At 34.7% G+C, this 72,089-nt stretch overlaps 1 protein-coding gene, 1 long non-coding RNA gene and 1 other non-coding gene across 3 annotated transcripts; 2 read left to right on the forward strand and 1 right to left on the reverse strand.

Moving 5' to 3' along the window:
• The first annotated feature begins 5,992 nt into the window (after positions 1–5,992).
• Positions 5,993–6,098, forward strand: LOC121227555 (small nucleolar RNA R71). The gene has a single exon (XR_005925138.1). It is a non-coding gene; the product is annotated as a small nucleolar RNA R71 (small nucleolar RNA).
• A 31,577-nt stretch (positions 6,099–37,675) lies between these two features.
• LOC107887055 (uncharacterized) lies at positions 37,676–40,082 on the reverse strand. Its single transcript, XR_001680980.2, has 4 exons — positions 39,932–40,082; positions 39,237–39,356; positions 38,721–38,793; positions 37,676–37,925 (listed from the first exon to the last, which is right to left on the reverse strand). It is a non-coding gene; the product is annotated as an uncharacterized lncRNA (long non-coding RNA).
• Positions 40,083–40,224: 142 nt separating this feature from the next.
• Positions 40,225–43,692, forward strand: LOC107887054 (COP9 signalosome complex subunit 4). Its single transcript, XM_016811183.2, has 14 exons — positions 40,225–40,470; positions 40,548–40,699; positions 41,074–41,177; positions 41,281–41,341; positions 41,493–41,585; positions 41,682–41,782; positions 42,029–42,137; positions 42,223–42,267; positions 42,403–42,471; positions 42,560–42,651; positions 42,733–42,775; positions 42,920–42,979; positions 43,149–43,208; positions 43,298–43,692. Exons 1-14 carry the CDS (start codon positions 40,341–40,343, stop codon positions 43,370–43,372), a joined length of 1,194 nt encoding a protein of 397 aa, XP_016666672.1. The 5' UTR covers positions 40,225–40,340; the 3' UTR covers positions 43,373–43,692.
• The last annotated feature ends 28,397 nt before the right edge of the window (positions 43,693–72,089 follow it).

Consider the following 72,089-nt stretch of genomic DNA (forward strand, 5'->3'; position numbering starts at 1 on the left):
AGATGTATTTATTCCCGAATGAACTAGGGAATAGACCCATGAAGTTGATACCCCAAACGTCAAATATTTCACGTGAGAGCATATATGTCTGAGGCATTTCATCACGTTTGGATATATTACCTGTCCTTTGACATTTGTCACAAGAAGTAACATACTTGTTGGCGTCTTTGAATAGAGTGGGCCAATAAAAACTTGATTCGAGGACTTTATGTGCGGTTTTATTTCCACCGTAATGCCCTCTAGTCGGTCCTGGGTGGCAATGTTCTAAGATTTTCCATGCTTCTGTCCTTGTAACGCGTCTTCTAATGATTTGATCTGCACATTTACAAAAAAGAAAAGGGTCTTCCCAGAAGTAGTTTTTCACATCAGTGAAGAATCGCTTCTTTTGCTAATGTGTCAACCCTTTTGGGATAATGTTAGCGGCTAAAAAATTGCAATATCTGCAAACCAAGGTACCTCAGAATCAAATATAATAAAAAATTGTTCTTCAAGGAATGAATCATTTATTTCAATGTCATTTGGTTCTTTGTTACTTGAGTTTTCAAGCCTGGAGAGATGGTCAGCCGTAAGATTTTCAGCTCCTTTCTTATCCTTAATTTCCAAGTCAAATTCCTGCAATAATAAGATCCATCAAATGAGTTGAGGTTTTGCATCAGCTTTAGTCAAAAGATGGAGAAGAGCGGAATGGTCAGTATAAACGACCACTTTAGACAATATTAAATATGGCCTAAATTTATCAAATGCAAAAATCACAACCAGCAGCTCTTTCTTTCTGGTGGTGTAGTTTTCTTGTGAGGCTGTCAAAGTCCTGCTAGCATAATAGATAGGTTGAAAATGTTTATCTCTTCGCTGTCCCAAAACTGCACCTACTGCAAAATCACTCACATCGCACATTAGTTCAAAAGGTGAGTTCCAGTCAGGTGCAATTATAATTGGAGCTTTAGTCAGTTTATCCTTTAAAGTATTAAATGCTTCTAAACACTCTTGATCAAAATTAAAAGGCACATCTTTTTCTAATAATTTAGTCAAAGGCTTAGCTATTTTAGAAAAGTCTTTAATAAATCTTCTATAAAACCCAGCATGTCCTAAGAAACTTCTAATAGCCTTAACCGAATTAGGGGGAGGTAGTTTTTCAATGGTTATAATTTTAGATTTATCAACCTCAATCCCTATACTAGAAATTTTATGTCCTAACACAATACCTTCTTGAACCATAAAGTGACATTTTTTCCAGTTAAGCACAAAGTTTGTTTCCTCACATCTTATTAACACTCGTTTTAAATTTTCTAGGCAAAGATGGAAAGAGTTACCGAAAACTGAAAAATCATCCATAAATACCTCCATGACGTCTTCTACGAGTTCGTAAAAAATGGCCATCATGCAGCGCTGAAAAGTAGCAAGAGCATTATATAATCCAAAAGGCATTCTACGATAAGAAAACGTACCGTATGGGCATGTAAATGTCGTCTTTTCTTGATCTTCAGGAGCTATTGGGATTTGGAAATAGCCGAGAGTCCATTTAAAAAGTAGTAGTACATGTGTCTTGACAATCCTTCCAACATTTGGTCAATGAATGTGTAATACCCCATACCCGTACCTGAGACTGGGATAGGATACGAGGCATTACCGAAATTTTCAGAATAATTTCAATTAATTTATATTATTTAGTATTCATTTTCATGTTTCATGTAACATCCTTTTCATATATTCAATTCAAAATATCATATAAAATACGATACAATACTTAAATTGTCATATTTACATGCTCATTTAGGGTATCCGAACCTACTTGACTAAATTGCAAAAATACCAAGATTTAAGGGCATATTGGTAATTTACCATTTTCCCAAATTTCACCCAATCTTAAAATGTAAAAAATGACTAAATTGAAGGGAATAAATTGTTTTATTATCTAAATTAATAAATTAAATGAAATTATCAATTTAGATAATAAAACAATTTATTCCCTTCAATTTAGTCATTTTTTACATTTTTACAAAATTACCCCCTAAAGTTTTACTTTTATTCAATTTAGTCCATGAGCTTAAAACATGCAAATTAGCCATGCTAACTAAATATTCATATATATTTTTCCTCCTCCTCCTCTCCATTCCACATCCTTAATGTATATAACATTCTTGTAAGTACGATTTCACAATTTACTAATTAATGCTCACATCAACCTGTTCACACGAGCCATAGTCACTCAATTATTTATAATTTGAGCTACAGAGCTCAAAATTAAGATCCGTAAATTTTCCCTAAAACTAGACTCACATATCATTCCACCATAAAATTTTAAGAATTTTTGGTTTAGCCAATTAGTACAGTTTATTCATTTAAGTTTCCCCTGTTTCACTATCCAACAGTTCTGACCTCTCTTCACTAAAAATCAATTATATCACAGTACAAAACTCGGATAATGTTCCCATTGATTTCTATTGAAAATAGACTCATTAAGGATTCTAAGCATATACATTTGAGACTCTAATTAATTTTCTCCAATTTTTGGTGAGTTTCCAAATTCAAAACAGGGGAACCCGAATTCATTCTAACATTGTCTCACAAAATTCATTATATCTCATAATTTACAAATCCATTGCTTACACCGTTTCTTCTATGAAAAACTAGACTCAATAAGCTTTAATTTTATATTTTATTCATCTTGTAATTCGATTTATAAAATTTATGGTGATTTTTCAAAGTTAGTCTACTTCTACTGTCCAATATTGTTTTAGTTCAAGATGTTTATTACCATTTTTCCTCTAAATTTCAAAGGTCATACAATTCAGTCCTTACTCAATTAGCCCATCTATTAAGCTATTTGTTCTCAATTAACATTTTATTCCATCATTCTAAACTATTACACAATCTTTGAAAATCAGAATTTTAACACTAAACCTTAATTCACAACTTTTTCACAATTAGGTCCTAAAATCAATATCTATTGAAATTACTTGATAAAATCATCAAGCAACAAAATCAAAGCTTCAAATTCATTTTATTTCATCATAAACAGCTAACACTTATCAATGATAGCTTTTAATTTTGTTCATAAAATCAAAAACTAATGAATTAAACACTTGGACCTAATTGTAAAAGTTACAAAAACATAAAAATCTCAAAGAAAAGGGTAAGAATTGAACTCACATATGTCAAAGTATGAAAAACCAGCAGCTTTCAGACCTCCCATGGCGTTTTTGCTGAAGAAAAATGATGATATCTCTAGATTTTTCAAATTTGTCTTGTTTTATATGTTTAATTTGTAAAATTTCCCATTTTGCCCTTGTTTCTCCTTGTCTTTTTTGCTGATTTTCTTGCCCAACCGTCCAGCCCATACAATTTGGGTCCAATTGCCTTTTAAATCCCTCCTTTTTAATCACTTAAACTATTTAATCACAATTTAATAAATTTCACACTATTTTCAATTTAGTCCTTTTTAATTAATTGACTAACCAAATGTTAAAATTTTCTAACGAAACTTTAATACTAACTTAATAACACTCCATAAATATTTATAAAAATATTTATGGCTCGGTTTATAAATCCGAGGTCTCGATACCTCGTTTTCAACCAAATTTACCTGATTAATTCTTTTAAAATCGTAAAATTCACTAATTAAAAACAATTCTTTTAAGTTCGCACTTGGCCTATAATTATTATTTGTTAAAATTTCTAAACATACTCGTCGGATTTAGTGATCTCGAATCACTGTTTCCGACACCATTGAAAAATTTGGCTGTTACAGAATGGAAGGGAAAAATGGTCTTTTCTTGTGGCATCATTTAGCTTCCTATAATCAATGCACACTTTCCAACCTATGACTGTCCTTGTTGGGATTAATTCATTCTTCTCATTGGCTACAACAGTCATGCCTCCTTTCTTAGGAACAACCTACACTAGACTCACCTAAGAACTGTCAAAAATAGGATAAATAATTCCAGCATCTAGGAGTTTAATTACCTCAGCTTTAACGACTTCCTTCATGTTGGGGTTCAGTCGTCTTTGGGCTTGCACGCATGGTTTATATTCATCTTCTATTAAAATTTTGTGGCTGCGAAAAGAAGGGCTGATCCCTTTAATGTTAGAAATTTTCCAAGCTATGGCCCTTTTATGCTCTTTTAATACTTGGAGTAAGTCCTTTTTCTCCTTCGATTGCAAGTTAGATGCAATAATTACCAGTAATGTGGAATTATTTCTAGGGAATGCATATTCCAAGTGATTCGACAATTGTTTAAGTTACAGTTTGGGAGGTTCGTCAATAGAGGGTTTTTGCTTAAGTTCATCTTTTACCTTAATTCCCCATATTTCGTTAGTTTTGGGAAGGTTTTATTAGAGTGTAGTTCGGTTCCTATTTTAGAATCATCATCCATCCCTTCTCCTTGGGCGAGACACAGTTCCATCGTGTCCTTGTGTACGATTTCTTGAAACGAATCTTGAGTAGCATGATCAATAGAGTCGATAAAATAACTTGAGTCATCCTATTCTCTAGAAAATCTCATGACATCATAAATTTTAAAAACAATCTCTTCGTCACCTACTCTAAGTACCAATTTACCATCACCCACATCAATTACAGCTCTAGCAGTGGCTAAAAATGGCCGACCTAAAATTAAAGGCACCTCAACATCTTTATCCATGTCAAGCACAACGAAATCAACAGGGAATATAAATTTATCTACTTTTACAAGTACATCCTCTATAATTCCCCTAGGATATTTAACAGATCTATCAGCTAATTGAATACTCATCCTAGTGGGTTTAGGTTTGCTAAGACCAAGTTGTTTAAACATTTTATATGGCATCAAATTAATGCTGGCGCCTAAATCAGCTAGTGCTTTATCAACATTCAAACTACTGATTAAGTAGGGAATAGTAAAACTTCTTGGATCTTTCAGTTTGGTTGGAAATTTATTTTGGAGTATGGCTGAGACTCCTCATTAAGTTCCAGTATGGATAAGTCTTCAAACTTCCTTTTGTTTGTTAGAAGCTCCTTTAAGAATTATGCATATGTAGGCATCTGCGATATAACTTCAACAAAAGGTAAGTTAATATGCAGTTGTTTAAAAAGTTTAAGAAAGTTACCGAATTGTGCATCCATGCGGTCTTTCTTTAACTTTTTCGGGTATGGGATTGGTGGTTTATATTCTTTTGGCATTAGGTTGTCATTGTTTTCGGGTTCGACCTCATTTTTGTCAACTTCTTATTGTAGCTTCTTCTCAGATTCAGCTAACACTTTCCCACTCCTTAGTGTAACTGCTTTCATGTGCTCTTTTGGTTTGGGTTCAGTGTTACTAGATAGACTTCCTAGTGGTCTTTCAGATATCAATTTAGTGAGCTGACCTATCTGAGTTTCGAGCCCTTGGATTGATGCTTGTTGATTCTTAAGAACTGTCTCGATATTCTGGAAACGAGTTTCTGACACCGAGATGAATTTTGTTAACATCTCCTCAAGGTTCAACTTCTTTTCTTATTGGTAAGGTGGTTGTTGAAAACTCAGAGGATGTTGTGGCCTTTGATTTCCTTGACCGTTCCACAAGAAATTGGGATGGTTCCTCCAACTTGCATTATAAGTGTTACTATACGGGTTATTTTGGGGTCTAGATTTATTGTTACCCATATATTGGACTTGTTCCTCCTCGATGCTAGGATTGAAGGGTTGATATTCTGTGCATGCTCTTCCTCCATTCAAATCACATCTCAGCACTGGATGTACCTGAGTAGAACCACACAGACTGTCAATCTTTTTATTTAAGAGTTCTACTTGGTTAGATAGCATAGTAACCGCGTGAGGTTGAAAACACCGGCTGCTGTTGCCGGCTTTGTTCTCATAACTTGCCACTGATAGTTATTCAGTGACATCTCCTCAATAAATTCGTAAGCCACCTCAGGTGTTTTATTATTGATGGTTCCACCAGCAGCTGCGTCAACCATTTGTCGAGTCGAAGGATTCAGGCTATTATGAAAGGTTTGAACCTGTAGCTAGAGTGGTAACCCATGGTGAGCGCATCTTCGCAAAAGGTCTTTGTATCTCTCCCATGCATCATAGAGTGTCTCTAAATCCATCTGCACAAAAGAAGAGATATCATTATGTAATTTAGCCATTTTAGCCGGCGGAAAATATTTTAGTAAAAATATTTCGGTCATTTGTTCCCAAGTAGTGATTGACCGCCGTGGTAATAAATTCAACCACTGTTTAGCTTTGTTTATCAAAGAAAAATGGAATAACCAAAGGCGAATGATGTCATCAGAAACACCATTAATTTTAAATGTATCACGTAGTTCCAAAAAGTTTGCCAAGTGAGCGTTGGGATCTTTGTCCTGCAAACCATCAAACTGAACAAATTGCTGTATCATTTGAATTGTGTTAGGTTTCAGTTCAAAAGTATTTGCAGCTACAACAGGTCTAACTATGCTCAATTCAGTTCCTATTAAAGAATGTTTAGCATAATCATTCATAGTGCGCGGAGCAAGATTCTGATTTACTGGATTAACAGTAATCGTAGAAGGTTTCAGGTTTTCTTGATTTTCAGCCATCTCATTGGTTGTGGTTTGAATATCGTCCTCTTAAGCTTCACCTTATTTCTCTTTGGTTTCTGTGAACTGTGCGATCGATCTCACTATCAAAAAGTAATGGTCCTGACGGGTTTCTTCTAGTCATAAACTATAAGAACCTGCCAGAAAAAGGGAAAAAGAAAAATTAGTAATAAAAATTAGAAATAAATTTAAATTGTAGTAAAAGTAAATGGCTAAAGTAATAAAAATCGAGTGTTCCTAATATCTTAGTTCCTCGGCAACGGCGCCAAAAACTTGATACGTGATATTTGTGACAGGTTTTAAATATTTATAATGAATCGTTCTTGAAACTAACTATTATCACGATGAAGACAAGTGTACCTATCGAGCAGTAGTATAGCTTTAGCAAGACCGGATTATCGAACCCAAAGGAACTAAAAGTACTAGTATCAACTTTCTTTTTATTATCTAGCCTAAAAAATAAAAGGGTTTTGTTTATCTAACTAATTAATTAAACTAAGAAATCACAGAAAAGAAATTTGGGGAAAATACTGTTTAGAAAACTCGATTGATTAAGACAATACCTAAGGAAAAATCCACCTAGACTTCACTTGTTTTTTTATTCTGAATTGGACGATTTAGTCATTCAACTTGTTCCGTAGAGATCCCTAAGTTATATTATTATCTCTATCAAGACTAACAACATCTAACCCTAGATTGAATAATTGAAATCTCTTTCTAATTAACACCCTAGGGTTGCATTAACGCGATTTATGGATCCCCTTATTAGGTTTCACCCTAATCCAGTAAAATCTTGTCACCTTATCTCTAGGTGCGCAATCAACTCCACTTAATTATGACAAATTTACTCTTAGACAAGGTCTATTCCTCCTCTGAATAAGAGCTTAACTTGAATCAATATCCTGGAATATCAAAACAAGAATTAAGAACACATAATTAAGAATACGAATATTTATCATACAATTCAGTTAATAATAACAATATCTGTCTTAGGTTTCATTCCTCTTAGGTATTTAGGGGTTTTAGTTCATACTAATGAAAGAAAACATCTCAAAAGAATAAAAATAACAAAACATAAGAAAAACCCAAAACTCCTGAGGGAATATGAAAGGAGATCTTCAGTCTTGATGGTGAATCTAGCTTTTGAGATGGATCGATCGGCTTTCCTTGAGCAATTCCTTGCTTTTTCCCCAGCGTCCCCCTTCCTAAGTGCCTCCTCAAGTGTTTAAATAGGCTTTGGAATGCCTAAGAGCCCTCAAAATTGACCTTTTCCAAAATGGACTAAACTTGGGTTCGACAGGGACACGTCCGTGTGTGATTACTGAAGGTCGTGGTCAAGGCTGTTAGATGGGCACGGGCGTGTGATCCACCCGTGTAAGTTGTGCTTCGATCCTGCCAAATTGACATGACTGTGTGACACGCCCGTGTGAGGAAGCCCAGGCCGTGTTTTTTTCCCATGTTGGTCCATTTTCTCCATTTTCGGCCCGTTTCTCGCTCTTTTTACTCTCCTATGCTCTCCTAAGTATAAAACATGAAATTAAAGATTAGGAGCATCGAATTCACAAAATCTAAGGAGAAACCATCCATAAATGCGTTAGGCATAGGGTAGAAATATGTATAAATTACGGTTTATCAACTATGTTTCTCAAAATGTAGGTGCAGGGGGCACACGGCCTAAACACATGCTCGTGGGGCAAGCCGTGTTTCGAACATGTCCTAGACACACATCCGTATGTCTATCCTTGTGGACAAAAATAAGGCTATTTACCAAGCCATTTTGCCACCCTTTAAAGCACACACCTACACAACATAACATAGCACCAATCCAAGCATATACATATAACCAAACATCCACAATCAAGATATCAATACAACATTCATGAAATGCATCATTATATGAATATATTTATAACCAATATTAGCCCATTTTCAATAGCCTTATACAAAATGAATTTGTAACCAATATAAGCCAACACATTTGGCCAAATCAATTATGACACATAACAAAATGACTAAGTCCCCTATACATGCCATAACTAAAATGTTGAATTCCTTAATACCAAAATATTTGTTGATAGTGTGAATGGATCTCCGACGATCTTCGAACTCAAGCTAGCTTGGTGTCACTATAAGATAAGGGAAAGAAAGAGGAGTAAGCTATATAGCTTAGTAAGTTCATATGCAAATAATATGCATTTTAAGAACACTTTAATCATGCAATTTATATAAAGTGAGATAACATAAATGTTACTAAAATCTCATAGTCAAAACTTGCTCAATCACAAACTTACGAAGAGTTCATCACCCATCGAGTTTATTACTTATGAGTTCTATGTACATACCTATACCAACTCGTAACATAATCACACCCTTTCACATATTTGACATTCCCGTTGAACACTTGGAATATTATTGGATACTCGAAAAATCTTGCACGTAAGTGCCACATATGTAGTCAAAGGTACCTCATATCTCATAACACATATAGGCACGCTCTCGATGTAATATCTTGAATTAGGGCTTAATCAGAATAGTGGTTTTGTGACCATAAATTCGAGGTAGAAATAATTATTTTGTAATTATTTTGATGATTATGATATGATTGCATGATTGTGTGAAAATTTCGTGATGAAATTCTATGCCTAAAGTGCTTAAATTGAAAGTAGGGACTAAATCGAATAAGTTGTAAAACTTGCATTCTAGAAGTTTTTAGTATGAAATTGTTTTGGAATATTAATGAGGAGGTCTTAAATAGCAATTTGACCAATTTTAAGTTCATGGACAAAATTAGGACATGGAAGGAATTTTTGGAAAGTTTAGTAGTAAGGGTATTTTGGTTATTTAGTTATTAAAATGAATTAAAAACAAAATTAAAAGCCAATTTTTGTCCATCTTCTTCATTAGGCCGAAATTTCAAGGGTTCTCCATAGCTAGGGTTTGTTTCAAGCTTCAAAGCTCCATAGTAAGTGATTCCAAGCCCCGTTTTTAATGTTCTTTACGTTTTTGGAATCCCGGTAGCTCGATTAAGCTTATGTTAGCAATAATTCAACCTAGGGTTTATATTTGGAAAAATACCCATAGGTGAAATTTGTGTATTTTGATGTTTTATGATAGAATATGGGGTTTTAAATTATATTAGACAACTTGTACTACTCGATTTTAAGCAAAAACGAGTAAAAGGGCTCAATCGGTAAAAATACCTAATAGTCACAAGTACATGTTAGAGTGAGAATTTGATGTTGCCATAGAAGAGAAAAGTGATCAGCATGTTGTAAAACATAAGAATAAGGAATAAAGTTTAATCCCGAGCCTAGGGGCAAAAATGTAAATATGCAAAAGTTTAGGGGCAAAATTGTAATTTTGCCAAAATTTGAGTTAAGGATTAATTTGATAATGTGAGTATTAAATGAGCTAAATGTGTTATTTTAGATCAAGAAAGACGTGGAATTGACCTCAATCGAGGAAAAGAAAAGATTGTGGACTAAATTACAAAATCCTTGTATTTTGGTACCAAGGTAAGTTCATGTGTAAATAATGTAGCATAATTGTTATTTTTAAGTTATTGATATTAATTATGTGTTATGCTGAATTTCATTATGAAATGTATGCTTTGTGGTTAATTTCAAATAATATGTAAATTATGTGAGCTACTTGTTAAATATAATTGTTACCGAGTATTGATTTCGGCATTCTACGGAAGACGGCAAGGATAAGTGTTCGAGAAAAATTCTGTTTGAACCTTAGGAATAGATTAGGATACAAGTGACATGTCACTAGGATGGTTGAGCATCCGAACTCGTTGAGTTGAGTCCGAGTTCACTTATGGATGCGAATGTCCAAACTCGTTGAGTTGAGTCCGAGTTCACTTATGGATGCGAACGCCCGAGCTCGTTGAGTTGAGTCCGAGTTCGCTTATGGGCGGGTTACATGATTGCTTGATTGAATATGTGGCACTTATATGCAAATTATCCATGTATCCGAATTATATTCCGATGTGTTCAACGGGTAAAGTTCTACTCAATGGAGGAATATTCGAGATGTAAAGAGAAGTATTGGTGAGTGATGTGAAATGGATATTTTGGACAGGTATGTATTTAACCCTCGGGTTGAGTATTGATACAACCACTATAAGGTAATAAGATGATGAAAAATGATCAGAAATGTGATATGTGTTTTAGTGATGTATGCTAATGTTGATTGGTATAACTGTTTGTTATGTTACTTATTATTTGCATATGAGCTTACTAAGCATTTATGCTTACTCCCTCCTTCTTACTCATTGTAGTTTTGGACAAGCCAGCTCAGGAGTCGGGATAGGTCGAAGGCTCAGTCACACTATCCGGAAGACTTTTGGTAAATGGCTTGTAAATTTAAGTATGGCATGTATAGCAATATACGTATTTTGTGTAAATGATCTTCTGGTATGGTTGTGGAATGGTTGAGGAAATGCTTGATAATGATAAATTATGAAAATGGTTAGTGTAGATTATGTTTGATGTTAAGGAAAACTATTAAGATACTTAGTGCATAAAAACTCATAAAAATGATGAAATTTGCCATAAACAGAATACTGCAGCAACACTGACACGAGTTTTAAAATTTATTAAAAATCATAGAAATTGAATTTGGTGATGGAATGCATATAAAATTGAATCTTATTATGTCTAGTTTCACATGAAACAAATGAAACAGGTAAAGGAATTATATGTTAGAAGATATTTGAATTTTAGTGAAACAGGGTTATAGCAGTTTTTGAATCCCCTGTTCCAACTTTAGAAATTAATTATAAATTATAAAGATATAATTAGGTGGTATATTTTATATCCTCAGAATCCTTATTGAGTCTAGTTTTAGTAGAAACAAATCTCATAGTCATATGAATTTTTTACAGAGAGAAATGTGGTTCGTAGTAAACAGAGGTCAGACCAGTCGAGTCCTAAAATAGGGGTAACTTTAACTAATAAACTGTACTAATTGGCCCAACCAAAAATTCTAGAAAAAATTTAGTAGATAGGTATAGGATTCTAGATTTAGGGAAAATTTATGGATCTTGATTTCGAGTTTTGTAACTTGAGATATGATTTTTCTTTTAACTGTGACGCAAGTAGCTTAAAAGCTGTGAATGTAGAAACAATAATCCAAAGTTCTAAAAATGTTAAACTAAGCTTAGTAACACCTCATACTCGACTCTGGCGATGGTCTCGGGCGTGGGGGCGTTACATTTAGTGGTATCAGAGCAGGTTTAGTCGGTTCTCGGACTACGTGTTGTATGTACGGATTTTGCTATACATGCCATATGTATAAATTGTGATAGTGTGACGACTTCTGACCTTTTTTAAATGATTTTTTATAGTAAATGGATCCCGATCCAACTGTGGCAGATGAAGTAGAGAGTAATGTGCCAGCTCCGGCTGAAGGAGCAGCGCCGACTGAAAATCCACCTCCTACTGTTGGTCAGGGAGGAGGAGAAAGGGGTCGGGAAGCCTTTCTCCAAATTATGAGTGCATGGTACACTGAGTTCGTTCGTACGAACCCGAATGTACAACCTCCCCCACCTCCCCCAATTCCTCAACCTGTACCCCCGATGCCTCAAGGTATGGATCTGATGAAATTTCATAGAACTCCAGTTGATAGAATTCGCAAGCAAGGGGCCGAAGAATTTAAAGCAAATATTGAAGATGATGCCGAGAGAGCAGAGTTCTGGCTTGAAAATTCAATCTGGGTATTTGACGAATTATCTTGTACACCTGAAGAATGTTTGAAATGTGCTACATCTTTGTTGAGAGATTCAGCCTATAATTGGTGGAAGACTTTGATTTCAGTGGTACCGAAAGAGAGGGTAACCTGGGAATTCTTTCAAGAAGAGTTTCGGAAGAAATATATTAGTGAAAGATTTATTGATCAGAAATGTAAAGAGTTTCTTGAGCTGAAGCAAGGTAATATGACAGTCTCAGAATATGAAAGAGAGTTTGTTCGATTAAGTAAGTATGCCAGGGAATATGTTCCTACAGAAGCCAAGATGTGCCGATGATTTGAAGACGGGCTTAACGAAGACATTAAGGTATTTGTTGGGATCCTTGAATTAAAAGAAATGGTAGTATTGGTTGATCGAGCTTGTAAGGCCGAAGAATTACTTAAAGAAAAGAAAAAGGTAGAGGCTGAGACTAGAAATTGGAAGAAAAGACCGATGAGCGGTTCATTTTCACAGTAACCTGGAAAGTCAAGGAATACGAATCCTCGTTCCCAAGCTTCAGCTGGGCAATCATATGGGAATTATAGGAAGCAAAATGTGGGTCCTAAATCCCAGACTACTTCGGCAGCCAGTGTAGGGAACTCGAGATTTGTTAAACCTGAGTGCCAGCGGTGTGGTAGAAATCATTTTGGTCCGTGTAGAGCAAATGAATGTTTTCGATGTGGTTCTCTGGATCATTTTATTAGAGACTGCCCAGAGAGAGCTGAAAAAGAAAATTTTCAGAATACAAAAACAAGTGGGGCGGATTCGAGAGGAAGATATCCAAGAAAAGCTGGGAGCGAAGCAAGTAGTAAGAATGAAGCCAGGGATGCACCAGTTAGACCTGAAGGAAGGGCTCCAGCTAGAACTTATGCTATTAAAGCGCGTGAAGATGCTTCCTCACCTGATGTGATTACCGGTACATTTTCCCTCTATAATGTTAATGTTATTGCTTTGATTGATCCCGGTTCTACTCATTCATATGTGTGCATGAAATTGGTGTCTAGTATGAATATACCTGTTGAGAACACAGAATTTATGATTAGAGTGTCGAATCCGTTAGGCAAATGTGTGACTGTCGATAAAGTATGTAAGAAATGTCCTTTAATGATTCGGGATCATTACTTTCCGGCCGACTTGATGTTGTTGCCGTTTGATGAGTTTGATGTTATTTTGGGTATGGATTGGTTGACATTGCATGATGCTAAAATAAATTGCAAAGAAAAGATTATAGAATTAAAGTGTGGAAATGGTGAAACTCTGCGGGTTGAATCAGATAAATCAGAGGCATTGCCTAGTGTGATTTCTTCAATGTCGGCTCAAAGATATCTGAGAAAGGGTTATGAAGCTTATTTGGCGTATGTAATTAATACAAAAGAAGTTGAAAAGAAAGTTGAATCAGTGCCGGTTGTGTGTGAATTTACGGACGTATTTCCAGAAGAATTGCCGGGTTTGCCTCCAGTCAGGAAAGTAGAATTTGGTATTGATTTGATACCGGGAACAGCTCCGATTTCGATTGCTCCGTATAGAATGGCACCAGCAGAGTTGAAGGAATTAAAGTCGCAGTTGCAAGAGTTAACTGATAAAGGTTTTGTGAGACCGAGTTTTTCACCTTGGGGTGCTCCTGTGTTATTTGTGAAAAAGAAGGATGGTTCTATGAGGTTGTGTGTTGATTATCGGCAGTTAAACAAGGTGACAATCAAAAACAAGTATCCGTTGCCAAGAATTGATGATTTGTTTGATCAGCTAAAAGGAGCGACATGGTTTTCAAAGATTGACTTGAGATCTGGGTATTACCAACTGCGGGTAAAAGAGTCGGATGTGCCTAAAACTGCTTTTAGAACAAGGTATGGTCATTATGAATTTTTAGTTATGCCATTCGGATTAACAAATGCTCCTGCTGTGTTTATGGATTTAATGAATCGCATATTTCGGCCATACTTGGACAAATTTGTTGTGGTGTTTATAGATGATATTTTAATTTATTCAAAAGATGATACAGAGCATGCTGAGCATTTGAGGATAGTTTTGCAAACTTTGAGAAATAAGCAGCTGTATGCTAAGTTTAGTAAAAGTGAATTTTGGCTCCGGGAAGTTGGATTTTTGGGTCATATTGTTTCAGGTGATGGTATACGGGTTGATCCTAGTAAAATTTCAGCCATTGTTGATTGGAAACCACCGAAAAATGTAACTGAAGTTAGAAGTTTCTTGGGGCTAGCTGGTTATTATCGGCGGTTTGTAAATGGATTTTCTATAATTGCTACTCCTATAACTAGATTACTCCGAAAGGATGTTAAATTTGAATGGACGGAAGAATGTCAACAGAGTTTTGAAGAATTGAAAAAGTTATTAACAGAGGCACCAGTGTTAGTACAACCCGAATCAGGTAAAGAATTTGTGGTGTATAGTGATGCTTCTCTAAATGGTTTGGGGTGTGTGCTCATGCAAGAAGGAAAAGTGGTGGCATATGCTTCGAGGCAGTTAAAACCTCATGAGAGGAATTATTCTACTCACGATTTGGAATTGGCTGCGGTGGTGTTTGCTTTGAAAATTTGGCGACATTATTTGTATGCTGAAAAATGTCGGGTATATACCGACCACAAAAGTCTTAAGTACTTGATGTCACAAAAAGACTTGAATTTGAGACAACGAAGATGGTTGGAGTTGTTGAAAGATTACGAGCTTGTTATTGATTATCATCCGGGAAAAGCGAATGTGGTTGCTGATGCTTTGAGCAGAAAGTTGTTGTTTGCTTTGAGAGTTATGAACACTCAGTTGAAAGTGTCAGATGATGGTTCGATTCTAGCAGAGTTAAGAGCAAAACCAATATTTTTGCAAGAGATTTCTGAAGCTCAGAAAGATGATCAAGATTTGCAAGCCAAGAGAAAACAGTGTGAAGTTGATACAGACTCAGATTTCAAAATTGGTTCTGATGGGTGCTTAATGTTTAAAGATCGGATTTGTGTACCGAAGAATGAGGAATTGATTCAAAAGATCCTACAGGAAGCACATAGTGGTTATTTCTCGATTCATCCGGGTAGTACGAAATGTATAATGACTTGAAGAAAATGTATTGGTGGAATGGAATGAAAAGAGATATATCAGAGTTTGTGTCCAAATGCTTAATTTGTCAACAGGTGAAAGCTGAACACCAAGTGCCTTCGGGATTACTTCAGCCTATTATGGTTCCTGAATGGAAATGGGATCGGATTACTGTGGATTTTGTTTCAGGATTGCCATTGACTCCAGGAAAGAAAGATGCCATCTGGGCAATAGTTGACAGATTAACTAAGTCGGCTCATTTTATCCCGGTACGTATGGATTATTCTCTTAACAAGTTGGCTAAACTGTATATTAGAGAAATTGTTAGATTACACGGAATACCATTGTCGATTATTTCAGATAGAGATCCAAGGTTTACCTCGCGGTTTTGGCAAAAGTTACAAGACGCGTTAGGTACAAAGTTAAATTTCAGTACTGCTTTTCATCCACAAACTGATGGACAATCAGAGAGAGTAATTCAGATTCTTGAAGACATGCTCAGATGTTGTGTATTGGAATTTCAAGGAAGTTGGGAAAGATATTTGCCATTTGTAGAATTTGCTTACAACAATAGTTATCAGACGAACTTGAAAATGGCACCTTATGAAGCATTGTATGGTCGTAAGTGTCGAACGCCTTTGTATTGGACTGAACTCAAGGAAAATCAGATTTATGGAGTTGATCTAATAAAAGAAACTGAAGAAAAAGTGAAGGTAATTCGAGATTGTTTGAAAGCTGCTTCAGATAGATAGAAATCTTATGCAGATTTAAAACAAAAGGACATTGAATTTCAAGTTGGTGATAAAGTATTTTTAAAGGTGTCTCCGTGGAAGAAAGTCCTTAGATTTGGACGGAAGGGCAAATTAAGTCCGCGTTTTATTGGGTCGTATGAAGTAATTGAAAAAGTTGGACCGGTAGCATATAGGCTAGCATTACCACCTGAATTAGAGAAGATTCATGATGTGTTCCACGTATCTATGTTACGTCAGTATCGTTCGGATCCTTCACATGTAGTTTCACCGACAGAAATTGAACTACAACCAGATATGACCTACGAAGAAGAACCGATTAAGATTTTAGCTCGAGAAGTCAAACAACTAAGAAATAAAAGTGTTGCACTTGTCAAAGTGTTGTGGCAAAAGCATGGGGTAGAAGAGACTACATGGGAACCTGAAGAAACTATGAGAAACCAATATCCACACCTGTTTACCGGTAAGATTTTCGAGGACGAAAATCCTTAAAAGGGGGGAGAGTTGTAATATCCTGAATTAGGGCTTAATCGGAATAGTGGTTTCGTGACCACAAATCCGAGATAGAAATAATTATTTTGTAATTATTTTGATGATTATGATATGATTGCATGATTGTGTGAAAATTTCGTGATGAAATTCTATGCCTAAAGTGCTTAAATTGAAAGTAGGGACTAAATCGAATAAGTTGTAAAACTTGCATTCTAGAAGTTTTTAGTATGAAATTGTTTTGGAATATTAATGAGGAGGTCTTAAATAGAAATTTGACCAACTTTAAGTTCATGGACAAAATTAGGACATGGAAGGAATTTTTGGAAAGTTTAGTAGTAAGGGTATTTTGGTCATTTAGTTATTAAAATGAATTAAAAACAAAATTAAAAGCCAATTTTTGTCCATCTTCTTCATTAGGCCGAAATTTCAAGGGTTCTCCATAGCTAGGGTTTGTTTCAAGCTTCCAAGCTCCATAGTAAGTGATTCCAAGCCCCGTTTTTAATGTTCTTTACGTTTTTGGAATCCCGGTAGCTCGATTAAGCTTATGTTAGCAATAATTCAACCTAGGGTTTATATTTGGAAAAATACCCATAGGTGAAATTTGTGTATTTTGATGTTTTATGATAGAATATGGGGTTTTAAATTATGTTAGACAACTTGTACTACTCGATTTTAAGCAAAAACGAGTAAAAGGGCTTAATCGGTAAAAATACCTAATAGTCACAAGTACATGTTAGAGTGAGAATTTGATGTTGCCATAGAAGAGAAAAGTGATCAGCATGTTGTAAAACATAAGAATAAGGAATAAAGTTTAATCCCGAGCCTAGGGGCAAAAATGTAAATATGCAAAAGTTTAGGGGCAAAATTGTAATTTTGCCAAAATTTGAGTTAAGGATTAATTTGATAATGTGAGTATTAAATGAGCTAAATGTGTTATTTTAGATCAAGAAAGACGTGGAATCGACCTCAATCGAGGAAAAGAAAAGATTGTGGACTAAATTGCAAAATCCATGTATTTTGGTACCAAGGTAAGTTCATGTGTAAATAATGTAGCATAATTGTTATTTTTAAGTTATTGATATTAATTATGTGTTATGCTGAATTTCATTATGAAATGTATGCTTTGTGGTTAATTTCAAATAATATGTAAATTATGTGAGCTACTTGTTAAATATAATTGTTACCGAGTATTGATTTCGGCATTCTACGGAAGACGGCAAGGATAAGTGTTCGAGAAAAATCCCGTTTGAACCTTAGGAATAGATTAGGATACAAGTGACATGTCACCAGGATGGTTGAGCATCCGAACTCGTTGAGTTGAGTCCGAGTTCACTTATGGATGCGAATGTCTGAACTCGTTGAGTTGAGTCCGAGTTCACTTATGGATGCGAACGCCCGAGCTCGTTGAGTTGAGTCCGAGTTTGCTTATGGGCGGGTTACATGATTGCTTGATTGAATATGTGGCACTTATATGCAAATTATCCATGTATCCGAATTATATTCCGATGTGTTCAACGGGTAAAGTTCTACTCAATGGAGGAATATTCGAGATGTAAAGAGAAGTATTGGTGAGTGATGTGAAATGGATATTTTGGACAGGTATGTATTTAACCCTCGGGTTGAGTATTGATACAACCACTATAAGGTAATAAGATGATGAAAAATGATCAGAAATGTGATATGTGTTTTAGTGATGTATGCTAATGTTGATTGGTATAACTGTTTGTTATGTTACTTATTATTTGCATATGAACTTACTAAGCATTTATGCTTACTCCCTCCTTCTTACTCATTGTAGTTTTGGACAAGCCAGCTCAGGAGTCGGGATAGGTCGAAGGCTCAGTCACACTATCCGGAAGACTTTTGGTAAATGGCTTGTAAATTTAAGTATGGCATGTATAGCAATATACGTATTTTGTGTAAATGATCTTATGGTATGGTTGTGGAATGGTTGAGGAAATGCTTGATAATGATAAATTATGAAAATGGTTAGTGTAGATTATGTTTGATGTTAAGGAAAACTATTAAGATACTTAGTGCATAAAAACTCATAAAAAGGATGAAATTTGCCATAAATAGAATACTGCAGCAACACTGATGCGAGTTTGAAAATTTATTAAAAATCATAGCAATTGAATTTGGTGATGAAATACATATAAAATTGAAGCTTATTATGTCTAGTTTCACATGAAACAAATGAAACAGGTAAAGGAATTATATGTTAGAAGATATTTGAATTTTAGTGAAACAGGGTCATAGCAGTTTTTGAATCCCCTATTCCAACTTTAGAAATTCATTATAAATTATAAAGATATAATTAGGTGGTATATTTTATATCCTCAGAATCCTTATTGAGTCTAGTTTTAGTAGAAACAAATCTCGTAGTCATATGAATTTTGTACAGAGAGAAATGTGGTTCGTAGTAAATAGAGGTCAGACCAGTCGAGTCCTAAAACAGGGGTAACTTTAACTAATAAACTGTACTAATTGGCCCAACCAAAAATTCTAGAAAAAATTTAGTAGATATATATATGAGTCTAGATTCTGGGAAAATTTACGGATCTTGATTTTGAGTTTCTTAACTCGAGATATGATTTTTCTTGTGACTGTGACGGAAGTAGCTTAAAAGCTGTGAATGTAGAAACAATAATCCAAAGTTCTAAAAATGTTAAACTAAGCTTAGTAACACCTCATACTCGACTCCGGCGATGGTCTCGGGCGTGGGGGCGTTACACTTGAGCTATTCACGGGCCTGCTCACACAAGCTATCAGTTAGGACATAACTACACAGTGCTACTTACACAAGCTGATAGGTAACCGCAACATATGCTGGAATACCCATCCATTGGTAGGACGTACAAGACTAGCACCCGGATCACATAAACACATATACACATGGGATTCCTAGTGACATGTCACTCTTATCCTATGCTATTCCTAAGGTTCAACCGTGATTTTTTGCTTGTCGAAACTTTGTCGAATACGTCCAAAGAGTCAATCACACAATTCATGCAATATTAAAGCATTTAAAACATAAATATAACATTGCATTAATTACATACGAACTTACCTCGGTACAAAAATTAGTAGACTTGGACCTAATTGTCAAACACTTTGTTTTTCCCCCGATCTAGGTCCGAACCTCATTTTTCTTGATAATCGAGCTTGAAATCTTTGCAAACCCTAACTATGTCTTCTCTTGTGATTTTTGGCCATTGAAGGATGAATTCAGAAGATGACATTTTTATTTGTTAAATTTTGTCTTTATTTGCCAAATGAACAAAATGCCCTTAATGACAAACTTTGAAATTTCACACTACCATGTCCATTTTTGTCCAACTTAAAGTAAAAATGTGACAGCCCTAAATTGACCCTAGTCGGAAAGTGGTTTCGGGACCACGAAACTAAGTCTTATAAATAATTAAAGGTTATATTCTGTGTTTATGATGTGCGTAAATGCTTGTGTGATAGTTCCATACTTTAATTTGGTCAGTGTATGTGAAATTTATTAGTAGGGACTTATGTGAGACAATTTAGAAATATGCTAGGCAAGTGTTAAAGAGGCCTATTAATATATGTGGGAAAGTGCTTGTCCTTGCATGTTAAATTAGCCAAATTAAAGCATAGTGGCCAGCCATGCTATGGGTGGAAACATGTCACAAACATGTTATGTTAGTGATGTATGTTAGGAAAAATAAAATAAGGAGCATGGTAATAAAATAATGAAAGGGAATATGATGAAAACAAAGAAAAAAAGTGTCCATCCTTTTTCATTTCTTTTGGCCGAAAGTTCTAAGGAAGAAGGAAGGAGCTCTTGCTTCATGTTTGGCTTGGAAGAGGATTAGAAGGAGGTTCGGCCATACTTGTGTCTAGGATAAGGTATGTTTGATGTTGTGCCATGAGACTCATGCATGTTTTTAGTTGTTAGCTTGAGTTCTAACTAGCCCATGGTTCAAATCTTTGCTATGTCATGGAGATGATATTCGGCTAAGGTGGATTGGTGTTGATGTCATTTCCATGCTAAAAGTGAAGCTTTGTAATGATGCATGTGATGGTGGATTGATGACTCTTGAATCTTCTTTTTAGCATTTTTGAGTGAGACATTAAGTTCTTTGTTTAACCATAACCAAAATTGAAATGGTATGGTGTTGTGATGCATTCGGCCATGGTAGGAAGTAGAAGAGAAATGTGGTTGTTGTTCACGTTATTTAGATGAGAAATGGTAGTAAGGTGAAGTGCAAATGTTAGTGTTTGATTTACTAGTGTGTATATGTGTATTAGCCGAGTTTTGAATTTGAAACAAAATGGTATGTAGTCAATACAAGTAACCATATTTGTAGGAAGTATTAAGCATATACTCGGCCTCAACCTAGACATGTATATTCGGCCACATGAGATAGGTTGGTGTTGCATGTGTTCGGTTAGAGAAAAGCATATTGATGCTTTTATCTTGGCTTAGATAATCGGCTAAAAGAGAGTGTGGGCTAAAATGTTGAGTTTGATTCATGATTTCCATATATATATGTGACTTTAATGCCTAATGTATATATGGGCTAAGTACCTTGAGGTTCTCTTTTGATGTTCAAATGAATTGTGTTAAATTGCTTAATGTGATTAAAAATGCGCATGACCATTGTGTATTTGAGCTAAAAGGTGGCCATATGACCTATCAAGCTCCTTGTCATATTCGGCCATAAGCTAGCATAATGAGACTTTAATAAGTTAAAATTTGTTTGAATTAGCTCAAGAGCTTAGAGGACCACAGTTGGATAAGGGAAAGGAAAAAGTTATCGAATAGCCGCCGAAAACGTTCGACCACATCCGAGGTAAGTTTTCGAGCAATGAGACTTAGTTTATGATTTGATTAAGTCATAATGTATGTGCATAAAGATCGTGTTATAAAGCAAACTAAACCATGCTGTTTGTATGTGGCTAGTGAGCCGAAATGGGAATGCTTAATACGTGACTTGTGTTTGAACTCTAATTAAGAAAATGAAATTAGATGTGTCATGATTTATTGATATGTGCATGAATGTTCGGATGATAACCGGGCTAAGTCCCGAGAGCATTTGAGCTAGTGGCTAATTCTGGGCTAAGTCCCGAAGGCATTCGTGCGAGCTACTATATTCGGGCTAAGTCCCGAAGGCATTTGTGCGAGTTATTATACCGGGCTAAGTCCCGAAGGCATTTGTGCAAGTTACTATAATCGGGCTAAGTCCCGAAGGCATTTGAGCTAGTGGCTATATCCGGCTAAACTCCGAAGGTACTTGGTTTGGGAACGAGTGATCTTGCTGTAATAATTTAAATTGATACGCTCGTAAAACCCAACGATGAGGTACGTTTCGTATATGCATTAGGGTGGTGATTCCGTTTAAATAATATTCGCTCAGTAAATTAATGAGCTTCCGGCCTTGGCTAAGTTGATCTTTTGTGTATGAATATAAGGGTTGGTAATGTGAAATAAGTATGATATTGAGAATTTGTGCATATGAGATTATCCGTTTAGCCATATGATTGCTACACTTTGGTTGTGTCTAATTTCATGGCTCAAACTTACTAAGCATTAAATGCTTACTCCGTTTCTTTGATTCTCTGTTTTATAGATTTTGGGTTCGTCAGCTATCGGACTCGGGATTATTGAAGTCGAAGTCTCCCACACTATCAAAGCCCCTTTTTGGTACACTTTTGGTTGAACCTTGAAATGGCATGTATAGGACTACCCTTTTTGTTGTTGGTCATGGACCCTTTGGTTTTGTATAAATTTGGATAGCCATGCGAAAATGGCTTATATACACTTTGAGCTTAATATTATAATCGTCTTGTATGATGTTCATTAAGAGGTATGGAAATGTTTGGGAATGATTAGCCATTGGAATGGTTAATCATGATCATATTTTGTGCTATATATGCTAAAGGGCTAGTTGAATCATGGAAACTATGTAATAGGTAAAGTTTACCCTAAAGGCTGATGCTGGCAGCAGCAGTGATGTGGATGTGAAAAATCACTAAAAATAGTAGGAATGGAATTAAATAGTTAATAAATTATGTAATTGAACCTTGATGAATCTATTTTCATAGGAAAGTAACAGAACAGTCATATGAACAGTATATTATGAGATGTTAAAGTTTTCGTGAAATAGGGCCAGAACGGTTTCTGGATTCCCTGTTCCGACTTTGGAAATTCATTATAAATTAACCAGAGATAATTAGAAGTCATTTTTTACATGTATATATTCCTTGTTGAGTCTAGTTTCATTAGAAATAAACGGCATCAGTATTGAAGCCCTGTACAGGGAGATATCCAAGTCGTAATGCGCAAAGGTCAGTGTAGTCAAACCCTAAAACAGGGGGGACTTTAACTAATAAAATGTACTAATTGGCTCGACTAAAAATTCTGGAAAAAAATTTGTAGATGAACATATGAGTCTAGTTTCAGGAAAAATTTACGAAACTTGTTTTCGAGTTTTGAAACTAAAGATATGATTTTTAAGGCGACATTGATGCAGTAACTAGCTTGTCTGGAAAATTTTCAAATGGACTGTGAAAATAAATGTATTATGTCTGTTAGCACCTCGTGTTCGTCTCCGGAAACGGTCTCGAGTACGGGGTGTTACAATTAAATTGGTACCAGAGCTACGGTTTAGTCGATTCTAGGACTACCGTACTACGTTTGGGTCTAGCTATACATGCCATTATGTGATTATTTGATAGTGTGGTGATTTCTGACATTTGCAAATGTGTGTATTTATAGTAATGGATCCCGATCCCGACCGACCGGAGCTGATGATCTTGAGAGTGTAGCGCCTGCTCCCGCACAAGGGACAGCTCCAGCGGACTCTCAACCTATTGCTAGTAATCCGAATGATGAAGCTAGACAAGCTTTCTATAGCGTGATGAATGATTGGTTCAACCAATACATTCGAACTAATACGGCTGTTCCACAACCTCCATTCCCGACTAATGCCACCCCCGCACCTACAATACCTCCGGTAACTGACCAAATAAGGTCAAATAAGCCCCCAGTTGACAGAATTCGAAAACACGGGGCTACTGAATTTAAGGCTACGGATAGCGATGATGCCGAGCAAGCTAAATTTTGGTTGGACAACACTATTCGGGTACTCGATGAGCTATCTTGCACACCCGATGAGTGCCTAAAGTGTACTATCTCCTTGCTACGTGATTCTGCCTACTATTGGTGGAATACGTTGACTTCTGTTGTGCCCAGAGAGCAAGTAACTTGGGAGTTCTTCCAAACCGAGTTTCGAAAGAAGTATATCAGTCAGAGATTCATCGACCAAAAACGAAAGGAATTTCTTGAACTCAAACAAGGTTCCATGTCGGTTACCGACTATGAACGAAAATTTGTGAGGCTTAGCCGATACGCGCGAGAATGCATTTCTTCAGAGGCCGTGATGTGTAAACGTTTCGAGGATGGACTGAATGATGATATAAAGCTGTGCGTTGGCATTTTAGAAATCCGAGAATTTGTGGTACTCGTCGAGCGAGCTTGCAAAGTTGAGGAGCTCAGTATGGAGAAAAGAAAAGCTGATATGGGAGCAAAGGAGTTTCGTAAGAGGTCTTCGGGGAGGCCCTTTCAACAGTCATCAAAGAAATTTAGAGATGATTTAGGCCGATCTAGAAACGCTTCGGGCTTTTCTAGACGAGATTGCGATCGACCCCCTATGAGTGCACGAGTCACTTCGGTCGCCAGTGTTGGAACTGATCGTCGAGACAGAGCGGAGTGCCAGTATTATGGTAAATGGCATTCGGGGAGTTGTAGATTCCATGACCGCTCCTGTTACAAGTGCGGGTCAGTTGACCATTTTATTAAAGATTGCCCGAGGTTGTCTGAACAGAATGTAAATCAGAGTGGGAAACCGGGTGCTACCACTGCTCAAGGTAGACCATCTAGAAATACGGGCAATGCTAGTGGTGGCCAGAGAGGATCTAGAGATGCAACGACCAGATCTGAGGCTCGTGCTCCTACTAGAGCTTATGCTATACGCGCACGCGAGGATGCTTCCTCGCCAGACGTTATTACCGGCACTTTTACTCTATTTGATTCTAATGTGATTGCTTTGATTGACCCCGGTTCTACTCATTCTTATATATGTGAAACCTTAGCATCCAGAAAGACTTTACCTATTGAGTCTACTGAGTTCATAATTCGGGTGTCAAATCCCTTGGGTCGCTACGTGCTTGTCGACAAAGTGTGTAAGAAATGTCCCCTAGTAAGTCGAGGTTCCTGTTTTCCGGCGGACTTGATGCTTTTGCCGTTTGATGAATTTGATGTTATCCTCGGTTTAGATTGGTTGACCGTGCATGATGCGGTTGTGAATTGCAAAAGCAAGACTATTGAATTGAGGTGCGTAAATACGAGATAATCCGAGTGGAGTCTACGGACTTAAAGGGGTTACCAGCTGTAATATCATCAACGTTGGCCCAGAAATATGTAAGAAAGGGGTGCGAAGTATACCTTGCGTATGTACTTGATGACAAAGAGTTAGAAAAGAAACCCGAATCTGTGCCGGTGGTTTGTGAATACCCGGATGTTTTTCCCGAGGAATTACCGGGTTTACCACCTGTTCGGGAGGTAGAGTTTGGTATTGAGCTTGTACCTGGGACTACGCCGATTTCGATAGCTCCGTATCGTATGGCACCAACCGAGTTAAAAGAGTTGAAAGCTCAGTTGCAAGAATTGATTGATAGAGGTTTCGCTCGACCAAGTTTCTCTCCTTGGGGTGCACCAGTATTGTTTGTGAAAAAGAAGGACGGAACCATGAGGTTGTGCATCGACTATCGTCAGCAGAATAGAGTGACAATAAAGAATAAATATCCGTTACCGCGTATTGACGATTTGTTTGATCAACTAAAGGGAGCCTCAGTGTTTTCAAAGATAGATTTGAGATCGGGTTATTACCAGTTGCGAATTCGAGATTCGGATATACCCAAAACTGCTTTCAAAATGAGATACGGTCACTACGAGTTCTTAGTGATGCCGTTTGGGCTCACTAATGCCCCTGCGGTATTTATGGATTTGATGAATCGGATCTTCAGACAGTATTTGGACCGGTTCGTAGTTGTGTTCATTGATGACATCTTGGTCTATTCAAGAGATGAGACTGAACATGCTGAGCACCTGAGATTAGTGTTGCGAATTTTACGGGATAAGCAGTTATATGCTAAGTTCAGTAAGTGTGAGTTCTGGTTAAGAGAGGTTAGCTTCTTGGGTCATGTGGTATCCGCATCGGGTATTCGAGTTGATCCGAGCAAAATTTCAGCCATACTTAACTGGAAGCCTCCGAGAAATATTACTGAGGTTCGGAGCTTTTTGGGACTTGCCGGTTACTACCGACGGTTTGTAAAAGGTTTCTCGATGATAGCCACACTGATGACGAAACTACTTCAGAAAGATGTTAAGTTCGAATGGATGGAAAAATGTCAGAAAAGTTTTGATCAACTGAAAACTTATTTGACTGAAGCTCCAATTCTAGTGCAGCCCGAATCAGGCAAGGAGTTCGTCATTTATAGTGATGCATCCCTACTTGGGTTGGGTTGCGTATTGATGCAAGAAGGTTGAGTTGTGGCCTATGCGTTGAGACAATTAAAGCCACATGAGAAAAATTATCTGACCCATGATCTTGAACTAGCTGCCATTGTGTTCGCCTTGAAAATATGGCGACATTACTTATTTGGTGAGAAGTGCCATGTATTTTCGGATCACAAAAGTCTCAAATATTTGATGACTCAAAGAGACTTAAATCTACGACAAAGACGTTGGCTCGAGTTGTTAAAAGATTATGAGCTTGTCATTGACTATCACCCGGGAAAGGCTAATGTGGTTGCGGATGCCTTAAGCCGTAAATCACTGTTTGCTTTACGAGCGATGAATGTACACTTGTCTGTTCTATCCGACAATGTGTTAGTGGCGGAATTAAAGGCCAAACCATTGTTGATTCATCAAATTCGTGAAGCTCAGAAAGTCGATGATGAATTGGTTGCAAAACGGGCTGAATGTGTTCCGAATATGGAATCAGAGTTTCAAATTGATGATGACGATTGTTTGAGGTTCAGAAGTTGGTTGTGTGTTCCAAGAAATTCAGAACTCATTTCGATGATTCTGAACGAAGCTCATTGTAGTCGAATGTCAATTCACCCGGGGAGTACGAAAATGTACAACGATCTGAGACGTCAGTTTTGGTGGCATGGCATGAAACGAGACATTTCCAATTTTGTCTCGAAGTGTTTAATATGTCAGCAAGTGAAGGCGGAACATCAAGTGCCTACGGGTTTACTTCAGCTGATCATGATACCTGAATGGAAATGGGATAGAATCACGATGGATTTTGTGTCTGGGTTGCCATTGTCGACAAGTAAGAAAGATGCGATTTGGGTTGTTGTTGATAGACTGACTAAGTTGGCTCATTTTATCCCCGTACGTAGGGATTTTTCATTGGATAAACTAGCTGAATTGTATGTTTCTCAGATTGTGAGATTACACGGGGTACCGATTTCTATTGTGTCGGATAGAGATCCGAGATTCACCTCGCGATTTTGGAAGAAATTGCAAGAAGCTTTGGGTACCAAGCTGCATTTTAGCACCGCTTTTCATCCACAAACCGATGGTCAATCCGAGCGGATAATTCAGATACTTGAGGATATGTTGAGATGTTGCATCCTCGAGTTTAGTGGCTCATGGGAGCAGTATTTACCTTTGATTGAATTCGCTTACAACAATAGTTTTCAATCAAGTATTAAGATGGCACCTTACGAGGCTTTGTACGGGCGTAAATGCCGTACACCATTGTTTTGGACCGAGCTCGGTGAAAGTAAAATTTTTGGAGTTGATTTGATTAAAGATGCTGAACGGAAGGTAAAAGTAATCCGTGAAAGTCTGAAGGCAGCCACAGATCGCCAGAAGTCGTACGCGGATTTGAAACGAAAAGACATTGAGTATCAGGTGGGAGACAAAGTGTTTCTTAAGGTTTCACCTTGGAAAAAGATACTCAGATTTGGCCGTAAGGGCAAATTGAGTTCGAGATTCATTGGGCCGTATGAAATATCCTAACGAGTTGGTCCAGTTGCGTATAGATTGATTTTGTCCCCTGAACTTGAAAAGATTCACGACGTCTTTCATGTTTCGATGCTTCAACGTTATAGATCTGATCCATCGTACATAATTAATCCATCAGAGGTTGAAATTCAACCTGATATGAGTTATGAAGAAGAACCGATTCGTATCCTGGCTCGTGAAGTGAAAGAGTTACGAAACAAAAGGGTTCCATTAGTGAAAGTGTTATGGCTCAAACACGGGATCGAAGAAGCTACTTGGGAAACCGAGAATGCCATGAAAGAACGATACCCAAACCTATTTACCGGTAAGATTTTCGGGGATGAAAATTTTTTAAGTGGGGGAGAGTTGTGACAGCCCTAAATTGACCCTAGTCGGAAAGTGGTTTCGAGACCACGAAATCGAGTCTTATAAATAATTAAAGGTTATATTTTGTGTTTATGATGTGCGTAAATGCTTGTGTGATAGTTCCATACTTTAATTTGGTCAGTGTATGTGAAATTTATTAGTAGGGACTTATGTGAGACAATTTAGAAATATGCTAGGCAAGTGTTAAAGAGGCCTATTAATATATGTGGGAAAGTGCTTGTCCTTGCATGTCAAATTAGCCAAATTAAAGCATAGTGGCCGGCCATGCTATGGGTGGAAACATGTCACAAACATGTTATGTTAGTGATGTATGTTAGGAAAAATAAAATAAGGAGCATGGTAATAAAATAATGAAAGGGAATATGATGAAAACAAAAAAAAAGTGTCCATCATTTTTCATTTCTTTTGGCCAAAAGTTCTAAGGAAGAAGGAAGGAGCTCTTGCTTCATGTTTGGCTTGGAAGAGGATTAGGAGGAGGTTCGGCCATACTTGTGTCTAGGATAAGGTATGTTTGATGTTGTGCCATGAGACTCATGCATGTTTTTAGTTGTTAGCTTGAGTTCTAACTAGCCCATGGTTCAAATCTTTGCTATGTCATGGAGATGATATTCGGCTAAGGTGGATTGGTGTTGATGTCATTTCCATGCTAAAAGTGAAGCTTTGTAATGATGCATGTGATGGTGGATTGATGACTCTTGAATCTTTTTTTTAGCATTTTTGAGTGAGACATTAAGTTCTTTGTTTAACCATGACCAAAATTGAAATGGTATGGTGTTGTGATGCATTCGGCCATGGTAGGAAGTAGAAGAGAAATGTGGTTGTTGTTCACGTTATTTAGATGAGAAATGGTAGTAAGGTGAAGTGCAAATGTTAGTGTTTGATTTACTAGTGTGTATATGTGTATTAGCCGAGTTTTGAATTTGAAACAAAATGGTATGTAGTCAATACAAGTAACCATATTTGTAGGAAGTATTAAGCATATACTCGGCCTCAACCTAGACATGTATATTCGGCCACATGAGATAGGTTGGTGTTGCATGTGTTCGGTTAGAGAAAAGCATATTGATGCTTTTATCTTGGCTTAGATAATCGGCTAAAAGAGAGTGTGGGCTAAAATGTTGAGTTTGATTCATGATTTCCATATATATATGTGACTTTAATGCCTAATGTATATATGGGCTAAGTACCTTGAGGTTCTCTTTTGATGTTCAAATGAATTGTGTTAAATTGCTTAATGTGATTAAAAATGCGCATGACCATTGTGTATTTGAGCTAAAAGGTGGCCATATGACCTATCAAGCTCCTTGTCATATTCGGCCATAAGCTAGCATAATGAGACTTTAATAAGTTAAAATTTGTTTGAATTAGCTCAAGAGCTTAGAGGACCACAGTTGGATAAGGGAAAGGAAAAAGTTATCGAATAGCCGCCGAAAACGTTCGACCACATCCAAGGTAAGTTTTCGAGCAATGAGACTTAGTTTATGATTTGATTAAGTCATAATGTATGTGTATAGAGATCGTTTTATAAAGCAAACTAAACCATGCTGTTTGTATGTGGCTAGTGAGCCGAAATGGGAATGCTTAATACGTGACTTGTGTTTGAACTCTAATTAAGAAAATGAAATTAGATGTGTCATGATTTATTGATATGTGCATGAATGTTCGGATGATAACCGGGCTAAGTCCCGAGAGCATTTGAGCTAGTGGCTAATTCCGGGCTAAGTCCCGAAGGCATTCGTGCGAGCTACTATATCCGGGCTAAGTCCCGAAGGCATTTGTGCGAGTTATTATACCGGGCTAAGTCCCGAAGGCATTTGTGCAAGTTACTATAACCGGGCTAAGTCCCGAAGGCATTTGAGCTAGTGGCTATATCCGGCTAAACTCCGAAGGTACTTGGTTTGGGAACGAGTGATCTTGCTGTAATAATTTAAATTGATACGCTCGTAAAACCCAACGATGAGGTACGTTTCGTATATGCATTAGGGTGGTGATTCCGTTTAAATAATATTCGCTCAGTAAATTAATGAGCTTCCGGCCTTGGCTAAGTTGATCTTTTGTGTATGAATATAAGGGTTGGTAATGTGAAGTAAGTATGATATTGAGAATTTGTGCATATGAGATTATCCGTTTAGCCATATGATTGCTACACTTTGGTTGTGTCTAATTTCATGGCTCAAACTTACTAAGCATTAAATGCTTACTTCGTTTCTTTGATTCTCTGTTTTATAGATTTTGGGTTCGTCAGCTATCGGACTCGGGATTATTGAAGTCGAAGTCTCCCACACTATCAAAGCCCCTTTTTGGTACACTTTTGGTTGAACCTTGAAATGGCATGTATAGGACTACCCTTTTTGTTGTTGGTCATGGACCCTTTGGTTTTGTATAAATTTGGATAACCATGCGAAAATGGCTTATATACACTTTGAGCTTAATATTATAATCGTCTTGTATGATGTTCATTAAGAGGTATGGAAATGTTTGGGAACGATTAGCCATTGGAATGGTTAATCATGATCATATTTTGTGCTATATATGCTAAAGGGCTAGTTGAATCATGGAAACTATGTAATAGGTAAAGTTTACCCTAAAGGCTGATGCTGGCAGCAGCAGTGATGTGGATGTGAAAAATCACTAAAAATAGTAGGAATGGAATTAAATAGTGAATAAATTATGCAATCGAACCTTGATGAATCTATTTTCATAGGAAAGTAACGGAACGGTCATATAAATAGTATATTATGAGATGTTAAAGTTTTCGTGAAACAGGGCCAGAACGGTTTCTGGATTCCCTGTTCCGACTTTGGAAATTCATTATAAATTAACCAGAGATAATTAGAAGTCATGCCCTACATGTATAGATTCCTTGTTGAGTCTAGTTTCATTAGAAACAAACGCCATCAGTATTGAAGCCCTGTACAGGGAGATATCCAAGTCGTAATGCACAAAGGTTAGTGTAGTCGAACCCTGAAACAGGGGGGACTTTAACTAATAAACTGTACTAATTGGCTCTATCAAAAATTCTGGAAAAAAATTTGTAGATGAACATATGAGTCTAGTTTCAGGAAAAATTTACGAAACTTGTTTTCAAGTTTTGAAACTCAAGATATGATTTTTAAGGCGACAGTGACGCAGTAACCAGCTTGTCTGGAAAATTTTCAAATGGACTGTGAAAATAAATGTATTATGTCTGTTAGCACCTCGTGTTCGACTCCGGAAATGGTCTCGGGTACGGGGTGTTACAAAAAAGGTCTAATTACTATTTAAGGACCTCTAATTTAAAATTTCATAGCAATTAGACACCTCTAGCTTTTAGGACACACATTTTGCATGTAGCATCCCTTTACTCTTCTTTAACGCCGGAACAGGGCACGAGGCATTATCAGACTTAAACACAATCAAACAAGCAAACATACATTTCCGAGCCGTCAATTTTCGTCCAAATTTAAACTTTTTACATTTAATCATAAAGTCCCTGATATGAGCTTATGAGGCCCAAAACATACTTTGGAAGTGATTCGGGACTAAACCGAGAACTTTAGAAAATTTTACAACACTTAGAAAAATCTTCACTAAACAAGGGTCACATGTCCGTGTGGATTTGGGGACATGCCTGTAACATCCTGAATTATGGACTAGTCGGAACAGTGGTTTTGAGACCACAAATCTGAAATAGAAATAATTATTTTATGATTATTTGATAATCCATGATATGATTGCATGTTTGTGTGAAACTTTCATGAAGAAATTCTATGCCTAAAGTGTCCAATTTAACTTTAGGGACTAAATTGAATAAGTTGTAAAACTTGTGTTATAGAAGCTTCAAGCATGAAATTGCATTGGATTATTAATTAGAAGTCCTTAAATAACAATTTGACAAAGTTTCATAATTTTGGACAAAAATGGGCATGAATAGGAAAGTTTGAAAGAGAGGCTTTAAGGGCATTTTGGTCATTTGGTAAATAAAAGAATAAAAAAGGAAAAAAGAAAGAAAAATTTATCCATCTTCTTCTTGCTTGTGCCAAAATTCCAAGGGTCACCATAGCTAGGGTTTGTTCATCTTTCAAGCTCAAAAGTAACTGCATCCTAGTCTCGTTTTTAATGTTCTTTACATTTTTGAAGTTGTCATCAACCGATCTAGCTATTTCTACCATTATTTTGAGCATTTAACCCATGTGTGAAATGGTTATATTTTGATGTTTAATGGAAGAATATGAATGTTTGATGTATGATAAACATTTTTTACTAAGTTATTTTTAGTGAAAACACCTAAAAAGGACTTGTTTGTAAAAGGTGTAAAAATGAGTAGCAGAAATGTGAAATAAAGGAAAATGTGGGCTGATATGAGTTAGAATATGAATCGGCTAGGCTTGGGTAACCAAGAAAATGCATGCATTTCATTTACGAGCCTAGGGACTAAAGTGTAAATAGTGAAAAGTTAGGGGTAAAAAGGTAATTTACCAAAGTATGTGTTATGGGTCAATATGAGCAATGTATGTATTGAACAAGTTGAATTTGACATTATAGATCAAGAAAAACGTGATTCTAGTCTTGATCGGGGGAAAAATAAGGTTTACGAGGATTAATACAATTCAGAACTTTTCAAAATTAGTTCTCAATTGAAACTATGTGGAGAGAACATAACTGGTAAGGACTTGTTAGAGAAAACCTTTTTAACATTTCATGCCACTAATGTGCTCATGTAGCAGTAATATCATGAAAAAGGTTTAAAAAATAATCTAAATTGATTTCATGCATTTTAGTGGCTGAACAAAATAATGAGTTGTTGATGAAAAACCATGGAATTCGTCCCATTGGTACTGCACCACTCCCTGAAGTGAATGCTACAGTACACAATAAATATGGAAATGAAAAATATAAAGGTCGTGATCGTGGTCGTGATCGTGGACGTAGTTGGGGATGTGGTCGTGGACTACTAGTAACCGCTATCATGGTGTTCATAATAGTAAAATTTCTAACCATCAAAAAAAGAATAGCAATGAAAGACAAGAAAAATGTAGTCAAAATAATCCTTCAAATTTTATTGAGAATTAATGTTACCGATGTGGTATGAGGGGACATTGGGCACGTACCTATCATATGCTTGAACATTTAGTGAAACTTTTTTAAGTATCTATTAAAGGGAATAAAAATAATATTATGCACATACCTGTCGTACGACTGAACATTTAGTGAAACTTTATCAAACATCTATTAAAAGGGAAGAAAAATAATATTATGATAAATTTTATATCCAAAAATGATAAAATGGAGGCAAAAAAGGAAGATGATGTAATTCATGACTTTAATGACATAACTCACCTTGATATGACAGATTTCTTTGAGAATCATTAGAAAAGTTGGCAGTATTTTAGCATTTTATGTTGTTTTTAAGTCTGTTTTGTTTTCTTGCATATAGAATAAGTTGGTGTTTTTTTGGCATATTTATGTTATTTTAAATATGTTTATTTTCTTGATTAAAAAATATGTTTATTTATTTATTTTGCAAGTTATACATATTCAATAAATATTTGAAACGTTTCTAATATTATATTTATTTTTTTTATGAAAAATATGAATGATTAACAAAATTTTGTTGGATCCAAAATCAATAGAGACATATGTCCTACTGATAGTGCTACAACACATACGATACTCAAAGAGAAAAATATTTTTCTCATTTAACAATAAGTGATGCTTATATTAATACAATCCCGGGTAGTTTAAAATTTATTGAAGGCTCCGGAAGAGCAATTATATTATTACCTAAAGGTACAAAATTTGTCATTGATGATGCTTTATTTTCCACTAAGTCTTAAAGAAATTTATTGAGTTTTAAAGATATTCGTATTAATGGATATCATACTAAGACTATGAATGAGAAAAATATTGAACATTTATATATTACAAATGTTGAATGTGGAAAGAAATGTTTTGGAAAGACTACTTACTTTTTCATCAGGTTTATATTATATACATATTAGGGCAATTGAGACACATGTTACTACAAACTAGAAGTTTGTAGAACCATATACTTTTATTATTTGACATGACCGGTTAGGCTATCCTGGATCTATTATGATGCGAAAAATAATTGAGAATTCAATTGGACACCCATTAAAGAACTAGAAGATTCTTGAATTCAAAGATTTTTCTTGTGATGCTTGTTCTAAAGGTAAATTAATTATTAGACCATCACCAACTAAAGTTGGGAATGAATCTCCCGCATTTCTGGAACGTATTCAAGGTGATATATGAGGGCCTATTCATCCACCATGTGGACCATGTAGATGTTTTATGGTATTGATAGATGCATCTAGTAGATGGTCACATGTATGTTTATTAATGACTCGCAATCTGGCAGTTGTGAGACTATTTACTCAAATAATTCGATTAAGAGCACAATTTCCAGATTATGTAATAAAAACTATACATCTTGATAATGCTGGTGAGTTTACATCTCAAGCTTTCAATGATTATTGCATGTCAATTGGGGTAAAATTTGAACATCCAGTAGCTCATGTTCAGACACAAAACAATTTAGCTTAATCGTTTATCAAACGCCTCAAAATAATAGCTAGGCCATTGCTGAGAACAAAACTCCTTATTACAGCTCAGGGATATGCTATTTTGCATGCAGTAGCAATGATACACATTAGGCCAACAAGTTATAATAAATAATCCCCATTGAAATTGGCTTTTGGTCAGGAGCCAAATATTTCCCATCTTAGAATTTTTGGATGTGCAATATATGTTCTAATTGCTCTACCATAATGAAAAAAGATGGGTCCTCAGAGAAGGTTGGGAATATATGTTGGTTATGAGTCTCCTTCTATAATTAAGTATGTTGAACCATTAACTAGAGATTTATTTACTGTCCGATCTGTTGATTGTCACTTTAATGAAACAATATTCCCAACATTAGGGGAAGAGAAAATACAACTGATAAAAGAAATTAGATGGAATGGATCATCATTATCATAATTAGATCATTGTACAAGTCAATGTGAACAAGAAGTTTAAAGGATCATACATTTGCAAAACATCACCAATCAACTGCCAGATTCATTTACTGACCTAAAGAGAATTACAAAATCTCACATACCAACTGAAAATGCTCTAATACAAATTGATATCCCAATATGGAAAACTGTTAATGCAAAAGAAAGTAATCCATGCCTGAAGCATGGAAGATCGATTGGTGCCAAAGATAAAAATCCTCATAAAAGGAAATGAGCAAATACTCAAGGTGATTATATTATGAGACAAGTTACTAAAAAGAGGCCAAAGATATAACTAATCATAATCATAAAACCCCAGAAGGGATTTAGGTACCTGAAAATGATGATAATGAAGAAATCTCGATAAGTTATGTTACTTCGGGGAAAAGATGGAACCAGAAAAATATAGTTGTCCACAATAATTTTGCATATAATGTTGCTATTGAAATAGAAAAAGAAAATGATGATCCTGAGCCTAAATCTATTGATGAATGTAGAAATAGAAAATATTGACCAAAATGGAAAGATGCAATTCAAGCAAAAATAAATTCACTTTCTAAACGTGAGGTTTTTGGACCTATAGTCCAAACACCTAAAGGTGTAAAGCCGGTAGAATATAAATGGGTATTTGTGCAAAAACGAAATAAAAAAATAAAGTCGTAAGATATAAAGCACGACTTGTAGCATAAGGATTTTCGGAAAGGCCCGACATTGATTATGAAGAGACATATTCTCTTGTGGTGGATGCAATCACGTTTAGATATCTTATTAGTCTAGTAGTATGCGAAAAAATTGACATGCATGTAGTGGATGTTGTTACAGCCTATTTGTACGGCACACTTGATAGTGAAATTTATATGAAAATCCCTAAAGGATTTAAAATCCCAAAAGGATGTAGAGTTTCTCAAGAAAATTGTTTGATCAGATTAAATAAAAGTTTATATGGATTAAAACAATTTGGACATATGTGGTACAACCGTACTTAGTGATTACTTATTAAAAGAAGGTTACATAAACGATCCAATTTGTTCATGTGCCTTTATAAAAAGGTTTGGATCAAATTTTGTGATAATTTTTGTTTATGTTGATGATCGAAATATTATTGGAACTTCTGAAGAGCTCCAAAATACAATAAATTGTTTAAAGAAAGAATTTGAGATGAAAGATCTTGAAAAAACAAAGTTTTATCTTGGCTTACAGATCAAGCATTTAAAAGATGGAATTCATGTTCATTATTCAACTTATACAGAAAAGATATTAAAGAAATTTTACATGGATAAAACACACCCATTAAGTACTCCGATGGTTGTACGATCGTTAGATGTGAATAAAGATCAATTTCGTCCTTGCAAGGATGGTGAAGAGTTTCTTGATCCTGAAACACTATATTTTAGTGCCATAGGGGCATTGATGTATCTTGCAAACAACGCAAGACCTGATGTAACTTTCATTGTAAAATTGTTAGTAAGATTTATTTCTTCTCCAACACGTAGACATTGGAATGAAATTAAACATGTATTTAGATATCTCAAATGGACTATTGATATGGGGTTATTTTATTCAAATGATTCAAAATCCCTATTAGTTGGCTATGCTGATGCTGGATACTTATCAGATCCACATAAAGGTTGATCTCAAATAGGATATTTATTTACATGTGAGGATACTGCCATATCATGACGTTTAACAAAGCAAACATTAGTTGCTGCTTCTTTAAATTATACAGAAATAATTGCAATGCATGAGGCTAGTTGAGAGTGTATTTGGCTAAGGTTATTAACCCAACATATCCAGACGATATGTAATTTGCTTTTACAGAAAAAGATGTCAACTATCTTATACAAAGATAATGCAATATTTATAATTCAATTGCAGGATGATTGTATCAAATGTGACAGAACAAAAACGTATTTCACCAAAATTATTCTTCACCCATGATCTTGAGAAAAGAGGTGATATAAATGTTCAACAAATTTGTTCTAGTGAGAATTTAATAGATCTTTTTATTAAGGCATTACCAACTCCAACATTTGAAAGACTACAGAACGAAATATATTTCACCAAAATTATTCTTCACCTATGATCTTGAGAAAAGATGTGCTATAAATGTTCAACAAATTCGTTCTAGTGAGAATTTAGCAGATCTTTTTACTAAGGTATTGCCAACTTCAACATTTGAAAGACTACTACACAAGATTAGAATGCGTTGACTCAAAAAAGTAATGTAATGTTGCCATCAGGGAGAGTCTAAAAACAAGTTGTATTCTTTTACTTTAACCAAGATTTTGTAATCATCCCTTTTTATCAATAAAGTACATTCTCTATTGCTTTCATATTTTCTTTGTTCTTTATTCTCTTCATCTCTCTTTATTTTATAATAGTTTTTCTATTATAGGGCATAAGACGATCTTATATTTTACCTACAAGTTTTATATGATTTCATAAATATACAAGAACTTGAAACGGTAGAGTTAACAGAGTTTGATGCAAGTATGTAGTATATGTAAAATTGTCTTTTATATAAAAGATTATACTCCCTTCTTAAGTCCTATACTCATATTTACAAAGAAAAAAAAATACAAATAGCATGTGCCATGTGTAAACATTTCATCTCTTAACCACCAAGATGCAGTGATTAATTCCCTTGTAGAAAGAGAACAACATCAAAATATTGCTACACTACTTAAGAGGAACAAAAGTGCTTCTTGTTATATTTTTAAAAATTGTAGAAAAGTTTCAACAATAGTTACAACAGCGCCAATGTTTTAAAATTTTTGCAAGGAATAGCTTTGAATATAGTCCAACAATATATGTGAGACATGCTAAAAATGTTGTATGAAAAATCCACATATAAGCAAGATTTTCAGCCAAATAATTCAAAAGTATTTCACACTTCCATCACCATTGCCACCTCCCAACCCTAGGATAGATGCCTGAAATTTAGAGAAAAGAAATAATTATTACGCAAGAGCGGATCCACTACAATGGTCCAAGTTGAAGCCAAACTACCATTAAAATTACCTGCTGCACTGGCTATCAGGGAAATGCATAAGTGTCATTTATTTATTTTCAACAGGGACCAATTAAAAAGAACGGTTTAGTTTTGGCAAGCCCATATTAACAACATTGGCAACACAAATCCGACCTTCCACAGCATCATTAACTTAAAAAGCAATCATCAAATTTGCAAGATGCAGTTTGCAACCTAAAGTATGTTTCAAAACATCATTTGCAATCATTTAAGTCAATCAGCAAGGATGCAACATATGAAATCTTTTAGAAAGGGAGTCAAGAACAGAAAATTTGGTGACAACTCATTATTTATCAACAATCTTGATTTTGTAATTCTAATTTTTCAGGTCATATCAATCAGCTTCAACAATATGAAACAAGTTTATAAAACCACTCTTTTTTTATCCCCTATTTCCTTCTTTTGTTTATAAATGATTTCTAGAATAGCAAGACTAAAACAAAACGAAATTTAGTCATATTTGCCAGGACAATCCAAACAAGAACCAAATTCCCAAACCTAGAAAGAACTTAAATCCACATTTCAGTATATTCAAAAAAATAAAAAAAATCCACACTTCAGTGACAGCCAAAGGTACAAAAGGGTCAATATTTAACTATATTAGGATGATAAACCAAGTCCTAAACAAGAAAGTTTGTGTCTATCCAACCAAAATTATTTCAATGAAATGGAACCAGAGGACAAAGTAAGGATCTACCTCTTGTAAAACTCCGTTACGTATCGCGAGCTGTTGTAGAAGACGAACCACACCAACACAATAACCAGTGTGTCTTCCATGGTTTAGGAACTAACAATTGGGAATTATAGTGATACTTGGACTTAAAAACTAGTGTGGTGACAAAGAAGCTAATAGGAGCCGTTGACTATTTTAAATCACAGATACGAAAGCTGATTAAAATTCCAAAATCAAACATTATAAAATAAGACAACCAACCAACCAAATACTAAAATCGATGACACAGTCAATCAGATAATACCAGAAAATAGAAAACAACTCCTTAAATAACAAAATTAGCATAATTTTGCCATTGGATAGGCTTCCACAAAATGACCATTTTCCATTTTCATCATTTTGTTAGGTAAAAGAAGACTACTGATAAAAGTCATCGAAACAAAATATTAACAGCACTACAGTGTTCAAACCCTGAAAATTCTAAATGAGAACTTAAACAGATTAGGCATCTTCAGACAAAAAGTAAGTAAAAAAGGATACTGAAAAGGTAACGCTCCCACCAATCCAACATGTAGAGTCCAAAGGTGACATTGTAGAGATAGATCTTGCGTTGAACCCAATTCATATCTCTAACCCCTAAAAACAAATACAAATAGATGCCTGGAAAAATCATTGCAGACACAAACGATGATCAATTCAAAAATAATCCAATAAAATAAAAGAACACAAATTCATTGAAAATGACATTATAGTTATAAAATGTGCTATATACATTGCTAACATCATCGTAACTTATAATTCAATTTCGGTCAGCTGCAACTTCTTTTTCCTCAATACAACGGGGCCATGAACCACATATTCATACATGATTATCATAATGATGTGAGGAAACTCGATAGTCCAATATCCAAATCCTTCTTTTATATTATTTACTTGCGCTATAAAACAAACAAGAAAGAACAGCATTTTTTCAAGGAAACGAAGTGGAATAATGCCAAACCACAACAAACCACAACAAATTAAAATCAAGAGCAGGAAAACTGAAAATTGAACAATACTTGAGTTGTATCCACGGAGAAGGAGATTATGTCTTTGGATCAAATAAAAATATAAATTTAAATGCAAGGATTGAAGGAATTCTACGCTAATTTCATTAAGAAATAGCTTCAGATTTCTCGAACAACTTAGAAAAAAAGCAAAACAAAATCTTGAGGAGAAATGAATCAAAAGCTTACCTAACCAATGAATACGCCGCCGACGGTCACGAAAATTACGGTTCCGGTGATCGGATCGAGAGTACAGAGCTCCTTTGGGATTTGCTAAGCCACAGAGAGAAAAAGAAGAGTTTTTAGCCTTTGGGTCTTGCGGTCAAAGAAGACGGCATATACTTTTCTTTAACGATTAAATGACAGAAATGCCATTTAATTTGCCACGTGTCAGTTTTTAATTCGCTCATTTTGATTGCAACCAAAGAGTGGTCCGTACCGTAAACTCCCCGCTTTGATTCAGTGGCAGAAATTAGAAAGCAAAAAATAAACCACCATAAACAGTTAACCTCCGATTTCGTTAAAATCTCTCATTTCTTCTCTCTCTGGAAAAAGAAATTAGGGTTTCGAAAACTTTTGAAGCAGAGATCGAAAGCAAATGGAGAGTGCATTAGCAAACGCCTCGGAAATTATAGACCAGAGGCAGAAAATCGAGCAATACAAACACATTCTATCAACTGTTTTCTCATCCAACGACATCGTTCAAGCCAAGAAATTCATCGATCATAGTAATTGCTTTACCTTTGCTTGATTTAAAGTTATCTAAGGTTTTTTAGGTTTAATTATTTTATTTTATTCTTTTTAGTGTTATCGGACGATGTTCCACTGGTGGTATCAAGGCAGCTTTTACAAACTTTCGCTCAAGAATTAGGAAGGTTGGAGCCTGAGGCACAAAAGGAAATTGCTCATTATACCCTTGCTCAAATTCAGCCTCGTGTCGTTTCATTTGAAGAACAGGTTCCTTTTAATTTGACAGCTAGCTCTTTAGTGCAAGTTACCTGAGAATTTGGAGTTTTTTTTTTATTTTTTTTAATTTTAAAATACCACATTGTAAACTTTTTTCTATCGTCGAAAGAGTTTGATTGAAATATCACGATTTCATTAATTCTTCTTCTTCAAATTGTTACTGTTCTTATAGTTAAGTTTTTCTCGCGGCGTGACTTCAACTTTGGTCGAAGTTTGTATGCAAAACAAAGAATAGGGTTGTTTTTTCCTCCCCTTCCCTTTTTTTAAGTTTGGCGTTTTGATTTTCTTTGGATGAGGTGCTAATGGACTTATGAAATATGGATGATTGTTTAAATAAAGCTGCTTACTCTGTATGAGTTATATAGGTACTGATTATCCGAGAGAAACTTGCTGAGTTGTATGAGTCTGAGCAGCAGTGGTCAAAAGCAGCGCAGATGCTAAGTGGGATTGATTTAGATTCTGGAATGAGGTCCGAGAGTAAGATTGTCTTTAGTTTTTGTGATGAAGGTTGTTGAATATTTTCTTCTGTGTTCCTATTGATGAGCTTATCTGTTTTGTGATATGACTATCAGGGTTATTGATGATACATTCAGATTGTCAAAATGTGTCCAAATTGCCCGTCTCTATCTTGAGGTATTTCAATTTTTTGACTGAATGCTAGCATTACATAGGCAAGTTTGGATGCCTTAGATTTTCAAGGAGTAATTCAGTTATTTATTCTATTTCTTGCATGTAAAATCAATATTGAAAGGTGACCTCAAACCATTGCTTGAATATTTTACAGGATGATGATTCTGTTAATGCAGAAGCTTTTATTAATAAAGCTTCATTCTTGGTTAGCAACAGTCAGCATGAAGTTTTGATTTTACAATACAAGGTTTGGCACAGTTTTTAGGTCAATAACTGTAATTTAGAGCTGGAATTCCTGTTATTCTTTCATTTAATTTCTTTTTTCTTTTCCTCCGGTTTTCAGGTATGTTATGCAAGGATTTTGGATTTGAAGAGGAAGTTCTTGGAAGCAGCATTGCGATACTATGACATATCTCAAATTGAGAAGCGACAAATAGGAGACGAGTATGTAGTTACGCTATATTTGTTTATGTAAATGTTTTGCTTAAAGCTTTTATTAGCTGACATATACAAAAGCTAATTGATCTTGTTCTGCATCACTCTATACATGGTGTTTGCATTGATAAATGTTGTGTTTTGCATACCTTGTACAGCTATCAATATGCTTGTATCTGATTCCCGCTTTTAATTACTATCATGATATGTCTGAGGGCTTATGGTAAAAAAATTATCAATGTTCACCTATTACAGAACAATTGACGAGGATGCTCTGGAGCAAGCTCTATCTGCTGCTGTTACATGTACAATATTAGCTGGTGCAGGTCCTCAGCGTTCTCGTGTTCTTGCCACACTTTACAAAGTAAAGCTTTCTTCTGAATGTAACAGGAGTTCTTTTAAAAAAATTGTTTGATTCTAATCATGTTAATGATTTGTGCATGTTTCAGGATGAACGTTGCTCCAAGCTGAAGATTTATCCAATATTACAAAAGGTTCTCTCTTTTATATCTAGGCACACACACTCACATATATGCATTTCCTTATGCACTTGTCTTGCACATTGCTGTCTATATCTATTGCAGAACCTTAAAGTCCATCCTAATGGGGATTTTTATTGAAATTAACAGGTTTATTTGGAGAGAATATTAAGAAAACCTGAAATTGATGCATTTGCTGAAGAACTGAAACCACATCAGGTTATAAAAAGTTTGAACTAGCCTACGTATTGCATTTACAATAAAAGTAAATTTTTCCGTCTTTGATTAACCTTTTGTTGCCCAACAGAAAGCATTGCTTCCTGACAATTTTACTGTGCTGGACCGTGCCATGATAGAGCATAATCTTCTGAGTGCAAGCAAACTTTACACAAATATAAGGTTAGAAAAATAACACTATTGATTTTCATCTTTCTTATTTCTAGGTTTGGAATTTTTTAACAAAAGCTTTTGGTTTGTCAGTTTTGATGAGCTGGGTACTTTGCTGGGCATTCCTCCTCATAAGGTACCTTTCTAAAGTTACTACCTTATGATGTAGTTGTATAGCTTTTGGTTTTCTATTTTGTGGCCTTTTCTCTCTATGTATGAGGAAATACTTCCGTAAACTGTAGTTAAACAGCAAAGCTGATTGGCTGCTTTTTCTGTACAGGCAGAGAAAATAGCCTCAAGAATGATTTATGAGGATAGAATGAGGGGATCGATTGATCAGGTTTCAATATCTTGCCACATGATTTTGTTCAGCTACTGGTTTAATGGATTCAAAGATCAATTGATTTTTATGATTGTGTTTTCATGCTTCCCAAAGTAGAACTGAGTTCAAAGAATGTCTTTATCCGAGCTATCGCCTACATAAATAATTAAACAACCTTATGCATCAGGTGGAAGCGGTTATACATTTTGAAGATGATACAGAAGAGCTGCAACAATGGGACCAACAGGTAATGCAATCTCGAGCAGAGACTTAATTATGCCGATGAGCAACCCTCTTCAAGTGTTCTGAGATTTATATTGGCTTATGATTCTGCAGATTGTTGGTGTGTGTCAAGCTCTGAATGACATACTTGATAGCATGGCAAAGAAGGGCATGGCAGTTCCTGTGTAATCCGATGCATCTACTGAGAACAAAGAAACTCAGAAGAGGATCGACTTTAACCTTCTCCCATATGCGTAAAAGGAACATCATCGGTCACCTCTGGTTTTTACGATTTCAGTTACTGGGGTTTATTTTAGTAACTGCCATTTTGTCTTTTGGGCAGGCATGGGATTTTTGATGATCAATTAAGGGTCCTAATTAGTACTATTGTTAATCATTTCTTTTTCAGTTTGTTTGTTAAGAAAGTTGCCTTGTTGGCCAGTTATGACGCCGACATCGATTGCAGATTTGCCTGAAATATGTCTAATATCTTTAAGGGTTTCACTGAACTATCAACTTTGTTGTATTTTGTTGTTCAACTATTAATTTTTCCAATTTAATCACTAATATTTTTGAAATTAAATAATTTAATTACTTTTTTTTTGTTTGTTGTTTGACAAGTGACAGAAATGTTAACATGGGTTATTTATTTATTTATTAATTTAGTCATTTAATGTTTATACATTTTATTAATTTGATTTTATTTAACATCCCTTGAGCTTACTATTCGTCCAAAAAAATATTACATTCAAACATCAAAGTTAAAATTTTCAATTCACACTCATAATTTTAACTTTTTTTAAAGTCAAATACAATATTTTAAAACATTCCATTCTCTTTCTCTTCATTAAATAATAAATAAGAAAAAAAATCAAAATATATATCAAATAACAATTTCATATATTTCTACTTAAAATAAACATGAATACAAGATGATAACATGAATTTCTCACCTTGTTTCCTTAACTTTCTCTCACTAACTCAACAAACTTATAGTAGCGATGGAAGCTAAATTTCACTTAGAATTCATGAAAAGTAAAAAGGTTTTGAGCAGATTTTTGGTTGATTGGATGAAAAGGAGTAAATATTCTTTTTTTTTCCTCTTTGTTGCTGTGGGTTAGAGGAGTGTAGAAAGTTCTACATTTTTTTCTTTTTAAATTAATTTAACAAAAAAAAAATCTAAATGTTCCATATTAAATCTCTCATTTTCACTTAATCAAATGGTCCAAAATCATTCAAACTACACTTTTTTCCTTTTTCTTTTACTCTTAATATATCTTCTTGAGAAATATCTATTTTACCCTTTATAATACTTTATATTCACCTTTGAAACTTATGGTCACTTTTTGATATAATTACACTTTTAACTCTTGCACCTTTACTTCTTTACAATTAGTCTATACCTCAGTTTAATAAATTAAAACAAATCATTTCCAATGACTTTCTTCCATGTCCAACTACCTCTTCTAGTTCTTATTGATTAAATGCAATTCATTACCACTAAATATTTTCTCGGAATAGTAATATTTATGACATAAAAGTTTTATGGAAGTTATAGTTCTTCCACCTTTAAGAAATATTTTCTTTGAAATTTACTTGATTCAAACAACTGTGGATGTTGTTGTCTTCTCACTTCCTCACTTTCTCAAGTAATTTCTTCTATAGTGTGATGTCTCCGTAGCACTTTTACCAAATGAATCTTTTTATTCTTGAGCTTTTTAACCTCTTGAGCAAGTATCTTTACAGGTTCCTCATCGTAAGGTAAATCAGGCTGAATCTTAATTGCTTTAGATGTAATAACATGAGAAGAATTAAATTGATATCTCCTCAGCATCAAAATATGAAAGACATTATGAATTTTCTCTAGTTTTTGTGGTAAATCCAATCGATATGCCACTAGACCTACACGTTCAAATATTTCATATGGTCCAATGAACCTCGAACTTAACTTACCCTTCTTGCCAAACCAAAAAACTTTCTTCCATGGAAACACTTTCAAGAACACTTTGTCTCAACTTCACTTTTTCTTCAGTTTCTTTAATCAAATCTAGAACTACCAGTTCACTTTTGCTCAATTCTTTCTAGCATACAAGAGTTAATGCATTTCATACCGTACAATGCCTCATAAGGTGCCATCTTTATACTTGTTTGATAGCTATTATTGTAAGTAAATTCAACCAACGAAAGATATTTCTCCAAACATCCTTTGAACTCAATTGCACAACTTCTTAATATATCTTCCAACACCTATACGCATACAATACTAAGATTTAACATAAACTCATAGTCTACCCAATTCACAAAGTTATTAAGAAATTACATGTACCACTAGTTCGATTGTCCATCTATTTGAGGATGAAAATTAGAACTAAAATTCAATTTAGTACCCAAAGTGTCGTGCAACTTTCCCCAAAATCTAGATATAAATCTTGGGTCACTGTCTAAAATAATGGAGATATGCACACCATGAAGTCATATTATCTCACTAATATGCGACTCAAAATACTTCTCCAATGTAAAACTTGTTTGAACAGGTATAAAATGAGCCGACTTTGTTAATCTATCAACTATTACCCAAATGACTTTCTTTTTTCCTTAGTGGTAATCTAACCACAAAATCTATTGTCACTCATTCTCATTTTTACTCAGGTATTGTAATAGGCTACAACAATCCTGAGAGAACTTGATGCTCCGTTTTTTCTTGTTGACAAGTTAAGTATTTGGACACAAATTTTGCTATATTTCGGTTCATTCTATTCCACCAATAATAGTGCTTCAATTCAGGATACATTTTAGTACTCCCTGACTGCATTATATATGAACTACTACGAGCTTCCCGAATAATGTTTTGTCTCAACTCATCATTATTAGGCAACATAATCTACCTTCAAAGCACACACACCACCACTACTATTCAATTTAAATCTACTTGCCTTTCCATTGTTCAATTTGCTCCTTTGTAGACATAAACTTTTATTCGTGTTTTGTGCATCTTTAAATCTTTGTAGCAAAGTAGATTTAACTTTCAATTCACTAATATAGATGTATCATCATTAAAAGCTCAACGTGTACTCATCAATTTAAAGGCTACACATAAAATAGCGGAATTTCAATTTTTAAAAAATCAGTTGCAATATTTTTAACTAATGGTATTAATTTTTTACTATAGAACACATGGCATAATCATAAGTTGCCATCTGACACTGTTTAAAAAAATTAAATCATCAAGGGACCTAAATATGATTATACATTATTCAAACTTTTGACTTTTGTACTAAACTTTTGCGTCAGAATTAATTTTCCATTTCTTTCTCTTTTTTCTTTTAATTTTCTTCGATTCTTCCTTCCTCAACCATCTGTCACCGCTTCCATGACCAGCCTCCTTTCCGGCCAGAAAGTGATACGGAGTGTTGCTCTCAGTCTTCTCTTTTGATATCTCCAATTATATTTCTCGAAAAATTTCCCAAAAGCTACAGAAAAATGCCTCCAAATTGTTGAGAAAAAAAAAAAACAGATTCTAGATACCAAAGCTCTCAACATGTTTTACCTTCCAGTTTTAAGTTTTCAAGATCCAACTTTTGCTTAGAAAGTTTGTGTTTTTGATGGAGTGTTCATTGAGAGTTGCAAAAAAGGAGATGGGCTTGGCGTTTAACGTTGTTTAATTGTTTGTAGTGAGAAAAGCCATTTGTTTGTTGGTGAGAAAAAAACCCAGATTCTAACAACATTTGAATGAAAATAAATAAAGTTGCAGCCATTGTTGAAACACCAATGGCTGAAACCAATCGGTTTTCTATGGAAGAAAAATGAGCTTTTTAAGCTTGATTTTAGTTTTGGAATCTTCAAATATTTGGGCTAACTCTTCCGGAAATAGAAAGAGTTACTTTGAAAATTTTAAAGGAGAAAATATTTGATTTTTATAAAAAAAAATTATAACAAACGAGAAAGGGAGGAGCCTTCGGTGATATCCTCGGCGTCTTCAATTGTTTAAGCCATGTCTATGGAGGAGATGAAAACTCGGAACAACTGTTGAACCAAAGAAGAATGTGGAGCCATCGATTCTTTTTTGCTTTTATATTAAAATTAGAATAATTATTTTCAAGTCTCTTCACTTGATAATTTATTTTTTTTACATAATAGTGCCACGTGGCACCTTATGATTGGGACATGTGTCCTAATAGGTCAAAAAGTTGATTAAATATACCATATTGATAAATGACGTTAAAGTTCAAATATTAAAATTGATTTTTTAAAAGTTCAAATACCATAAAAGATGATTTGTCAAAGTTCAAATACTAAATATGACATTAAAACCATAAAACGATAATTATAACAATATTCCTGTAACACCCATTACACGTATCCGATGCTGAGATAGGGTTCGAGACATTACTGAACCTAAACATACACATACATATAAAACCGGACCATAAAATTTCAACCAATTCAAAAACATTCAAACACATGCATATCGTCCCTTATACGTGCCTACGAGACCCAAAACATATATCGGGGGTGTTTGCAGCGGCGTAGCCAGGGGGCTAGCATGGGCCCCGGCCCCCCTTAAAATGGAAAATTTCATTTTAGGCCTTTAAACTTTTTTATAAATTTTAAATTAGTAAGGGTAAAATTTCACTTTGGCCCCCCTAAAATTATAAAAATTCAATTTAATCCTTTACAAATTATAAAAATATAAACTATAAAAAATTAAAATTTCATCCGGCCCCCCTAAACAAATTTTCTGGCTTCGCCCCTAGTGATTCGGGATTAAACCGAGAACTTCTAAAAATTTTATAACACTTAAAGAAATTTTCCATGTTTAGAGAGTCATATGCCCATGTGGATTAGGCCATGTGGTCACACATGCCCGTGTGGCTTGGGACATGCTCGTGTTCTCAGCTAGTGTAACTCTCTGTTTATGGCGTCATCAACAAATAAGGGTTACACGGCCAAGTCACATGCCCGTGTCCTAGGCCGTGTCCTCCACACGGCTGAGACACACGACCGTGTCTCTGCCCGTGTGGCCAACACTTAGGCTATTTTTCAAGCCTTGGTCAACCATAATCCCTCACACACTTATACAACATCAAAGGCATAGAACATGATATCCAATTAAAGATTAAACATCCTCAGTTAAGTTACAAACATAACATTTGCATGTCATCATACTTGTGTTTCTCATACTCATTTTATATCAAGTCTAGACATACCAAACCATATTCATTTGGCCTTGTCATCTTCATTTACATCATTAACTTACTCTAAATTTACACTTTTATACTAAGAATATGGTCACATCTATTGATCAAAGTTCATCCATCGAATAAACATGCCATATCATGCATCCATCGACATCAAGCCATCATAACATGCACATCATCAAGACATTAGAACAGTCAAGCAAAATCAATTAGGTTTACAACCCAATGATCAAATATAAGCCATATCTCATGACTCTATACAAATGAATCATTATAAGCCAACTCAATTGGCCAAATCATGAAACACATATCATAAGGTACTAAGTCTCTATACATGCCACTCATTTGAAAACACTTAAGATTTATTAATACCCCGGCTTGATAATTTGATAGTTTGATGCTGCCTCCGACGATCTTCAACCTCGAGCTAACCTGACAACACTAAATGAAATGGAAAGGAGAAGGGTAAGCTTTATAGCTTAGTAAGCTTGTACGAAAATAATAAGTAATTTATTAACGTGCTTTTGCCAAATTCTTACAACATGTTTTCATGGTAACACAATCGAAAGTATACATAATTCCACTATTTGCTCATATTCCAGTCAAGCTGTCTACTCGAGTCATAGTCACTAAATTATTTATAACTTGAGCTATGGAACTATAAATTAAGATCTGCTAATTTTCTCTGAAACTAGACTCACATATCTTCTTACCATAAAATTTCCAGAATTTTTGGTCCAGTAAATAAGTACAACTTATTCTTTAAAGTTACCCATGTTTTGCTGTTTAACAGCTTCGACCTTTCTTTACTAAAAATTGATTATCTCATAGTACGGGATTCGGATAACGTTCCTGTCTGTTTCTCTTGAAATTAGACTCACTAAGGATTTATTCAAATGAATTATAATCCATAATTATTTTTTTACAATTTTTTTATTATTTTCCAAAAGTTAAGACAGGGGAGCCCGAAATCACTCTGACCTTGTCTCACAAAAATTCAAATATCTCATAATATGAAATCTTTTGTTTACACCATTTCCTCTATGTGAAACTAGGCTCAATAAGCTTTAATCTCATATCTTATTCAGTTTCTAATTCAATTTTCACAATTTTTGGTGGATTTTCAAAGTCACACAACTGTTGCTGTCCAAAACTGTTTTAGTGCAATATCATGATAACTATCATATGATGACATAATAACCATAATCATAAACGTAAACATAGTTTATTAATCATTCAAAACCTTTGAATTACTTATCACCCACATACCTCTTCATCATGAAACATCATATATCAAGGCATTACTCGTGAGTTTAGTGTACATACCTGTACCAACTCGTAATAAAGCATATAATCATAACTTCCTTAACATGTTCTCCGTGGGACTTTCGTCACATCATCCATTACATTACCCTTTGAACACTCAGAATACTATTGGATACACGAAAAACTTGCACATAAGTGCCACATATAGATACATAGCCAGAGTTACCTCATATCATGTAATGCTTGCAATGGAGCTACTCACGGGCTTGCTCATAAAAGCTATCGGTCAAGGTGTAACTATACGGGTTGCTCACAAAAGCTGTCAGGTATCCGATCACTCAAGGATTACCTAGCCACAGGTAGGACACACAAGACCATTGCTCAGAACTTAATCACATGTATTTCATCCATTATGAACTCGGACCACTCAACGAGCTCAGACGCCATTATATCACGAACCCGAACCACTCAATGAGTTCGGCCTTCTTAATTCCTAGTGCCATGTCACTTGTATCCTAAACTATTCCTAAGGTTCAAACGAGGTTTTTCTCACTTGCAAATTGCACCTCTATTGCACTTGGTCGTGACGTCGTGGATAGCGACCATAATATCATTTATGCTTACAATAGTACCATTAGACATAGCATACATAATAAGCAATAAAATAATTATCACATAATGTTAACACAACATAACATACCACTTTGTCACATTATTATTTACACATGTACTTACAATTCATGTAATATCAAGCATTAACATTCAAGTATAACATTGCATTATTATTGACGTACGAACTTACCTCGAATCTGAGCACAGCTAATTATTCCATTTTAGTCCATAATCTCGTACTTTCCCTACTTAAGCCCGAATCTCGATTTTCTTGATCTAACATTTGAAATATAGCTTATTTATTACTCACATTATTCAAATTGACCCAAAAATCATGCTTTTACAAATTTGCATTTTTACCTCTAAACTTTTACATATTTGTAATTTAGCCCCTAGGCTCGTAAAATCAAAATTTATTCAATTTTTTTGTAATTTAAGCCTAGCCGAATCATTTTCATAACTATAGCAGCCTAAAATTTCCACTAAATCACACTTTTATGACAAATTTTATAACTTTTACAAATTAGTCCTTTTTAGCGTTTTCACCGAAAGCTACTTAGTAAAAGTCGTTTAACACGCAACAAACATTCATATTCATCCCTTAAACATCAAAATAAACACATGTAACACCCCGTACCCGAGACCGTTGCCGGAGTCGGACACGAGGGGTTTGCAGACTTAAATCACTTATTTGCACAGTCCATTTTAAATTTCCAGACGAGCTGGCTAACTGCGTCACTGTCACCTTAAAAATCATATCTCGAGTTCCAAAACTCGAAAACCAGTTCCGTAAATTTTTCCTGAAACTAGACTCATATTTCCATCTAAAATTTTTTTCTAGAATTTTTGGTCGAACCAATTAGTACAGTTTATTATTTAAAGTCTCCCCTGTTCAGGGTTCGACTACACTGACCTTTGTTTCTCCCTGTACAGGGCTTCAATACTGATGCCGTTTGTTTCTATAGAAACTAGTCTCGAAAAGGAATCTATACATATATGGCATGACTTCTAATTATCTCTGGTTAATTTATAATGAATTTCCAAAGTCAGAACAGGGAATCCAGAAACCGTTCTGGCCCTGTTTCGCAAAAACTTAAATATCTCATAATATACTATTCATATGATCGTTCCGTTACTTTCCTATGAAAATAGATTCATCAAGGTTCGATTAAATAATTTATTCACTATTTAATTCCATTCCTAATATTTTTAGTGATTTTTCACATTCACGTCACTGCTACTATCAGCATCTATTTTTAAGGTAGACTTTACCTATTACATAGTTTCCATGATTCAACTAGCCCTTTAGCATATATAGCACAAAATATGATCATGATTAACCATTCCAATGGCTAATCGTTCCCAAACATTTCCATACCTCTTAACGAACATCATACAAGATGATTATAATACTAAGCTCAAAGTGTATATAAGCCATTTTCGCATGGCTATCCAAATTTATACAAAACCAAAGGGTCCATGACCAACAACAAAACGGGTAGTCCTATACATGCCATTTCAAAGTTCAACCAAAAGTGTACCAAAGGGGGCTTTGATAGTGTGGGCGACTTCGACTTCAATAATCCCGAGTCCGATAGCTGACGAACCAAAATCTATAAAACAGAGATTCAAAGAACGGATTAAGCATTTAATGCTTAGTAAGTTTGAGCCATAAAATTAGACACAACTAAAGTGTAGCATTCATATGGCTAAACAGATAATTTCATATGCACAAATTCTCAATATCATACTTACTTCACATTACCAACCCTTATATTCATACACAAAAGATCAACTTAGCCAAAGGCCGGTAGCTCATTTATCGAATGAGCGAATACTAATTGTAAGGGATCAACTAAATCAATGCATATACGAGACATACCTCATTGCTGGGATTTTACGAGCATATTAATTGAAACTATTACAGCAAGGTCGCTCATTCCCAAGCCAAGTACCTTCGGGATTTAACCGGATATAGCTACTCGCTCAATGCCTTCGGGACATAGCCTGGATATAGTAACTCGCACCAATGCCTTCGGGACTTAGCCCGGATATAGTAACTCGCACAAATGCCTTCGGGACTTAGCCCGGATATAGTAACTCGCACAAATGCCTTCGGGACTTAGCCCGGATGTAATAACTCGCACAAATGCCTTCGGGACTTAAACCGGAACTAGTCACTAGCGCAAAATGCCTTCGGGACTTAGCCCGGTTATCATCCAAATATTCATGCACATATCAATAAATCATGACACATCTATATTTTATTTTCATAATTAGAGTTCAAACACAAGTCACGTATTAAGCAATCCCATTTTCGGCTCACTAGCCACATACAACCAGCATGGTTTAGTTTGCTTTATGACACGATCTCTATGCACATACGGCTACCCGTCATACGTATAGACTAATTAACTCAACATATAATTCAAGTAGAATCATCATATAACTGTATATTTGTTATGCTCATACGTCATGACTTAATCAAATCGTAAACTAAGTCTCGTTACTCGAAAACTTACCTCGGATGTTGTCGAACGATTTCGGCGGCTATTCGATCACTTTTTCCTTTCCCTTATCCAACTTTGGTCCTCTAAGCTCTTGAGCTAATTCAAACAAATTTAACTTATTAAAGTCTCATTATGCTAGCTTATGGCCGAATATGACAAGGAGTTTGATAGGTCATATGGCCACTTTTAGCTCAAATACAAAATGGTCATACGCATTTTTAATCACATTGAGTAATTTAATACAATTAATCTAACATTTCCTCATGTGCACCTTTATGACCGAAAACACACATCATTAACCTAATATCAATTACTAAGCACTTTAGCAATTTCTCCTTGAGCCGATTATCCAAGTCATGATAGATTCATCATCATGCTTACCTATAACCGAACACATGCAACACCAATCCATCTATTCATTCATGCGTGCATCTTATTCAAGCATGTATATCTACAACCGAATTCATCATATAAATGACTATGAATTTACTCAAACAATCTCAATACCACACATGGTGCTCAAGCCCTTTTTCAATTTCAAAACTCGGCTAGTACAACTATATACACTAGTAAATCAAACACTAACAATTGCACTTCACCTTACTACCATTTCTCATCCAAATAACGTGAACAACAACCATATTTCTGTTCTACTTCCTACCATGGCCGAATGCATCAAAACACCATACCATTTCAATTTTGGTCATGGTTAAACAAAGAACTTAATGTCTAACTCAAAAATGCTAAAAAGAAAATTCAAATGTCATCAATCCACCCTCACATGTATCCTTACAAAGCTTCACTTTTAGCATGCAAATGACATCAACACCAATCCACCTTAGCCGAATATCATCTCCATGACATAGCAAAGATTTGAACCATGGGCTAGGTAGAACTCAAGCTAACAACTAAAAGCATGCATGAATCTCATGGAACAACATCAACATTCCTTAACCTAGATACAAGTATGGCCGAACCTCTTCCTAATCCTCTTCCAAGCCGAACATGAAGCAAGAGAGCACCTTCCTTCTTCCTTCCTCCTTAGAACTTTCGGCCAAAAAATGAAAAAGGATGGACACTTTTTTTTTCTTTGTTTTCATCATTTTCCCCTCCATTATTTTATTACCATGCTCCTTATTTTATCATTCCTCCCATGAAACACCAACATAACATGTTTATGACATGTTTTGCCCATCACACTTTGTCCACCCTATTTGTCATGGCCGGCCACTACTAATTAGGGGGGAAATTGACATGCAAGTCCACCCCTTTTTTTACATGCACTAATAGATCCTTATGTTTTGACCTACCACATTTCAAAAGTGTTACACATAAGTCCTATTGACTAAATTCACATGCAATTTACTAAATCGAAGCTTAAAACTTTCACACATTCATCTTCACATATTTTAGACAATAAATATCATATTCAAATAATTTGGTGACTCGGTTTAGCGGTCCCGAAATCGCTTTCCGACTAGGGTCACTTTAAGGCTGTCACAACACATGTAGCACATGGGTAAATTTTCAAACATCAACCCTAGCTCAAATAAATGGTAGAAATAGCTAGATCTTGTTACGAGGATTTCAAAAACGTAAAAATCATTAGAAACGGGGCAAGAACGGACTTACTATTGAGCTTGGAAAGCTTGAACAAAACCCTAGCCATGGCTTCCATTCAAATTTCGGCCAAAGGTTGAAGATGAGCATAAATTTGGCTTTTATTTTCCCTTTTTACTATTTTAATTACCAAATGACCAAAATGCCCCTAACTTAAAAATATTCTATTTCACCTATTTCATGTCCATTTTTGTCCAAAAAATTAACCAATGGTATAATTTCCATATAAGGACCTCCAATTTAAAATTTCATAGCAATTATACACCTTTAGCTTCTAGAACTCAAGTTTTGCACTTTTTACAATTTAGTCCTTTTGACCAAATTGAGTGCCCAAACGTCAAAATTTCCAAACAAAATTTTCACGAAATTATCCTGTGAAATTGTAGACCATAAAAATATAACAAGAACAAATTTTACTGTGTCGGATTTGTGGTTTTGAAACCACTGTTCCGACTAGGCCCTAATTCAGGATGTTACAATTCCTTTACCAATTACTAATATATAATCTTCATTTTAAACTTTAAATTAAAATTTCTTTTACTTGAAAATGATTTTCTACTTTGTCTTCAGTCAATTTAATCAATGTTACAATCACAATCTTTTAACAATTCAATCCATATTCTTTGTCTTAAATTCAACTCCTTTTGAGTGAATAAATACTTTAAACTTTTATGATCAATATAAATATAACACTTCTCCCCATGTAGAGAATATCTCAAAAATTTTAAAGCAAATATAACAATTGACAACTCTAAATCATGTGTCAAATAATTTTTCCCATATAGTTTCAATTGTAGAGAAGCATAAACAACAACTTTTTCATCTTCCGCCAACACACATCCAAGTCCATTATGAGATGCATTATCATAAATGACATACTCCTCTCTTGACTCGGGTTGTGTTAAGTGCTTTCTTTAATCTTTCAAAGCTTCGTTAGCATTCATTGGTCCACTCAAACTTAACATTCTTCTAAAGTAGCTTGGTCAGTGGTAAAAAAATCATAGAAAATCCTTTCATAAATCATTTATAATAGTCAATTAATCCTAGAAAACTTTGCATTTTGATTACATTTTTTTGATTGTTTTCATTCTAGGATAGTCATGGCTTTCTTAAGATCAACTCGAATGCCTTCACCTAATATAATATGTCTAAAAAAAGTAACTTTTTAAACCAAAATTCACATTTACTAAGCTTAGTATAAAATTGCTTTTTTCTCAAAGTCTATAGTACAATTTTCAAGTGTCTATTATATTCCTCCACATTTTTTGAATATACCAAAATATCATCAATAAACACCAATACAATTTGATCTAAGTAAGGCTAAAATATTCAGTTAATCAAATCCATAAAAGCAGCAGGTGCATTAGTAAGTTCAAATGGCACCACTAAGAATTCATAATGATCGTACCTCGTTCAAAATGCAGTTTTAGGCACATCTGATCCCTTTATCCGAAGTTGATAATAACCTGATTGGAGATCAATCCTCAACAATACACTTGCTCCTTTTAACTAATCAAACAAATCATCGATCTTTGGCAAGGGATACTTATTTTTCACCGCTAAATTATTTAATTATTGATAATCAATACATAATCTAAAAGTTTCATCTTTTTTTTTTACAAATAAAATTGGTGCACCCTAAGGCGATACACTGGTACATATAAAGTCTCGATCTAACAACTCTTGCAATTGAGCCTTCAACTATTTTAATTTTATAGGTGTTATTCAGTAAGGAGCAATAGATATTGGTGCAATGTCAGATAACACATAAAAAAACTCAACTTTTCTTTTAGAAGATAGACCTAGCAATTCTTTCAGGAATACATTAGGATACTCTCATACTGTAGGTATGTCTTCCAATATAAGATTTTTCATTCTTGTATCTAAGATATAGGATAAGTATACCTCACACCCTTTTCTTATCATCTTTTAACCTGATAATGCAGATTCAACATTGAAAAGAACATTAGGTTTATCACCTACCACTTCAACTTCAGTTCCATATTAATTTCTGAGAATAATTCTTTTCAACTTGTAATCAACCCAAGTTTGATGCTTTGTTAAACAATCCATTCCAAGTATCAAGTAAAATTCATGGAATGAAAGTGACACAAGATTAGAAAGAAATCCATAACCATGTATTTTTAAAGGACAATTCTTGCAAACTTTGTTCATTACCACATTATGTCCTAATGGATTAATCACTACTACATCAAACTTAATTGGTTCAACTAGCAATCCTATCTCCTCTATTAATGCAAAAAATGTATGAATGTGTTGAACTTGGATCTATCAATGCATATATAGGTGAATCAGATAAAAGAAAAGTGCTAGTAACAACATGTTAAGGATGTGTGTGGAGCATGATCATAAGTTTGTCCAAGTCGCGGATTTTACCTAGGGTTCTAGACGAATGAAGGAGAACTTGGAGTTTGACACTACCAGAAATTCAAACAAATCCAAGTCAGATATAAGAATTAAAAAAGGGCAATAATTAAAACAAGTAATAAAAGGGAAAAAAAAGAACAAAGAATCCTAATTAATGATTGGAAACAATTAAACAAGGACATAACAAAATAATAAAAAAACGAAACAAGAAAGATAAAAAAGATGAAAAGTGGCATGTAGAAGTCCTAAGGAGCCTTGGAAATAGATGAATCCACAACTCTCTTTAAATGACTATAATTTCCCCTCTAAGAAAGAAAACTTGGCAAGAAAAAACTTGAAGATAATTCTCACAATTTGAAAAGATTGTTAAAACTCTTCTAAAAGAAAACTCAAGAGAAATTCTTGAAGATAGAAATAAAAGAAAGTGCAACACCCTATACCCAACCTGGTTGCCAAGCCCGATTATCAGGATGCCACACCACCGTCTCATGGCATACTCAAAGTAAATTGTCACATTATTAAGAAATCATCCTCTTTACCAGTGATCTTATAAATTTTTAGTCAAACATATATTAGTCATGTAACACCCCTAACCCGTAACCGTCGCCGGAATAGGTTAAGATGCATTAACAGACTTATAACTCAGTTCAAAATGATAATTTATCAAATAACATTACATTTTAATAAATATAACTCTTTCACATTCATTATATACTTAAATAAAGTATACAAAGTCTTAATCATGCATTCGAGACTAAATTGATAACATATAAAAATGTCAGAAACTTATAAAATTTTCAACATTTCAAATATCACACGCCCGTGTGAATAGGCCGTGTGCCTCACACAGCTAATAGACATGTAACACCCCTCACTCGTACCCAATGCTGGGATAGGGTTCAAGGTATTACCAGGACTTTACATTTCGAAACGTACCAAATTGGGTCACCAAGTTTTACTCAAATTTTAGGCTTTTCATCCATGAACAACTCGTCCCTTATATAGGCCTTCGAGGCCTATAACATACTTAGATGCAGTGCGGGACAAATTCGGGTACGTTTAATAAACCTTGGGCTCCTTAGGAAAATTTTTTCCCTTATCATAAAGTGTCACACGACCGTGTAGGTGGGCCGTGTGGACTCACATGCCCGTGTGACTTAGGGCACGCCCATGCCCTTCAGCCATGGGCTACACTAACTTATCAACACAGCTTGGCACACACCCGTGCTGCCTGTCCATAGACTACACTGTCTTTTTAACACGGCCATGGTGCACGCCCGTATGGCCTACCCATGTACAACTTTGAGCTAAAATTTTAAGTGCAGGGGACACACGACCATAGCACACGCCCATAGGAGCAAACCGTGTGTCACACACAACACACGCCCGTGTGTCTAACCATTTGGACTCTAATAGGCTATTTTCCAAGCTTTTAGTCACCCCTTTCTAGTACTTGTGCTTAGTGGTTACCAAATTCAAAGTAAAACACAATTATACACTTGTAAATAATCTTGATTAAACTAGATGTATGGAAACCTCATATCATTGGTTTCATACATGATAGGTTATTTCCCACTTAGTGTTTATGGGTTCCCATGTCAGTTTAATTCATCCAAAATTGGCTCGTTCATGTGACTCATTTCCAATTGGTAACGACCCATCACTTGTAAATAAAATCATGCATAAATTCGTAGGTCATAGCCTACTTCAATTAAGCCAATTTTCGTGGCCATATACAAAGAAATAAACATATTTTTACATGCCTTCACTTGGAAAATCAAATGACACATATAACAAAATACTCAAAAATACTATACATGCCATTGAACAAAACAAACAAAGTCTTTATACAAAGCTTGTCTAGTTGATAGTGTCTTGACTCTCCAATCATCTTCCAATCCTTTCGAGTCCTCGAGCTCTATGAGACAGGGAAAAAGAGAGGGGTAAGCATTTACATGCTTAGTAAGCTCGAATAACCGGAAACTAAACTTACCATACATCCATATTTAAATCATGACATCATCAATTATGAAACGATTCCCTATCAGATGCACTCAATTAATGAGTTAGTTACATAACAAAGCATCATGTAATTTATGTAGATGAGCTCATCATTCATCATCTTATTGACATACATCATATTAATCCCGTTGAGTTTCGAGGAAATCTCAATGGAATACCCATTATCCGTCAATTCTTACGAATGATCATTTCACATATATGCACTCCCGTGAACCTCACATCTCATGGCAAGATTACCAGTCCAAGCTAAATACCCCATATCATGAACTCATAAGGTGATGTCGGGATTACTAGTCCAGGCTAAATCCCTTATAACGAAAAACACCCTTAATGAGCTCGGATTTGAATTACCAGTCCAGGCTAAATTTAAACCCTAATCAGATTACCCATCCGGGTTAAATCCATAATGCACACATATTCTTCGGGAGGCTTGATCATTCAAGGAACACCCGTCAGGGCTAGATCCTTTTCATACTTGAGATCACGGATTACCCATCCGGGCTAAATCCTTACTGCAACACATGCAGGACCTCTTTACACATATCAATGAGGGTTTATCCATCGAATTCCCTTTGTCAACCTCATCCGAGACATTTTTCACATGTTACAATCAAATATGCATTTCTATGATATTTCATGCTAAATGCAATCATCATGCATTCATAAATCATTCAATTATGCATATTAGGGGTTTACTTTAAGTTATCCGAACTTACCTGGTATTCTTTTCGGAGTTGTGTTTCGGTTATTTCGAAACCTTGCGTTTACCTCGATTGACCTCCAGAATTTGTTCCTCGGGGTCTATAACAGAAACATTTAACTCATTAATACACTACATTATACATTTCAAGTTTGATATCTACCCCAGGTCCAAATGACTGTTTTGCCCCTAACCTTTCACATTTTTACGATTTAGTCCGTAAGCTCGTATAATGAAACACATGCACTTTCTATCTTACCCAAGCCTAGCCGAACACTTTTCCTTCTTATGGTAGCCCACATTTTCCATTATTTTCTCATTTTCTACCACACTTTTACATCTTTTGCAAAATAGTCCCTATAAGGGTTTTTCATGAAAATTAACTAGGAAAAGATGTTTAATACACATTCATCTTTCATATTCCTCCATAATCCATCAAAATACAAGCAACTCATGCATGGATAAATTTTTAAACATGAACCCTAGCATGAAATATGGGTAGAAATGGAGAGAGCAAGTTACCGGGATTTCAAAAATACAAAGAGCATGAAAAATGGGGCTTAGGAGCACTTACTATTGAGCTAGGAAAGCTTGAAAACCCTAGCTATGGAAACCCTTGAAGTTTCGACTGGACAAGGAAGAGAATGGGCTGATTTTGGTTCATTTTCCCATTTTATTTCATTAAAATACCAAATGACCAAAATGCCCTTAAGCCCTTTCCTTAAAATTCCATCCATGCAAGCCCATTTTTGTCCAAAAACTTAGAATTTGGGCAAATTGCTCTCCAAGACCTTCTAATTTATAACTCAAATCAAATTCATACAAATTGCTTCTAGAATTCAAGTTTTGCAATTTATTAAATTTAGTCCCTAATTTCCAATTGAACACCTTACTCAAAGAATTTCTTCATGAAACTTTAGCACATGCATATACTCATATTCTAGGCCTCATAATAATCATAAAGTAAATATTTTGATGTCAGATTTGTGGTCCCGAAACCACCATTCCGACTAGGCCCTATTTCAGGATATTACAAGACATGCCCGTGTCTTAGACCGTGTGGAAACAGGGCATACATATTGACTTGTGTCACACGGTCGAGGACACACCCGTGTGCCAGGCCGTGTGAAAACTGGAGAGGATACTGACTTGGGTCTCATAGCCAACCACACGCCCGTGTGTCTAGCCCGTGTGCCCTTTTGAAATGGCCTCACACACCCGTGTGCTAGGCCATGTGCCATTTAGGGGGGTATACTGACTTATGTCACACGGTCAATCATACGCCCATGTGTGAATCCGTGTGACACACACAGCCAATAGGCACGCCCGTGTCTCTAAGCTGTGTCAAACCTGTACAGTATACTGACCTAATTCGTAGGGTACCCTAGACAACGCACGACCATGTAACATAACCGTGTGTCACACACGGCTGAGACACACAACACACGGCTGAGACACACATCCGTGTCTCTGCCAGTGTGGAGAAAAATAGGCCATTTGCAAAGCCATTTTTGCCACCCTTTAAATACAAGCATTCACAAGCATATTTGACCATATTTCATAACCCAATTGGCAAACATTTCATAACCTTTTCATATACAATATGTACCAATTCAACTTATTATGCAATTACCTATTTAATACTATGCAATATCCATTCATCTAACAAATGCATATCAATAACTTGCATATTTTCATTCAAACATTTCCATACTAAAACTTACCATATTCAAACACATATATATACAACCAAAACATAGTACCAAATAAGCCAAATCACATGGCTTAGCTTATACACAACAACATACCAAAAATCAAGTTGTCAAGTATCATAACTAACATCATTTAAACTAGCCTATACATGCCATATTTACAAATATTCACAAGTTCAAAATACCAATCAGAAATTGGATAGTGTGACGTGCAACTCTGACTTGTCCGAAACAAGCGAGCTAACGAACCTCTATAAGACATAGAAAAAGAAACAGAGTAAGCTTATAGCTTAGTAAGCCGTATAATTTAGAATTAAACTTACCATTTATGCATAATTAAACAATACAAATATGCAGCCAATTCAATTAACCAACACCTAGTCACAAGTATTCATCAAATGTTAGTCATTGTAGACATACATGAAATCATCCATTAATACAATGCTTCTCATCATTCTATATTCATATATCATGTATAACAATAATAACACTTATAACCCGTAACTTATCCGTACAAACAGTAATTAGGCCCATTGAACCTGTTAAGACTTCAAAGGATAATTGAGTGAACAATGTCAGTAATCCGTCAATTCATCATCATACATGCTCTTTCGAGTCATGGTCGGTAAGCTCTCTTGAGCTGATAAATAGCAAGCTCTATTGAGCTGAACAGTAAGCTCTTTCGAGCTGAATCAGTAACTCCAATGAGCTGAAACATAAGCTTTTATGAGCTATGGTGAGTTTACAACAAATGCAGGAGCTCAACCAATACGGTAATCTCAATAACATGTCACTCGTATCTAATGAATTCACATGGTTCAAACGGGGCTCGGTAACGAATACAATATATCAACAAGGCATTCATAATTCAAGTATTTCAATTAAATACATTCAATTCAACAATTACAAGTATAGAAAAGTTCGATTCTAATTATACGAACTTACCTTGAGTTGCTTGGATGAAAATTATCGTCTATTCGTCAACCTTTCTTTTTCCTCGATCTAGTTCCAGTATTTGCTTATCTTGATCTATATGATATCAAATTAACTCATTCAAAATTTCATTCAATTCAATTTAGCCTAAAACATTAATTTTGGCTAAATTAAAAATTCACCCCTAGACTTTTGATTACCTTGCAATTTAGTCCTTAACACATAAAAATGCAAAATTGCACAATTAAGCCATAACCCATAATAGTCAAATTTTATAGGGACTCCTATTATCCCATATCTTTCATTGTTTCACACTTTTAACCATCATATTTTACAATTTCACAATTAAATCCCTATTTTACATTTTTGTCAAAAATCACTTTGTAAAACTTGTATATCTATCAGTAAACCTTCAAAATCTATCATTAAACATTTAAATACTCAAGCATTCAACAATGGCATCATTCAAAACCTATAGAAGTTTCAAAAACGAAGGTATGGGCTAGCTAGATTAAACTACAGCAAACTCAAAAAACGTAGAAATCATTAAAAACCGATCAAAAACCGTACCTTAATCATGGATTGAAGTTGCCGAAACCTAAAAGCATAAAAATGGTTTCTCTTCTCTTTATTTTCAGTGATGAAAGTATGAACATTAAGGAAATTTTGGTTTATTATTATTATTATAACTTAATAACTAAATTACTAATATAACCTTATAATAAAACTTAATATATTATGTATTTCATGGACATAAATGTCCACTAACCTTAATCATGGTCAAATAACATTATAAGGACTTCCATATTAATAAACCATAGCTATTTAATACATTTAAACAATAGAACTCAACTTTTATGCGTTACGCGATTTAGTTCTTTTTACCGAATTAAGCATTTAAACGGTAAAATTTCTTTACTTAACTTTCACATAATTAATCTATCATGCTGTAAACCTTATTAAAACAATAAAATAAATATTTTGACTTCATATTTGTGGTTCCGAAACCACTGTTCTGATTTGAGCTAAAAACGGGCTGTTACAAGTCATCATTAGAACATGCGAAACATACTTCAAATAGTATTTTAAATATAATTAAACATGCATTATGATCACTTAGCAAATTTCTAAGACAATCATGTAGGTATCGAACTAGGATAAGGGTATCGATATTTTCCTGGTACGGTATTAATACTGTTTGCAAAATTGGTACCAAATCAGTATTCTGTTTCTAGTTTAAAATCAAAGTCTTGAAAAATATCGATAAAATTACCCCGAGTATCGATACTCGTGATATGGTATTGATAACAATTTACAATTTTGACTTCCTGAATATTTCAAAATCATAGAGGTATCATTTTTACAACATGAGTATCGATACATCTGCTTTAAATTAGAAAAAATACAACATTTTTAAGCATATAAGTCATTCCAACTTGTACCAATTCATCATACTATCATATCATCATTAAATAAACATCAAAATGACTATAATCATGGTTTCAAACATCGAGAATAAGTCTTAGCAATAATCAACCTATCAGGATTCAAACCTTTAAATCCGGAGAACAAATTAACTATAGAAACATTCAAAATATCATGACAAAATTCATGCAATAATTCTACCACATTGCCTTTATTTCCCCAAAACATAAACGAATTAATAACACCTACGAAATAAAGCTAACGTCTTGCTTGGATCACCCCTCGGAAACACACCGCTAACACCGACATTTAACACTTTGCAAGGGTTTTAAGAAAAGAGTGGGTGAACTTAACAAGCTTAGTGAATGCTCAGAATAACCACAATGCAAACAATTCATCAAGCATAAATGAAACAACTATATAGCATAACCTCATCAGTTTCAACTCTAGTGTCATATTATACTTACTCATGCATTATTACTAGTTTTTTTTACATGGTTCACTTTTAAGTATATATCACATTACATATACAATCACATTAAATTTAAGCATATATCAATACTCATATAATTACATAATGTTTGAGCACATATCGCAATGCTTATATAATCACATAACATTCAAGCATATATCGCAATACTCATATAATTAAACAACATTTAAGCATATGTCGCAATACTCAAAAACATGTTATAGATAAATTGCATAATGGTCACATGTCATATAAACACATATTACAATACAAACATATTCATAATTTAAGATGATTTGACACTTGAGTTATGAAACATAAAAATAAGCTCTATCACTCATTGGATACACGGATCTCCAACACACCACATAGACTCATAGAGTCAAATGTGTCCCTAAAGTGAAACATAAAACTAACACTCTCCTTATTTCCGCTCACATGTCCCGTTGAATGGAGCCTATGTAGCACCCCTAACCCTTATCTGTCGCCAAAATAGGGTTACAGAGTATTACCGAACTTTACGGACTAATTTCAAATATTTCATTACCTTTATCATACAAATTAAGAATCAATCATAAATCATTAATAATGCCCCTTAGAGGGGCCCTCGAGGCCCAAAATACACTTTAGAAGTGAATCGGGACTAAATCGAACACTCAAGAAATTTTTCTTAAGAGCAGGGGACACACGCCAGTGTCTTAGGCCGTGTGGACATTTGATGTGAGGCACACGGCCATGTCCCAGCCTGTGTTCAAATTAGGTTAGCTACTGACTTGGGTCACACGGCCAACCGCAAGCTTGTGTGCTAGGCCATATGTGAAGTGCAAGGGTCACATGGCCAAGTCAAACGCCCGTGTGCTAGGCCGTGTGCAAAAACCTAGACATTCTGTTTTGAAATTTCAAGGTGCAGGGGACACATGGCCAGAATACGCGCCCATGTGCCAGACCGTGTGTCACACATGACTGAGACACACGTCCGTTTCTCTGCCCGTGTGGACGAAAATAGGCCATTTTAAGGTCACTTTTCTCACCCTTTTTAATATCAACTTGCACATAATATATAAATACACAAATATATCCTAACCAAGCAACCAATTCAAGCCAAAAATCATGTATTAAACATAATATATTATCACAAAACTCATTTGCATAAACTACCAAAATAATTTGATTCATTGGTTTACTAAAATCTACTACTAACTACATACATACAAACATATATATATGTATCATTCAAATCCAAATTTCAAGTTTAATTCTTTTCTATTTCAACCCTATACATGCCATATAAACCATAATATTAACAACAAAGTCTATCGGAGCAATCTGGATAGTGTGGTTCGATGTGTTGATCCGATCCTCCTAACTTCTTGAAAATCTACGAAGAACATTCAATGACTCAAGTAAACTTAATGAAGCTTAGTAAGTTCATTGGCTTTAATAAAATAAATCTTACCGAACATACTATAATATACATCATTAAACAAGCATTTCACTAATATTTCCTGCCATTCACAACTTCAGATGATGAATTCACTTGATTGAGCTCAATATTAATAACCATTTAAATTTTATCACATTAATTCCACTTTACACTTACCAGTCTTTGTCAAATTAGGGAATGTCTTACGGATTTGAGTACATCGTTTTCTTGATGCCATAGTCCAACTATGGTCTTACACGTATATTGCCATGGCCCTGCCATGGTCTTACACTCATAGTGCTATAACCTAGTTATGGTTTTATTATCAGGATGCCATAGCCCAACTATGGTTTTACACTTATATACATACTGCCATAGTCCAACCATGGTCTTATATTCATGGTGCCATAACCTAATTATGGTTTTTTCACTAAAATACCATAGCCCAGATATGGTCTTACATTTAACACTTTGCCATGTTCCAACCATGGTCTTATCCGTCAATTTGTATTTTGTCATGGAACGATCGTACTCAATCCTGAGTTTCACTTAATTTGAACTTTCAATTCGATTTTCATATTATTACAATAACCATATTTCAACAATAATGATATTTCAATAACAAAGATATGAAATTAAGCATTATATCATTCTTAAATTACAATTAATCATGAAAGTTTAACCATATGAACTTACTTGGGGTAATTTGTAGAAGTTGTAGAAATTTAGGGGCTAATCTATTAATTTCTCTTTTCCACGTTTATCTTCTAGTTCTTGATCTATAATATAAAATTTTTCATTTATTAGCATCAAATTCAATTCTAATTCACTTAACAATTTATGCCCTTCAATTTTTGAAATTACACATTTACCTCAATTTTTACAATTTTTACAATTTAATCCCTGATCAATTTACCCATCAATTGAGATAATTTTTCTCAATTAACACGTTATCTAATTATTTTAGGCTACTATACAGCCTTTGATATTCATAATTTCAGCACCAAACCTTAATTCTAAACTTTTTCACAATTAGGTCCTAAAATCAATTTCTATTGAAATTACTTGATAATATCATCATATAATAAAATTAAAGCTTCAATTCCATGTTAATTCATCATAAATACCCAACACTCATCAATGGTAACTTTCAAAATTACCCATAGAATAAAAAACTAATGAAATAAATAGTTGAACCTAATTGTAAAAGTCACAAAAACATAAAAAATTACATGAAATAATCAAGAATTAAGCTTACATTGAGTAAAACTATTAAAAAAACCAGCTTCTTGGAGACCTCCTTTGGTGTTTTTGTCTAAAGAATTATGAAGAAATGTCTAGATTTCTTTAAATTTCATTTTTATTTACTTTAATTTTATTTATTTCCCATTTTGCCCCTTAATCCATCTAATTTTTTGTTTTTTTTTTCTGCTTATGCTGTTTCAACCTATACAATTTAGGCTCAATTGCCCTTTAAGTCCTCCCATATTTATCACTTGAGTAATTTAATCATTTTAGCAATTTTTGCACCTTTTTTCAATTTAGTCTTATATATTTATTTAACTATAAAAAAGTTAAAATTTTCTAACGAGACTTAATAGTAACTCAATGACACTCCGTAAATATTTCTAAAAATATATACTGCTCGGTTTATGAAATTGAGGTCTCGATACCTCATTTTTTAGACTAATTAACCTAATGATTCTTTTAAATCACAATTTCACTAATTTAATAATATGTCTAAAATCACACCTGACTCATAATTATTAAATAATAATAAAATTTTCAAACTTGTCAGATTTAATGATATCGAATCACTGTTTCTGACACCACTGAAAATTAGGCTGTTACAGTTTAACTCACATTCCCTTATCCCTTCAACATATCCTAGGGCCTCAACGCCCAAAATCACTGTACATATAGGTGAGTACTCACAATCTTATGGCATGCCAACTATATCTAACGGTTTCAAGATCACAAGGCCAAAATATCTGAAATCAAACACATATCACTTACCGGTTATCCATGCACTATCACTACATATTTGCATATTTGGTAAAATACTGTTACTAACATTTAACATATACATAACACATTTTCACTTTCATAATGGTTATCATAACCACATATCACATGTTATAGCATCTCATTTCAATTCACATATTCACTTATTCACAAACACATAAGCACATTGTTCACAAGATAGCATATGTATGAGAAAGCTTACATTCAGAATTTACATTCACTAAATTCCTGAATAACGCATTGAATCATGTACACAAGCAATTATTCCAAACACTCACCAATTACGCTTTCGCCGAAAATCCGAAAGCTCAAACTAGTTTTTCCTTGCTCGTAAATGGTCCTAGCGAATCTGAAGCTAACACAATAATTTCACACAACAATAAATACAAAAATCATCTAAGGATTCATCACAAGCAGTAAAAAAGATAAGCCTGAACTAAGTTTTCATGTAACCAAAACCTTTAGCATAGCAAACTTTAATTCTGAATATCCAGGTCAATATTTAATATTTTCGTCTAAAATAAATTTTGTTCATCTTATAATTCACCTACAACTAATTCCAAACCTTTAAACTACCCAAAACTACTCAATTCATAATATCAACTTTTTTGACATGTTTTATGACTATTTTCCGAAAATTCATTAAAACTCAAGAAATCTTTAACGAAACTTCAAAGTTTAGAAACCTCTTAATCATGTGAAAACTAATTGAAAAACACTTTTAAACCATGTTTTTACTCAAAATCCTGGAATCCCCCATTAACGAGCTAATTTTCTGCTTTTTATTTAAAACATGCAATTTAATGGCTAAAAACTTAGTTTTAAAGACTAAATAACATTTAAAACTATTTAGGAGTTGAATCGTTACCTTAGATGATGAATAATCGAGTGTTTAATCGAAAGCCCAAAAATCTCATAAGCTTGAAAATGGAGAAATAAATGGTGATTTTGGGTGTTTTTCTTAACTTCTATGGAGATTTACACCTTAAGAGATGATAGAAATAAAATGGAATTAGGATTTGGAATTCAAAATCGATTGTGTAAGTTGGAAGAACTATGGACGACACAAGTATGAAAAGAGAAGAAGACTAACCTAAAAATAAAACTATAAATGGGGGTTTTTAGGTTGGATTTTAAAATCAAGTCAATTGCCTCTTAAAAACTTTAAGTTTTGACTCTTTTACAAATCAATCCTATTTTTAAAAATTATAGGTATTTAAAACTCATTCTCAGAAATGATTTAATTTTCTAAAAACCATAGTAAAAAACATTACCGATAAACCATGTTGCAATACCTTTAAAACTCCTGTGCCTTATTTTGGGGTGTTACAAAAAGAATTTTTTTAAATCAAAAGAGAAAAGTTTTTGAATGAATATTGAAATATGTAAAATAAAGAGTTCTTTATATATGCCAGCTAAGTAAATCCAAATAAAATTGTAAATTGGAGGAAAAAACTCAAGAGATTGGGAGTAGTGAATGTTCTCCCTTAACACGGCATAAACCAAATAAGGAGCCTACTACAACAACTATTTACACTTCTCCAGTTCACACTTTACCTGATATTCCAGCACCACCAACATAATTTGTCCACCCTACAGACTCCCCAATTCATGTACTTGATCCACCACTGACAAAGAGTCCCACAGAAGCCATACCTCTAATTCAATTAGTTGTTCCTCCCAACATTCCACCACACGAGATTCCTTCTATTGAAAAATAATGATTTTTCCCTTGGCGTGACCTAATGAAGTCAAGTCTACCTTCTGTCTCTGTAATAACCTATTTTCAGTGGTGTCGAAAACAGTGGTTACGGGACCACAATTCCAAAGTGTTAGTCTGTAAATATTAATTATTTAATATTTACGAAATTATATGTGTCGTATTGAATTTTGGTTAAGAAATTTTAACATTTGATAGTTAATTAACTAAAAATGATTAAATCGTAAAAGTTGCAAAAGTTAGTTACTATTAATTAAAAGTACTAAATGGCTTTGGAAATGAAAATTAATGGACTTAAATGGTAAATATACCATGTAGTTAGATATATAGTTTATAATTAAAAAGGTGAATTAGTGTGAAATTTGGATATTTATTGAAGGGTAAATTGGTAAATAGATAATAAAACCTAAATTAAGCAAAAAAAATGGTCATCTTCCTTATGTTTTACCTTTTGAAATCAAAACACCATAGAAATACTAATGAAGATTTCGGCCTTGACTTAGCTCACTTCATGGTAAGTATTTTTCACTCGTTTTTCACGAATTTTATGATTTCGAGATCGTTTTAACTTTATCTAGCTAAACCAGGGGTTAATTTGAAAAATTGTTAAATATTTTGGAAGATGCCATTGATGAATTTTATGTATTTTTGAAGTTTATTGGTAGAATATGATGCTTGGGAGTTAAATAGACATATTTTGTTAAGTGATTTTGTATGATTTTTAATTTAGGGATTTAATTGAAAATAATTAAAATAAGCATAGTAAATGTAACACACCAAACTCGACCTAGAAGTTTAAGTCGAGTCTGGACGAGTTACACCAACATAGTAAAAACATACTTTTTTTAGAGTTTTAACTTTGAAAACCAGAAATTTATTTTAGTCGATTTAGATGATTTTGTAGTGTCGTTTTAGACTTGGCAGATACTGACGAGATTATAAAAAAGAATAAAAATAAGACAAGTCCAAAATAGATTACAAATCGAAAGGATTAAATTGTAGTTATCTCTATACAAAACAATCCAAGCTCCCACACACAGTCCGATCCTGAACCAGATAGTTTCCTGAACATATAAAGGTGAGACAAAGGGTGATTCATCAAGCACCACGTATAAATAGAGTGTAATATATAAATCGTAGTAACACAAGCATTTGATAACAGTTGTATAACCAGTGTGGAGCAGATTTAGAGTATCATAGAGATTTCAACAGAGGTAGTACAATAGAACAAAGCAAAACAAAACAGAGTAGAACAACGCAATTCAAACAGAATAGAACCGAATAAAATAGAGCAGAACAGAATGGAACAAAGTAGAGCAACGTTGAACAGAACAGAACGGGACAGAGTAGCATGTATGTTTATGCAGTATTTTTCAAATAGATCATAATGTAGATTTAACAAAAGACATCCTACCCAACTCCGCTACAAACTGAAGTAGAGTTCCTCAGAACTTGTCCAGCCAGATCACACTAACAAATAATTATGGGCAGTGCCACCAGAATATTTGCAGTTGAAACTACCAGACCAAATATACGTGGCAAACCACTATATTACAATCGAACCGCCAGAACAGAATTATGGATAAACCACCATGTAATGCAAATCATTAAACTACCAGAACTTCCTCCGTTCACATCAACCCAAATCCCAAGCAATGTGTCATGACCTGCATATACAAAATTGAAGTGATGAATATGTAAGTCATGCTATCATTCAATAACAGAACCAGTAGACATGAGAGTTCATGTTTTGGTCAGACTTATCAAATCTCAATAGATCATATGAGATTTTCTATGAAGTCACATGCACAGTTATAAACCAGTAGCAGTAACAATCAATCTAACATAATCAGATATCGCATATTCTTCATCAATAGAATAATGCGGAGGCTTACCAACAAACTTAACAAAATACAGATCATACTTGGATAATTCACACACATTAGACAATAGCAAAATACGTTCTAACAAGTCCTACTAGGTTCAAATATAGCAGACATACATACGGATCACAAGTTGTTCATCATCAGATCATTAGATATCAGGTTTATAGTCTAATTCAGATTATACGGACCTTATAATAGGCCTATGTTCATTTCAAACGATGCTTGTGGCCCAAGGTAAAAATTCCAAACATTAGTCTAGGTACCCGTGTGGTTTCACATGGCCTGTATAGCTAGCCCGTGTGCCTCCACATAGTTCAGTACAAGTCCGTGTGTCCCACATGGCCTGACACATGCCCGTGTGCTTGGTCGTGTGTTCCACATGGCCTGACATATGCCCGTGTGGTCCTAATCCACACTCAGTGAGTTATATAGCTTGGATATATGATCATGTCATTGGCCCATGTGAACCCTACATAACAAATAACCACACATGGCCTGAACATATGCCAGTGCGCCTTCAACTTTCATGATCAATGAGTTACGCAGCCTGCCATACGGCTTGGCATATGACTGCGTAACTTACACGGCCTACCATATGGCTTGGCACACGGCCGTGTGGCGTCGACAGTCCCATTTTTTGGTGACTAAAATTTGAAGACGAAGGGGTTTCTGAAACCCACCTGATACGGATTTGATGCAGAAGTAACATAGATGAATTCTCATCCCTAAAATGACAATATAGCGACAAATCAAACGACTCATTCATAAACAAATCGCTAAGATTAACGTCTGAGACCAAAGTTACATCGAAGAACTTTAGACACAAAACCTTAAATCAAAACTTACCGGAAACTGAATTGAACCATGCAAGAGAAGTCAGATCCCATACAGAATCAATTTGGCATACATAGTAAAAAGAAAGATACCTTGAAGAAAAGAATTACAACGAAGAAAAATAAAGAAGCAGAGGAGAAATGGCAGGAAAGAAATGGAA

The sequence above is a fragment of the Gossypium hirsutum genome, chromosome A03 (assembly GCF_007990345.1).
Source record: "Gossypium hirsutum isolate 1008001.06 chromosome A03, Gossypium_hirsutum_v2.1, whole genome shotgun sequence".
Taxonomy (NCBI): Eukaryota; Viridiplantae; Streptophyta; class Magnoliopsida; order Malvales; family Malvaceae; genus Gossypium; species Gossypium hirsutum.

What these genes read in the sequence shown, in the direction of transcription:
- LOC107887054 (XM_016811183.2), top strand. Translation starts at nt 40,341, where the DNA reads ATGGAGAGTGCATTAGCAAACGCCTCGGAAATTATAGACCAGAGGCAG. An exon ending in CAAGAAATTCATCGATCATA is followed by an intron (nt 40,471 to 40,547) that starts GTAATTGCTTTA and finishes TATTCTTTTTAG; the next exon opens with TGTTATCGGACGATGTTCCA. An exon ending in TCGTTTCATTTGAAGAACAG is followed by an intron (nt 40,700 to 41,073) that starts GTTCCTTTTAAT and finishes TGAGTTATATAG; the next exon opens with GTACTGATTATCCGAGAGAA.